At 45.1% G+C, this 60,948-nt stretch overlaps 1 pseudogene; it reads left to right on the top strand.

Moving 5' to 3' along the window:
- The first annotated feature begins 653 nt into the window (after nt 1–653).
- LOC100721006 (E3 ubiquitin-protein ligase RLIM-like) lies at nt 654–48,315 on the top strand (annotated as a pseudogene).
- The last annotated feature ends 12,633 nt before the right edge of the window (nt 48,316–60,948 follow it).

Genomic DNA, 60,948 nt, shown 5'->3' with positions numbered 1-60,948 from the left:
TATGCACATGCACAACTCCACATGAGGAATGTAATCATTATGTACGGCAAACGTGTAAATGAAAAATAACAATGGAAAAAAACCCCTCTCAAACATAAGATAGCATTTAGGAAGATCTCCTTGGACTAGTATCTTGATTCCTTTCTTTTTGCTGTGACCTTATATGGAAACTTGGGTGTGACTAGCGCTGTTCTGGTCCAAAGTGCCAGCAAGTTCAGCTCAAGCCAGGCTGACTCTAAGTCCTCCGTCTCCCCTCTACATTTTGCTTCTCTCTCTCTGCCTCTCACCCTTTCTCTCCCCCTGTCTCCCTGTCTCTCTGTCTCTCTTTTCTTTCTTTTGTAGTATTGGGAATTGAACCCAGTGATTTTATCCTGAGCAGTATCCCCAGCCATTTAAAAAATTATTATTGTTGTCTGTAGCTGTGTGTTAACACTGGGGAAAGAATGTCTGCCTGAGCAATATCAGGGTAGACAATAGGGGGATCGAGGTCTCAGGCAGCAGTGGCTGGAGAGACACAGAAGGGCCTCAGAGGCGATGGCCCAAAAGTAACTGACCCTAACACCCAACCAGAGTGTGAAGAAAACTAAAATCCAGCTTGCTGTATTTCAATACAGTGTCATAACAGTCAGATAATTTTCTAGTTGTTCATCAAGATGGAAAACTCAGATTCCAATGAAAAAGGAAGTGGCAATCTGTCTGCAACAGAGCAGTCAGATGGACCAATTAGATTGGGAAGGGAAGGAGCTATCAATCTGGAAATACCTTGAGTGAAAAAGATTATAGACCTATGAGAGATAACAATTGGCCAAGCAGCCCAGGTGAAGGTGCTGAGGAGGAACTGCTGAGAAGAGTACAGTGGATTAAAGAAGGTCTGCCGTACGAAACTCAGAGGGAACACAGAGCATGTGGAGGCTTTTCAGATGATGCATCTGTCTCATGGTGACTCTTTAATGGGCCGGCAAACTGGAAACGGTACAGGAAGTGCACAAAACGGAAATCATTCTTGGAGACTACAGAGCCGGACAAACCAAATAGTGGTGATTTCAGATTCCATTTAGAGATAAACATTAACCTTAATAATGGGAGCCAAAACCCAGAGAAAGAAAATGAACTATCTCCAAGATCTTCTAGTGGAAAAATTACAGAGAATAACAGCCAAAGGCAAGTGGAAAATCCACCCTCTCAATCAACATCTGCAAGTCCATCTAGGTCAAAATGAAATCCAACTGAAACATTAACAGAAGTCCCAACTACTAGAGATCAGAGGAGGGCAAGAAGCAGGAGCCCAGACCATTGCAGAACCAGAGCCAGAGCTGAAACAAGTAGGTCACTGCCTCATCCAGTGGGTGAAATCCCACCAAGATCTCATCACGGGCTCTCAGTGCAAACTTTGAGCACCATTATGGAAACAAGAGCAAAGGAGGTTCTAGGACCCATCCCTATGTGACATCAAGACAATAAATAAATTTTAACTGCTAAGAATTTTTCTTTGAAGCTTCTGGAACAAGAAATGCCTCTCAAGAAGCAGGTTCTTCAGACACAAGATCAAGACAGAGAACTTCAACCATAGTTCTTTATCATAAACCCAAATACCGAGTTCAGTCATCCAAGTATTGTAATCTTTCAAGTTTTCCTCACAATCCAAAAAGTTATATTTGTAATCCCATTGAGACCTTATTGGAATCCCAGCTGGTTAATTCCAATCTACCATCACCAATCCAACCCATGGCAAGAATAAAGACACCAAGACATGTTCCAAGTTAAGGGTAGCCAAGGGGTCCTAAGTCAAATCTTCGTGAGGACATGCAGACAAAGGCCTCCATCCAAGGCCTCTCCCAGCATTTATTCTCTTGTGAAGAAAGGAGGATGGCTCAGGGATGAGTGACAGTGAGGATGTCGGGGATTATTGAGTAACTTGAGCTGGCTGGCCAGGTGCAAGAATGGCATCTCTGTAATTTGCAGAGATAAAGACATGCAGAAGGATCAATTTACATAACCCAATTAAAGTAGCAATGGAATTGTTTTGGGGGGCTATTGCCTTGGGTTTTTGATATGCAAACTCTTGTGCCCCAGGGAGTCATAGCCTCTTATCTTGAGGCTGTACCCTGTTGACATTCCTGGAGCTGTTTGCTCTAACATCTCTTGTGCTCAATCCTGTATTGTGGGGAGCACCATGTGAGGAAACAGGACCGTCTGATGGCTATAGACTTTGTACATTAACACCTCAGCTAGCCTTATTTGCAATGTTCAGAGCCAATTGAAGAGAGAAGGAAATACCCTAGCCAGCCTTTTACATATCAGTATAAGGAAATGAGTCTCCAAGTAATCAAAGTCACAGCAATTGTTTTGGATTCAAAGGGAATCACTGGAGTTGTCTCCCACAGTCCTTGATCTTCAAGTCAGAAAAGAGTTCATTCTGGAGAATATCGAAGATAGCATCCTTAGCAGAACTCAGTTGAGGTCTTAGATGCCAAAAAACACTGTCATTTATGAAAGTGAACAAGGTTTTAGACATACAGTTTCATGTTCTGAGCAGGCAGGTGTGAGAAATGTCAGTACCTTCAGGATTCCCATTTGCAAAATTCAGACCACATGAAGACAGGTAATAACAGGTTGTGCTGCACCAAGCTATTTTATGTATGATGATAGTAATCCAGAACCTAGCTGCTCCATCTTAAGGGGAAATATGGGAAGGGGAGAGAGGGAGCTCTGGTGGTGGTAGCAGTTCTGGTTCTAGTTCAAGTTCACTTCAAGTTTCAGCTCTAGTGGTACACGTTCACACACCGGCTCAGAGTTACTTAACGGCAGTAATGAAGCTCGTCATCATATGCCAGGCAAGAGAGTCATGCAGGACCCTACACATTTGATGAAAGTGGCCATGTGTCCTTCCTTGGTCTGGCTCAGTTTCTCTTTTTAAATGAGAATGATGATTCAACTCAGAGGATTCACCAAAGAAGACTAACAACATGGCACTGAGAAGTTCTGGCAAAAATGGTGCCTCAAAAGCCTATAGTATTTGGGGGGGGGTACTAGGGATTGAACTCATGATCTCACACTTTCTAGGCAGGTGCTTCTGCCACTCAGCTAAATCTCCAGCCCCTAAGCCTATAGTATTTGTATTGCAGAAGATACAGCAGGCAACAAACTTTAACTACCTTGTTCCCATGTGTAATGTCTACTGTGTGGTCCATACCCAGTGCACTGATTGCTGGCTGTCTGAGAATTCTACTTGTCCTATTTGATTGCAGAGCAGTCTCAGCTTCTGGTAATGGAGAAAATGCTAGGTAATTAAGATCTGAACCCTTAGCTATGTAGCTAGCATAGTGATGGGCAAACAGGAATCCCTTGCTTCTGTTCATTTTTTAAGTTGTGTTTAAATATAACGTACCAACCTGAATTGAGCCACTTCTTTCTGAAAGAATCATATCCTTTTTCCAGTTCTTGTTCCAGAATAGAAGAAGTATTTAAAAAACAAAAAATATGTATTTTAAATTTGGGGTCAGGGTTTTGCTAGGTTGCTAACTTGCCTAGGCTGTGATCCTCTGTCCTGCCTCTGAGAGACCTGGGATTTACAAGCATGCACCATAATACCCAGCTACACGTCTTTTTAAAGCTGGGGTCACTTGCAGAACCAAGTCTGAGGGTTAGTAGATCTGCATTTTCCAAAGCTGAACCAGTTGGTATGGTCAGGAAAATTGTATGTCATGGAGAGAAAGCTGCAGGAGCGAGCCAGGGAAACATGTCTATTCAGAGAAAGTTCTTACCCCAGATCCATCATTCTCAAGGAGACTGTTTTCAAATTCTTGTCTAAAGTCTTCTTTAAAAGAGTCTCCCAGAGAATCGATTAGGCTGGTAGCTTGTGCTATGGAAATACCAATGACTTTAACCAGTCTAGGCTGGTGCTGGCATAGGAGACTTGCATTCTTCCTTCTGCAACAAGAAAATGTCACCTGACCTAGGGCCTGTACAAGCCACAGCTGGGAATTGTGCTGATGAACAGTGCCAGTGGTCGCTGTACCAGGGCCTGGGTCACCAGAGGCTCCCAAAGCTGGTCAGTGTTCTAAGCTTAGTTCCCAGTACAAGTTGCTCACCTTCAAGTAAGAAATATAAATGTATATTAGGAAAAAGAAAGAATTAACTCTTCAGTCAGCTCAGTTCCTTTCAAGCAATGTTTAATACCCGTTAAGCACATAAGACCTGTGCTCTTGGGGAACTTACGACTGAAAGAAAGAAGTCAATAGAAGCAGGTAATGCAAGTACATTGCATGTGCAACAAGAAGCAAAGCCTGAGTTAACCCCTGGTGAGTAAATTAGTCAAAAGAACAAAGATGAGAACAAGATTCTGGGAGCGTGAAATGCAGCAATGAGGCCTGTGCCATTCAGAGGTAAGTTAGACACAGCCAGGTGCTTCCCCACGTTACAGATTTAGGGTTTTAGATCTTTCTATTTTCTTTTCCCCTTTGCATTGTTTCCTCCAGAGCATCTCCTAAATGATCTCATTTCATAAGGCAGTGCGTTCTCAGCTGAATTTAAGTCTCTAAGACAGCACCATTCATGAAAAACTGTGGAGTTCCCAGCATACTTTGTTCCCAGAGTACTTAAATATCTTGACATCAGGCTATTTTGGGAGTGATCCATCAAGCAAGTGTTAGATTCCAGACAGCCTAATTGGGCAGAAGACTAAAAGGGATAGATGGCCCAAGGAGAAAGGACGGGAAGAGGGGTGCACTAGTGTTGGGAGCCACTGAAGCTAGAAATTGACCACACGTGCAAGGCTGGAGCATGACCATTCTGAGAACGAAGAGCGCTGGGGGCAAGCGACCTGAAGAGGCTGCTCCATCCCAGAGAACACCTACCCTCAAGACAATCTGCACAGTGGGTTGCTAGGACAACAACATGTCATGTGACATTAAGTTGACAAAAGGTATAAATAAACGCCCCTGCAGTGAGGAGCCAGTACCTTTCCTCCCACCAGGAGGATGAGGACGCCACGTGACCCCAGCTTTGTCTCTTCTTTATTTTCTCATCCTCTTGCGGTCAGTCCTTCACCCCAAGAACCGCAAGGGCCGCGTGGGGCTCAGCACGCTAGGACTGTGGCCTGCCTGGGTTAGCAGCTGCTCACCAACTCCCAGCTCCTTCTGCAGACCCAAGTGAACTGATGAGGAAATTCTTTGTTCTTAGACTCAAGAGAAAAGATGGACACCATTACCAAAGTGCTATTTCAAAATTTGCCATTTGATGGAAAGCATCACTTTTTCTTTGATAACATTTTCTTCTAGTTTATGTGCTTAGTGAAGAAACATTATAAAATAGAAAAAAAAGTTAACCAAAATCACATAGCCTAAAGATAACTGCCAACTAACATTTGTTGAAGATATTTCTATATTTTCCATGCATATACATTTTCTTACAAAAATAGTATCATGTATGTTATTTTGTAGACTCCTTTTCTTTCTTAGGGAATTTGCATTTATTTTCCAGTTTAGCACATTATGACAGAAAATTGCAGGTCTATACGAGTGACATTAACTCCTTGAAACATGTGTGCTACAGTTCAGTTCATGGGTTAAACATTATTACAACATTTGTGCTTCATAGATGATTCTCCATTTAAGATTAGTGTTGAGCATATTATATAACCACATAAAATGTATCTGCCAAGTTGGGAATCAAGAAATCTGAGTAAATCTGTCCATATTTCTTCCCTCAACTCAATAGGCAAATCAATTCCATATTGCTTTTCAAGAGAATGTCGAAATTCTTTAGCATGGTATATGAAGCACTATCTTGTCTGGTTCTTTTAGCCACATACAATCACAGGTGGAGTTCCCAGAATGCAGTTTCCTGTGGGCTCATAATCTTTGGTCATGAAGTTTTGGAAGGGAGCTCTAAAACGCTCATCTCACACATCTTGCTTTTAAAAAATATTTAAACAACTTTTAATTGTAATAAAATACGCGTAACAAAAATTCACCATTGTAAGCACTTTTAAGCGTACAGTTCAGTGACGGTAAGTACATACATGCTGTTGAACATCTAATTTCCCGAACTCTACTTACAGAACTGAAACTCTCTACCTTTAATTTCCCCATTCCCGACTCCGGCAACCACTATTACAGTGCCTCTCGGAACCTGACTTCTCTAGTTGCCTCAGCAAGTAGAGTCAGACAACACTGATATTTTTGTGACCATCTTCTTTCAGTTAGTGTAATTTTCACAAGGTTCATCCATGTTGCACTGCAGCATGTGTCAGAACTTCCTTAAGGCTGAATAAGATGACATTACACACAGAAGCACATCTTGTTTATCCATTCATTCATTGGTGTACTCCTGGGTGGCTTCCACCCTTGGGCAGGGGATCATGCTGCTGGCAACATGATGAGTAAATCACCTGTTCCTGATTTCCCTTTCCATTTTAGGGATGTATACTCAGAAGTGGAACTGCTGATCATAGAGCAATTCAATTTTTGCAGCTTCTTTTTTAAATTTTGCTTTTCATGCTTATTTTTCTCAGATTAATAACAAACTAGTCTTTCACAAAGTAATTTTTTTTAATAGCCATAGGGTATCTTATTAAGCACCATGCTTAGTGAATCCGTTGCTTTGATTTCCATTATTAAAAGCTGTGCTGGATGAATAAATATTCATTTATGAGATGAAAGCGGAATTATTAGATGAAAGAGTGTGCCTTTTAAAAGTTTGGTGCATAGTGTTTACAGTGCACACACAAGCTTCTAGAAGCTTCCTTTTTATGGAATATCAGCCTCAGCTGCCAATACCCTATAGGTAACAGGGCCAGGACTGGCAGCTTAAAGATACTATGGTCTCTAAACTTCACTCCACGAAAAGAAAATTTTATAACAAACTTCTTAATAGAACTGAAAGATATCATTCAAATAAGCAAAATGTCTAAGAGATGGAGGGAATGGGAGTGAGGAAAGAAGAGGAGTAGAAGGGGATGTAACAAGACCTAAAATGTCTTATATATGTGTATCAATTACCCATGAGAATGTGATCATTATATATTGCAAATGTGTACTAATATAAATAAAACAAACCCCGAATAAGCAAGATGAATGAACAGATATTGCCACTGAAATTTTCATTTCAAGTAAGTGATATCAGGTCCATTAAAAAAATGTTCCCCTGCCCAGTACACTTGAAAATTCCTCCCAGGGTTCTACACTATTTTTCACTTTACAAGCCGTTTCCACTTGTGTTTTCTTGTATATTCCTTATATGGAATCTGTTCTTGCTTTCCCTGGTTTACACATGAAGAATCTGAGGCTTAGGTAAGTGACTTGTCTGACATCACAGGGCTGATAATCAGTGTCTTCTGATTTTAAGTTCATTGCTTTTCAAAATAGAAATGACTCACTTTCCAGACCTTGAAATCTTATGCAGTACAGAGTTTTCCAAGACTTTTTTATTTTTCAAACTGGAAAAAGATACTCATGGTTTGGGGAAAGTAGCTGAAAGCTGTGATCTAATAAAAAGCCACTCTGTGGCTGACACAGAAAAAGTATACAAATAGAGGCGGGATTTCCTCCCTTTCCCTCAGGATGGTGTGACCGCCTTCACGGGGTGGGAAAGGCGGTGTCAAATATGGTGGGTTCTTTGTGGGTTTTGTAACTTTATTGTTTTTCTGTTTAGCATTCTGTCAATGGCTAGAGGAGGAGTTTGTTGAAAATACCTACTACATGTGAATTCATCTAATTTTCCTTTGCATTTGGTAGGGTTTTGTTATAATTCTCTCTGTTATGAACTGCACGTGCATGTAGAATTATTACATTTGCCTGAATTAACTTGCTTATATTAGGAGAGGTCACCTATTATTTCTGATAGGAGTTTTGGTTCTGAAATCTGTTTTCTGAGAATTATTGCTTGCCATTCTGTGTTCTGTGATCCGTGTGTGGTATACCTCTTTCCATCTTTTTTCTTTTAGCCAATTTTTATCTGTATTTGAATGTGCTTTCTTACTGGAAAGTATTTACCTGTTCTTCTTAAAAGTCTACTGTGATAATCTTGCCTTTTAATCAGGATAAGATTAAATCATTTAATCATTTGCATTTAGTGTAAATCTACTATCACATATGTTTTTTGCCAATCTATTGTTTCTTTTCTCTTTCTTTCTTTCTTTTGGGGCGGGGGCAGATCTCATTGTGTACCCTGGGCTGGCCTTGAACTTTGGTGATCATTCTGCCTCAGCCTCCTGAGCGCTAGGACTCCAGACCTGTATCATGATGCCTGGCCAGTCTGTTGTTTCTTTACCTCTTCTTTTCTTGATCCCTTTTGGAATAACTGAATATTTCTTCTGATATTACTTTATCTTTGCTATTGCCTTAATGGATAAAATTCTGTATTTTATGTTTTAGTGATTGTTCTAGGCCCTGAAACATGTACCTTTAACTTAGCACAAATTATCTTCAAGTGATATAATAATTTTATGCCAATATACTTCCATTTTCCCTCTCTGATCTTTGACACTATATTGTAAAATCCATAATACATCATGCTTACTTTTGTTTGACATTTATAAGCAGGGAGGTCCTGCTATACCACACTACCTTAAGAACCAGTGTGGTATAGCAGGACCTCCCTGCTTATAAATGTCAGTGTGTTCATAAGAAAAAACTGACGAATCCTCCCAATCCACAGCTCAACGCCTTTATACTCAAAGACACTGACAAGTCAGTAGTAGTAGCACATATTCTTCAGTCTTCCCAAACCAATTAACAAAGCAATTTGGGCAGGTTAAATCAGGGTTATAGGTACATCAAAATTTCTTGAGGCAGAGAATCTGAGCTTTTTTCCCACCCAGGTGGAAGAGGGTGTAGGTCAGTAAGAATGATTAATAACACCCTTAGACTTCAGAGCCTGATTCTGGTCAAGTCACTTCTGACCATAAGTTATCTCCTGTGTAAATTGGTGACAGTATTACCTGTCTCGATTGTCAGGAAAGGATGTTACGTAAATTACAGAAAATAGCGAAGGTGAAAGTGCTTTGTGAGGTTCAAAGCGCCATGCACAGAAAGGTTTGCTTGCTGTTGCTTCTGTTCCACCAGAATCTTCTCATTCTGGGCCACTGTGGCAGAGACCAGTCCGCTCCTCTCTACAGATTCTTCTTTTCTGTCTCTCCTTCTCTCAGGCCCAAGGAGTCTACCCATTGCAGAGGATATTCATTAGACCTGCTCATTGTAGCTTTGTTTGCAACAGTTCCAAACCATAAATAAACCAAAACTTGCTTAACAGATAAACAAATTGTGTTATGCATTGAGCATCCTTAATGTAAAAGTCCAGAGTTTGAAATACTCCAAAATTCACAACTTTTGGAGTGCTGACATTATGTCACAGGTAGAAAACTCTATACCTGGCTTCACGGGACAATTCATGGCCAAAACACAAATGCAATAAAAATAATGTAAAAGTACCTGTCAATGATGTGTCTGAAGTATATGGGAAATAAAAAAAGGAATTTCATGTTCAGACTTGGGTTTTGTCACTAAAATCTCCCTCTCCCTCCCTCTCTCTCTTTCAAAATCTAATATTGGAAACGCTTTTGATCCAAAGCATTTGGACGAGAGAAACTCAAACTGTGTATTGATAGAACAGAATACTACTTACCAGTAAAAAGGAATGAATGAGGGACGTACATGTCAGCATGGATGAATATTAAAGTAATTATACTGAATGAAAGAGTCCAGCGTGCCCCTACCTACCCCCACCAAGAATGATCTCATTTTATTACATTCTGGATTCTACAAACTGATCTACAGTGACAGAAGGATCAGTGGTTGTCTTGGGATGAATTGTAGGAGCAGACAAGGGATTTCAACAGTCCGGGGGTAACTTTTGGGGGTTAGTGATATATTTATTGTCGTTATTATGATGATGGTCTCAGAATATATACTTCTGTTAAAACTTTTAAAGTTATACAATGTCAATATATGTAGTTTATTTTAATTGTACCTCAAAAAGCCATTTAAAAAATATTAAACAGAATATTTCCTAAAACTAAATATGCTTTACTATAACCAGCTTTTTAACTCTTAGTCATTCATCTTAGAGAAAGGAAAACTTATGTTCACCAAAAAAAGAACCTAAGTGTTCTTAGCAACTTTATTCATATTAGTAAAAACCTAGAACACAAATATCCTTTAGTAGGTGAACAGTTAAACGAACTCTGGTATGTCCCTGCAATGGCATACTATATAGCAACAAAAAGGAGTGAACTATTAATACAGTGACTTGGAAGGATCATAAGGGTATTTTAGGCAGTGATAAAAGGCAATTTTAAAAGATTGCTTATTGGGCCAGAGATTTAGCTCAGTGGCATACGCGCCTGCCTGCCAATCACAAGATCATGAGTTCGATCCATAGTACCAAAAAAAAAAAAAAAAAAAAAGATTGCCTGTTACGCAATCCCACTTTCAAAACATCTTCAAATGATAAAACTATGGAGATGAAGAACAGATTAATGGTTGGCAGGGGATAGGGACAAGTTAGGGATATATGACCCCAGAAAGTCAGTACAGGGTGTTCCTCGGTGGTGGTGGAATGGCTCTTTACCTTGGTTGTTGTGTGGTTACACAATCTATATGTGGGGTGAGATTAACATGCACACATACATACCTGTGGATTAATATATGTAAATACTGGTGAAAACTGAATAAAGTCTGTCGTCTACTTAACAGTGTTGTACTAATGTGAGTTTCTTGGCTTTGATACTATACTGCAGTCATAGAAGATGTCACCTTTGGAAGAAGTTGGGCTTAAGGGATGCTATGCATGATGTTTGCAACTTCCGGTGAAAATATAGTTCATTTAAAAATAAAAAAATTAAAATTAACAAATAAAGGCCAGACGTTGGTGGTGTACTTGGAAACTGAGGCAGAAGGATCACTGCGAGTTTGAGGCCAGCTTGGGCTACAAAGTGAGTTCAAGGACAGCCTGAACTGCATAGTGAGACCCTGTCTCAAAAAAGACAAAAAAATAAAATTAAACAAACAAATGTAATAGGGACAAAACAACTCTGTCACAGATAGCTCAGATAGCTCCTTGAGATTCGTTTTTTTCTCTAATGCTCCTAAATGCCTTTAATTAAGTAGGCAGGATGAGATAAAGAACAAATTAACTCGTATTCTTCACTATGTTGAACAAAGGCAGAAAACCAAAACAATTGAATAAGTTTGGGAATATGCAGCACTTGGTCAGTTTTAGTTTTTCAAGGCAGAGGCCACTAGAATGTGAGTTTACAGAGGCTGGGGACAGGGTCTTTATCCTGGCACCTGGTGCAGGGGTTGACTCACAGGAAAAGCCCAGAAAAGGCTTTTGGAAAGAAGGACCACAGGGAAGGAGGGAACAAAAAGCAAGAGTAAAGAGAAAGAGTCCTGGCAGGTGTTGGGCGTTGGACAGTGTTGCCTGCCTTGTGTTATCCCAGGAATGTTGTGTTTAGTGGCAGATCAGTGTACAGGACCAATTTCATGTGATGGGGGGGGGCAGTGTGTCGGGCTGGGCAAGGAAGGAGAAGTGCCATTTTGTGGACTTCTGCATACTTATAAAATGAAAATGAGAGCTCTTGGTGGACTCCCATCCCACCTAGGCTGAGGCTGCATCCGGGTAGGAGAGAGCAAGACTGGGAATGAGCCCTGAAGCCTCTCTTGGGGAAGATCCCAAGGGATGACATGAGCTGAGGCCTTTGTGGAAAGCCAGGATCGGCCAGGCCAGCGGTGAACAATGCCAAACCCAGTCCCAAAGTGTGAAGCCCAAGGACAACCTGGGATCAGGAGTAAGAGAGCACAGTACAAGTGTGGAACAGCTAACCAGTGCAGGTGTGTTCATGGTCCTCGTCTGTCCCGATGCCCCTAGTTGGGTTTGGGTCCACCTGGATGGCTGGCTGACTTGAAGACATAGTTAGACGACTACTTCCGTGATTGCTCGCTACGTAAACGAGATACTGGAGCTGCCTAAGATGTACCGGGTTCTTCAAAATGTTAGAAAAATAGTATGTATTTTATAAATCCTTTGGAACTCTTTCCTCAGCATGACTTTGAAGATGATAAAATTCAGTGTTGGTAGGCTATCAAAATTCACTATGAATAAGGCAGTCACATTACCTCCTTCTCCTGCATGCATCCAAAGCTGTCTTAAAAGTTGAAACCTGTTTCAGGGCCCGGGTTTGTTCATTATTTGACTCACTGCCTCCCTGATATTTATGTGTCTTCAAATTCCACACGTTCTTCTGCCATCCTGTACAATCTGGATTAGCTACTTGAGTTTCTAAGGTTGTTTTTTGAGACAGTCTCACCGTGTAGCCCAGGCTGGCCTTGAACTCCCAGCAACCCTCTTGCCTCAACCTCCCAAGTGCAAGGATTACAGGCATACGCTACCACACCCCGCTCACGTTTCTAATGTTTGAGGTTTGAGATTTAGCAAAAATCCAGCTACCTAGTTTTCCCTAAGAAAGACGCTGGACGTAAAACTGTGGCCACGTTTCCCATTATGACAGCTCTTGGCTTTCACACTTTCTCATCCATCTTCTTAACCTTTCACATCATTTCCTGAAGCCATTTCATCTTCCTTCTAAAATGCCAACCTAAAAATAAGTAATCACACTGAAAAGGATCCAGATGGAAACAGGAAAACACGGACACACTCATTCCAAATGTACGCAAAACATTTTCTATATTTGTCAGTAGACTGAAGTTTGCATCTCCTCTTCATTTGTGCCTCATCACAGAGGAGAGTTAGAGATTTACAAAGATGTGCTGACCCCTGGAACAAAATTCATTGTAATGTGACTTTTGATTTCAGGTGGCAATTATTTACTATTTATTACTTATTTGAACTTTAAAAGCCAAGATTATTAGCTGGAAATAAATATAATTAATTTATATTTTTGATTTAAAAATACTGAGTTGGGGCCAGGGATGAATCTCAGTGACATAAGCATCTGCCTGGCAAGTGCGAGGTTGTGAGTTCAATTCTCAGTACCAAAAACAAAACTGAGAGTTAAGATTATCATATAGGTCCTTATGAGGCAGAATTTTGGTCTGTTTCAGTCAGTTGGGAAAAGAAGTTTATATCAAGCTCAGAATTTGGCAAATTTCCTAATTTCTCTTGTGTGGGAGCTTCTAAGACCCAATTAGGGTTAGGGACATGGAAGTGATTAAACAACATGAATGTTGTAAGTTATACACAAAGCCAGAACTGAAAACCACCAAACCAATCAGAAACCCCAATGCCTATTATATTTTAAATTCTCCCTTTAGAAAAAAGTTAATAGTGCACACACACACATACACACATTTATATCAGAGTGGATTTAGTGAATAAATTGTTTCAAAGGACTTTCTAATGTCAGTACACCTTCTTAACGTCTTTCGCACCTATAGTCCTGTTTAGTCACAGCTGGTATCTAGAACGAGGACTCTGAGACACAGCCACATTTTGAATCACCAAAGGAAAAAATAACTAACATTCATTACTGAAGCAAGAAATCTTTGCATACCATATTAGAACATTTATCAGAGAGAACAAAAAACTGAAATAAAAATGTCTGTTAAAGACTTTTTACCCTTTTTAGCCTGAGGAGGTCTCATTTCCTAGGCAGCATGATAAAACTTTGTGAGATGTTATTAAAGAGTTATACATTTTAGGGCTAATTTAATGGTCTAAACCACCACTGAGATCTGCAAATTATTCCTCCACAATTTGAAAAAAAATTGGTCCCTACATTGTGGTGTTTTACAGAGTGTTTCAAAGGTGAAGCTTCGACCTGCTGTCAATAGATTTAATTCCACACAAATTATCAGCCACATTTGGTGAATCATCAATCAAACATTTGCCCAATAAAGGTTTGTTGAAAGACTGGCTAACTAAATGAATGAAAGAGTGAACACTGCCATGATCATCTTTGAGACTCCAAAAATATTCCTAAATGTCAAACAGTCACAAAGGCAACTAAATTGCCATTGTAGACAACATGCTGAAAAAAGACACTGAGCCCCAAACCAAGAGATAATGCCCTTATGTATTTTGAAGGCCACAAAAGTACAGCTACTTTATGCTCCGTACCCACTCATGTGCCCAAGTGCCCCCATTTAGGTCTTGTGCAGACTCAGCCTGAACCAAAGTTGAATGATGCTTCTCCCCGCTCAGACCTCTCAACCCTGAAAGCGCTAGCAGTGGACACCAGGACAGCTGTGCATTCCCTAGTCATGGACCTGTCCTCTTTTGGTGACATGTGTTGTCACTCCTGTTTGGGTGGTTTAATGCTTCCTCGCACACATACTCCTGCCACGATGTGATGCTGTCTCTCTGCCATTAGGACCTCATCGGAGGCCAAACCAACAACGGGGCCACCCAGTCTCCGACTTTGAATCTTTAAAACTGTGAACCAAACAAAAAGCAAAAACGTTAAAATACCTCTCTTCTTCATAAGTAACTTGCCCCAGGTGTTTCATCACGGTGGTAAGAAGCTGACAGATACACTGTAAATTTTTGAAGGCAGAGACAGTGTCTGTTTTATCTTCTTTAAAACAAACAGATAAAAAGTCACTAGACATTGTGAAACATGCCATATCTAGCGTTCTGTTCTTTGTAAAATTATTTGTTTGTATGAATGCTTGGGCACAGTGTAGATGCCCAACGGAGATTTGTCAAGAGCGGCTGGCTGAAGGAATTAAAGAATGAACACGGCCACTTGCCCCCTTCTTATCACCAGAGTTGCACACGGCATCTGGTGGAGGTGTCAGGGAAGCAGAAGATTGCCTTTGTATAGGGCTTTTGTTGGAACAGAACCCAGCAGACTGCCCAGCCCCGCTCAGTTCACCGCCCGTCAGACACAAATCCACTACGGATTCTTCCATTTCCTACTACCGTGTTTGGTTGTGTCTCATGGTGCCCTGGCAAACTACCCAGCAAAGCGTCCTCCAAGAAATGCGGATATCTGGCTCTGCTCTCTAAAGGTATTTGAAGCCTCGTTAGTGCTGTGCTTGCCAAAAAATGGCTTCTACCACTTGGATGTGCAAATAGCAAGCTTTAGCACAATCTCCTCCAGGAAGCAGAGAGAACTAAAAACAGCTAACCAAAGCAAATGTCTAACTCCAAGAAACCAAATGGGGCAGTTTTGTGGTTCTTTATACCAAAAGCTCAGAACTAAATAAAATGGAGGAAAACGTTCTGTACTCGAAATGGAAATTTTGCAAGCATTCCTGAACTTTTTTATCAACTGTAATCTCTCTCAGGACAAGAATGTTACCTTGCAGGGGAAAAAAAGCACAAACTTGTTTTAGTAGCATATGTGTAAAAACTCTAAATAAATCATTTTCTCATTATAAAATACTTGTTTTAAAAGCAGAAACTGGATTTTGAGAAAGGAAAGAAATGCAATCTTGGTTCCTTTCTTGACTGGAGGGCTGCTGGCCACCTGCTTGCCTTTAGTCCTTCACCTGCAGAAGTCACAGGTGGACCGAGAAGCTCTCAGACAGACTCAGATTCTATGACAGGTTTGCAATCCATCATTAGATCACTTACCAACTGCTCTGTTGTGTCACAAGGCCTCGCTAATTCATTAAAGAAATCAGAAGAACAGGCCTTTGTTTTCCAGGAAAAAAAAACCCAGAGAAGCTTCATTTGTTTATTATTTCTAACCATTCTGTATTTTGTGTGCTTGGTAGCTTCTTCAGTGATTGTTTAATTGTGAATGTCTGGACATGTGACTTGAGGTCAGTTGGCATCCCAGGGTGGGACAATCACCCCACAATCCTGATAAAGAGAATCACTACGATTCATGCTTCCAATTGTAGGCTGCCTCTCTTCAAATCTTCTATGTCTATCATGAAAAAATTGCACAAACTGTTGAAACTTCCCAGATTATGGTTTTGGGTGTATTTTTAAAAGCATCTTCCTTCTTTTTCATGACTTTAAAAAATGCAGATAGGCAATCAAGAAAAAATCGTTTTTAGTTCTATCATCCAAAGATAATCACAATTAATATTTTGGTGCATTGGCATAGCGTTCTGGGATGTTGGAGAGAGGTTTTAAAACAAATGCTGAAGGAAACTCAAAATAATGCCAGGGTTTTAAAATGTTGTCTTCTCACTTTTTAAAATGCCAAAACCACAATCAAATAAGATTTTCTTTCACTTAAGAGCTTCAGTTTGCTCCCAGTTAGCAGCTCAGTGAGTTCTCTCAGGAAAAGTGGCATCTTACAGACAAAGGTGAATTTCTGCCATTTCAAAGGCCATTGATGGAAAGCCTTGACTAATTTCATTGGGCCCATTTTTCTTCCCCCAAGACTGCACTCTCCAGCCTCCTCAACTCCTCCTTCTCCTTCTCCTTCTCCTTCTCCTTCTCCTTCTCCTTCTCCTTCTCCTTCTTCTTCTTCTTTTTGTACCAGGGATCAACTCACAACCTCACGCTTGCAAAGCAGGCGCTTATACCGCTGAACTGAACTAAATCACCAGCTGGTCCTCAACACCTCTTAAATATTCACTCTGGGGTCACTTTCTCTACTTCCTTTGTTTCCAATTTTGCTTCTTGGGGGAGCCAAGAGGTGTGAAAGGGATGTAACTGGAAGTATATAGGACAGAATGTTAATAGTGATCAGTGCTGGAAAATGGGGCTGTAGGTGCTGCTATATTAGTTTCTCAATTTTTACAGATTAAGTTCTAAATATCAGGAGCCTGAGGCAGGAGGATCACTGTGAGGTTGAGGCCAACATAGACTACATAGTGAGTTCAAGGCTGGTCTGAACTGCATAACAAGACGCTGTCTCAAAAAACAACAAAAATATTATTAAAACAAACTAAGCAAAAGATATGGTTTCCACATTCCAGGGACTCTGGGTCTAATGTGATGCACAGTAAATTCTAGACTTGTACACAGAGCACCACTTTGCAAAACTGATAACTAAAATTATACAGTGCAGTCCGAGGAACACAGAGCACGGGGTACTTTGCCTCTCCTCACCTGCTTCTTTTGCTTGAAGAAGGTTAGGTTTGGCTTGAAGGTGGGAGGGTGGCTTGAAGCTAGAAGGGTGTGTAATTGTCTGGTTTCAAGGGTAATAGCAGTGCATCGCATAAAGATTCTTGATAGGTATAAAATAAGACTCACAGACCATGCCCTGTGCTTGGGGAGGAGTGTGCATTTTCATAGTGGCTGGGGTTGTTATGCAACAGCAGATGAGCAGAGGTGGGCATTTTCCAAGGGGCGAAGAGTCTAGTGTGTCAAGCTACCCAATGGTTGATGAGGAACCAGTGAAGCAAAGAGAATCTGATTTTGTGGTGGTGACATCCTTTGGGACAATGACAGGCAAAGTGGAGTAAAGGCTACTGCAAGGGTCTAGGTGAGAGATGATGGTAGTGGCAGACAGTGAATAGGGACAGATCAGAGGTCTTTAGAATACAGAATCTATCCTGCAAGGAGACAGACTAAATGTACCCTCTGGGGAGAGAGCAGAATCAAGAGTAACTGCTGGGATTCCAGTTGGGTAGAGGGTTGGAGTGGTGTTAGCTAAGTGATTGGAAAGACAGGAACGTTGAGAGAACAAACAAGCAAAATTACAGCATGCTAAGTGTAGGGAGAACCTGTGTGGCATCCTGAAGTGGCTCCAGAGATCCTGAGGCATAGATATTTGGAGTGGGTGTGGGTAAGGCTCCTTGGAAGTGACACGTTAATGCAGATGCCATTTTGGCTGAGGCTGTGACTGTGTTGTGATATCCCAGGAAGAGTAAAGGTAAGAAGGGCAGGGGCTAGAGGACTGACAGAGCTCAACACTTAAGGGTCAGGGGGAGGAAGAGGAGCTGTGAAAGATGGAAGGGTGGTTCAAGGGAAAGAAGGGAGATCTAAAGTGAGTGATGTCAGTGAATGCCACATCTGCTAACGGGGAGAAGCCCTTCAAGAGGGAAGGAACATTAGCCAGGTTAGAGCTAGCAGATAAGTCAGACATGCTATTGCCAGATAAAATACAGTGTGTCCAGTTAGATTTGAATTCAGATAGAAATAATTTTTTAGTGTATCCTGTATTTTATTTGCTAATTATGGTAACCTTAGTAAAATAAATACTAACCAATGCAGCCAGATGTGCTAATTAAGAGGTTCAGAGAGTACCGAGAGCAGAGGTAGAAGGGCTCTGGGAGAGAGCACTTGCAAACCCATCTTTCTAGAAGCTGGGCTGTGTAGCAACTGGGTAGGGAGTAGGGTAAGACAGGGAGGCTCCTGAAGGCAGAGACACTTCATATTGTTATCTGCTCCCCACCAACCAGAAACCCTACGAGATTCAAGACCATGTTTTAGCTGTTTTTCTAATCAAGCTCTGTCCTGCCCAGGTCTTCCCTTTGTAAACTGGGGACCTCAATAAATGTTTGCTTAATTCAATTCTTATAGTGGCTTTCCCTAAGCCAGGAGTAAAGAACTATGGTAATTAGGAGGTATGTGACTTTTTCCTCTATTTGAAAATAATGAACCAAGATATTTGGGCAAATGTGGCTCATATCGATCGGAATACCCTGGGAAATTGCCCCAGCTCACTAGTTCCGTTTACCAGTAAAGACCCAGTCTTTTATTCTAGAGAGCAATGTCATTCCTTCCACTGTGCTGATATAGAATCACGGTAGTCACTAGATACCTCTTAATTGCCCTGCGTTTGTTAAGATTAGGCAACTTTGCAGGGGACTAAAACAAATCCCGAATGGCTGAGGCGAAAACAAAAGCTGCCGCGCACCACACCTCCCAATATGTTGCTCAGCCGGGCTTTCAGCCTGGGGTTGACTTCAGCACCCTTCAGCCTGGTCTGACATCTGTTGTTCCACTTGGCTCACGAGCTGCCTTTTCTCCTTTACACAGCTAAGTGAAATCCACTCACCCCATCAGAGGAATAAACCAACCGCAAAACAAACCTATTAAAAGGCCACTCAAGTCAGCCTTAAGTGATCCAAAGCAGGGAAGCAAATTGTGCACGTGCTTTCAGAGCAAGATGTTTTGCATTTCTACTCCTGAAGCCTGTGCTCCCAGTCACCACGCGATTCTTGTGGGCTGGGGAGGAGGGAGAATGCGGCAGCTGGTTGGAAGCAAGGAAGAGCCTGGACTCCTGCTCTGGCTGTGATGGAATGCTGGGCCTGCGATAGGCCTGGAGTTGGTGGAGGGAGGAAGAAAATGATGAAATGGGTAAACTTCGATGCTGAGATTGGGTCCGCCCTACTCCAGTTCCAGGTTTCAAAGGTATTTGACAGAGGTTAAAAACAAAGCTTTAGAGTTGGACTTGCGTTGAATTCTTAGTGGGGCAAGGAGAACTACGATAGTAACTTTCCAAGCGTGCTCCATATGTATTTTCCTTGTAGTCATTCAGCCATTATGGCTGCAGAAAAGGAAAAATGATACTGGTGTCTCAGGAAAGAGAAGAAAGAGTGTCCCTGTCACACAGTAGAAGGGAAAAGAGGCCCTTTCCCGGGGCAGTGGGAAGGTAGAGATGAGGACAGATTGGGGGTGAGGGGAGACAAAAGAGGGGAAAGAGTTGGCCAAGTGGCCAGACACTTGTGACTGGTCAGGTGGAACTCTGAAGAAAGAGTATAAGAAGTCTGTTAAGTTGTGGAGGACTTCTAGGGACCGGTTTGTATTGCTTCCTGTCTAAAAACCCCAGAAGACTTCCCTGTGATGACCTCGCATGGACATGGGGGCCTCACGGAGCACAGAGGAGGCCTTAGGCAGGACCAGCTGTTACCTGTGTTCCACAGCTCCTGAAGACCCCAGTAGGGAACACAGCAGGCCATTGAGAGCCGAGGCCAGCAAGTCTGCCAGCAAGTCTATGGCAAGGGAGAGGTGACCCACAGCGAAGGCTGTAGGAGGTCTTCCAGGCCACAAAAGATAGGCTGGGCCTTGGCCTGGGATAATGCTGAGAGATGCGTGCTCCTGAGCCAGAAGAAGGAATGAGAGAGGGACAAAACACCAGGCTCTGGCTGGACCCTGGCTGAACCCAACTAGGCCAGGAAAACATCCCCAGCTTGTCCACAGCGCGGGCTTTACCTATAGGTGACAGCTAGGCCCACTGAACAGGTACATTATAGGCTTCTCCACTTAGAGCAGTGGGGACCCTGGGGACAGGATAAAGGACAAACCCTAGGAAGGGAGAGAGACAAAAAGAAGAGAGAAGTGATCCTGAGAGAACTTTGTACCTTGAATTAGTAGAATATCTATTCAAAAGAAAGTGAAAGAAGGCTGGCAATGTAGGTCAGTGGCAGAGAGCTTGCCCAGTGTGCACAAGGCCATTGGCCCAATCCTTAGCATTGCTGGGGGGTGGGGGGAGAGGGAGAGAATCTACCAGGAGTGCTTATCCAAGATGCAGGTTGTACTTTACAGCCACCCACCCACCCCTGAACTGAGCTTTGTTAATTTGGGTTACTACATATCCCCCTACCCTGTGTCTTCATCTACAAAAAGGGGGATAACAACACCCTTAAGGGGTGTGGTGAGTAGTGAATTAAATTACAACTACAATGCTCTGAGAACAGAGCGTAGTTGTGCCCATAACATCATTTCTTAGCTTCCACAAGCTGCATTCTCTAACTCCAAATTAGAGATTGCAATATCCATTGTCACACAATAGGATACAAATCATGTAATTCCCATCCCTCTTTGTATTTCCTTTCTGAAGAGCTATAGTTATCTTTCTTATCTACCTCAGATAAATCCATCTCTATTCATTTATTGAGTCCATAAAATTGCCAAGTTTCTTCCGTGTGCCGGGCACACTCCTGAGGGCTGCCAAGGTGAGTGTGGACAGAAGTTACCATTCTTGAAGAGTATCAGTCTGCTGGCAGATGGGTAGGGGCGACCTCTGTACAGCAGAAGGGAAATACGCTGAGAGATTCTGTGGAAGCACATTGGTGATTCTAAACGGCCACTGCTGACTCCAGTTAGAAGTCAAGGAATGCTTCTCCTGTAACATGGCCTTTGAACTGGCCCTTGGTCAAGCAGACTTATTTAGGCATCAGTATGGTGCAGGCAGAGAGTCAGGGAAAGAACTCCATGGTGTAGAGTGTGACTTGAGAAAGGGTGGGTGGTTCCCTGAGACCAGATCAAAGGAGGGAGGCGTTGGGGGTAGTACTAGGCTGGAGAGCTGGGTACAAGTCTGACACAGGTCCAAGGTGCTAGTGAGCTGAAAGCTGATGACTCATCACTTTTCTCACAATATTTTGTGAATGGAAAGGGAAAGGAAGGTAACAAAGATTTATTGAGCTACAGATATGTGGAAACCACTGTAATTATTCATAGGAGAGAAAATGGAGATTGAGCAAAGTTAAATAATATACTCAAGTTCACATCGATAGAAAGGAGTCAACTGAGCAGTCTTGGGTTTGCCTGATCCAAAGCTTGGGCTGTGAGGCAAGGTCTTTGGGGCTTCCCTGTTTCACCTTTTCCTCGTGGAAAACCAATGCTTCCAGCTCTGGGGAGTAAGGAAGAGTGTATCATGTTGTTACCGGTAAATCAGCATGAAGGGTGGGCTGGCTGCAGTCTGAGGAACTGAAACTCGGTGATTCCAGAATTCAAGGCCATGGCAATCTGCCAGAAGGATGTGGGTCTCTCCTCCGCAACACAGTCCCATGAGTTATCTGTCAACCTGTAGCCACCCATGGGGAAGAACAGGGTCAAAGACTAAGACCAAACTGAAGAAGGTGATGGGAGCCAAAATGTGGGGAATCCAGGATAATTTCACCTTCTTCCATTTAAGTCCCAGGGCATGATATGTTAAAGAGTGTTCTGAGTCAGGAAATGTGATGCCAAATGTTTATGTGGGACAAGTTTCTTCAGAAAGAAGGCTCAGAAATGCCTGTGTCCTCAGGCAGAACTGACACAATGAGACCCAGCGCAGCAGGGTGAGAGACCAGATCTGACCCAGGAGCCCAGGGAAGTGGCCAGGCAATGCCCTCTTCATCCTTTCCTGAAACAGAGTCTCAGAGCGGCAGGTGGACTCATTTACAGACGCTCAGGTGGGCAGGGGCAGAATCAAGATAAGGGCCCAACAACTGTCCTGGCTTTGTTTCTGAGGGACTCAAAGAGAATAAACTCACCAAATTGGAAAACTAGAACTGGTTTACTCTTTCAACATCTTGTGATTGGTTTTGCTAGAATCACAGGATTCATAAAATGGAAGTAAAGATTATCTAATCCAGTTGTCTCATGGTAGATATGAGAATACCGAGGCTCAGAATAGCAAATGGATTAGTTTAGGAACAACACTTTTCACCATGGAGCCTGGTCTAGCTTGCAGATCTGCTCTCTGTGGTCAGCACCCAATGTTCTTCCCACTAATATGTAATATTATGTTCTATTGGCTGTGATACACACATATATGATGTATATACATTGATATATGATATACATACATGCGATATATACACAGATACACATATATGTGGACATAGATATGTGTACACATATAATACATACATGTATGCATAGGCATATATGCATAACATTTTTTCATATCTGTGTGTGCGTTCCACTGACTATGATCTCTGTCTTCACCACCTCCCCAGCCTCACATACTCATTGTGAAGAGTCAAGAAGTAATCTACCCCTTCCTGACCTCTAGATAGCCAGAAGGTCTTTATTTTTTGTTGCTGCAACAGAATACCTGAGATTAGGTAATTTATAGAAGGGATGATTGTTTTGGCTCATAGTTTGCTTTAGAGCTTGAGAAGTTGCAGACTCACCTCCCGGTGAGAGCCTCCTGCTGCTTCATTTCATGATGGGCAGTGGAAGCACAAGGAAGTGCAAGCAAAAAGAGGTGACATTCAGGAGATAGCCTTGCTTTACAGAGACCACTGCCTGAGTGACAGAGCAGTCCCATGAGAGGGAGAATGCTCACAGAAGAAAGGCAGCAATCCATTTATGAGGCTCCCCCAAGACCCCAACACCTCCCTCTTGTTCCCCTCTCCCAACCCTGCTGCACCACGGAATTAAGACTGGCACAGTGCACTTTGCAGGACACATCCAAGCCACAGCACATATCTTTCTAATGTTAGAGAAGAGAGAAAAATGTGTCCTAATTGTAAAGCATTTTAGAGCAACCAGTGAAGAAATTTCCCAGACATATTGTACTCTTCTGGTCTGAAAATCCCTACAGTTTGGGGTACAGACTGAGAAAGTCAAAGCCCAGAGTCTGGAGCTCCACTCAGGAATCTGCATGGCCCCATAGCCATCTCCAGCCTGGCAGCCTCGAGGCCTTGTGAGGCTGCTCTGCCTCCTACAAGTAAAGATCCCAAGCCTACTCCTTCCACAGCCTCTCTTCCTAGCAAGGGCCATGACTGACTCCTGCTAGCCCAAGCAGCAGCTGTTTTTCCTCACGTCCTGCAGGCAGTACTCTCTGGAATGGAGGAGCCCCACTGTACTCTCTGGATGGATGCCAGTCTCCCTGCATCCCACCAGAAGCTGTCTTCTTCTCCAGTTCGGATGTGACTTTCTTCCTAGCGACCGGTCCAGGGGGAAGGGTACATCGGTGCCTTCCTGCATTGGAATTTTGCTGCATTCCTGTAGAATCCTGCCAGCACAGGGGCTGGAAATGATTTGTGCAGGGCACAAGGCCAGTTTCCCTTTTAATCACTTCCATACTTAGGCCTAGGAATTCTAGCCCTCTCACCCAGGGGAGGGAAGGAGCCAGCAACACTTTGACAGGGACTCCTGGAGCACAATTCTGGTCTCCAAGAAGGGTGCAAAAAGAGCCTCATTCTGGGAGGGTTCACTATGAAAATTTCCAGTCTCTCCTAGTGAGAGATAAACTCCCTCCCCCTACTGCAGGCCCTGTGCTTTGGGGACACTGATAGATAACCTCAGATATCCACTCGCCCTGCAGGCCTTCCTGGAAGGGGAAGTTAAGCTTTGAGGGACACACATCTTGTCCAGGTGCCTTCCAGTGCCCAGGGAGGACCCTAGAAATGTGTTCACATGCCACATCTTTTTGTAAACTTTGCAAAAGTAAGATTTAAAAAAAAAATTCTAGCTTCTTTTTACCATATACATCATATATTACATGGCTTTGGAGTAGTCATGGCACTTTTAGGACTTGGCTAAGGGGAAGATGGGTCTGGGTTTGGTAGGGCGTAGTTCAATTCTTCATAGTCACTTCTGTGTACCTAATCCAATGCTAGCTGTTCCTAGGCAGGAATGGTTTCCAGGAATACCCTCACCTCCAGTTCACATGGCTTTATGACTTAACATACATGAGGTGTTTTTTTCTTTTTTAGACAGGATTTTGCTAGGTAGTTTCAAACTGGCCTTGAACTCACTATGAAGCCCAAGTTAGCCTCAAACTCATAGTGGTCTTCCTACCTCAGCCTCCTGAGTGCTGGGACGAGAGGCATGTGTTACCATGCCCAGCTCACAATATTTTTTTAAAATTCAATCTCACACATGAAAACTTTTAAGATTCCTTTCTTGGTAGTCTATAAACCATTTTAGATTATACCAAATTTTGAGGAAAAAATACAAAGACAAATAAAGGTCCTTAGGTCACTTGATAATCTTACTGATGAAGAGCAGGAAAGCATATGAAATCTGTAGAGAAAGTTTTCACTTCTTGCTGCTTTGAGACAGATACTGATATCTTTGAAAATGTCATGGATTGGTTCCTGGAAATACACAAGCTAAGGCTTCTGTAAAGGGCTCTCAAGAGACCCTAGGACAGGGACTGGGAGAGAATGACCATTCACATGGTCTCAGCCGCTCAGACACAAAGCTGCAGGACGGCCATATTGTCTTGAAAAGGGAACCCAGGAAGTGCCCCATGACATCCTCTATAGATGACTGCATAAAATTCAGAGTCTTCTGCTACCAAAGGGACATCAGAGACCAACTGGCTTACATGCCATCAAATCAAAGAGCAACTTAATGACTTAGAAAGACCCTGTCTCAAAATTTTAAAAAAGAGCTAGGGCTGTAACTCAGTTCAAAAGCCCTGGGTTCAATCCCCAGCAGCACACACACACACAAAAAAGTAAAGTAAAACTAAATTCAGTTTCAATCAGTCTACCAAAGACTGGATTACATTTCCATTCTTTTTCCCTGCATCGCAAAACTGTTATATGAGAAGCTAAAAAATACGGGAAAAATATTATAAATAATCTTCCAGACAATTAAGAAAAATTCTTTTTCTGTTTTGTGATAACTGTGTTGTTTGTAGGCTTTTTAAAAATTGCGATTTGTTGTGAGGTATTCATTTTATTTATAAGAGTAGGGTAAAAAAAAGTTGCAAACTTGGGCCATGTAACACCAGATCCACACTTAGATCCAGAGGAATAAATACCCTGCCGTCGGGGTCCGGCCTGGGCAGGTGACCTTCCCATCGGCCTTTCCCATTGGCTGAGCCCAGCATGTGCATAGGTCGGACTAGCAGGGTAGAGAGTGATCCGGAGACATAATTCAAGGCAGCAAGTTTAGCAAGAAACATGGAACAAGACTGTGGAAACCTAGAATGCCAAAGTCAGCTTCATAGAAAAAAACCTGGAGTAACACAAACAAAATCTACCTTGAAGATGTCTTTACTCTGGGATCACTGCACACGCCTGTCACTTGCTACAAATGCAGCCCAGTGGGCTTGTGCAGCTCTCTTGAAGCAAAGTCCTGCATCCTAGAGCAAGGATGCTTCTGCCGGCTTTCTCCTCTCCTGTGGCCTTTGGGATGGGGTGGGGTCTATACTTTTAGGCAGGCTCTGGGGAGAAGCCAGGGGGTGCTGCATGAAGCCAGAGGCGGTGCCATCACTGTGCCATGCCACTCTGACCAAGGCTGCATTGACTCACTGAGATGTCCAGTGCATGTCCCTTGTCTTCTGTGCTGCAGTGGAGATTTCAGCTATCAGCTCCCACAGGCAGCTCTGGGGCCCAGGCCCAGTGTCACCTGCACAAACAGAACCAGAAGGGCCTCCCACCCTTGGAGGTAGCGGCCAAGTTTGGAGTGCAGAGGCCTCTGCGACTTTCCTGGGGAACTGGGATCCTGACTTCTCCCCTGATCATTTTCCATGGCTGGGCTCCCGAGAGACTCCCGTGACCCTCCTCTCGTCTTGTCCCACACCAAATAGTCTCCTCTGTTGATCTCTCCCATGTTTTGTCTTCCACCAAGGAAGGAGGACTCTTACACGTGCCATTATCTCCAGCCAGCCAGCTTTTCTGAGTTCCTTTCCTCCACCTGATATCACACACCTCTACTCAGGCATCCCATAATAATTCACATGCAATCTACATATGCAAACCGAGGATTCTTCCTACTTTATATTGCCCCGATCTGTTGTTTCTCCTCTTCTCTCCCTGATATAGACTCCTACTACCTTTATGCCAACCTTTGCCTTGGCCTCCCTGCCCTGCCGAGCCACTCTTCTCTCAGGACCGTGGTGAGGTGCCAACCACGGATCCTGGCACACCTCTGCTCCACAATCTTCTGCAGCTGCCTATCACATCACCAGCTGAATCCGAATCACTCAGGCTGGCATTTATTCTGTAATGAAGTATGCAGGTGGTGTTACTTTATAGCATGAAATTGTACATTTATTGTCTGCACCCAACCCATGCCTCCTCTCCTCCATCAGACAGTGAAACTTGAGGAGACAAGGCCTGGTGCTCAGTTGGTACTGGGCAATGTCAGCTGCATAAGTGGACATTTTCCCATGGCCTTCCTTCCCAGTCTTGCCACTCCCTATGTTCCCCCCCCCCCACCGTGAGATGTCACACATGCCACATATGACACACACACAACACACATGTGCACACACCCAAGCACATATGCTGCTATGTCTGTTGTATGGTTTAAAATATGATATGTCCCTCAAAGATCCATGTACTCTTCCGGGAGAACATGGCGGACAAATAACAGCAGCCACGAGGCTCTCTGAGATTACCAGCTTAGAATCCAGGAGCGGTGCCGTGTGAGGAGTCCCACGCGAGGGGAGATGTACCTTGCCGACCCAGGAATGAACTAAGCTGAGAGAAACCAACTGGAAATGCAATCCCGATGCTATAACAAGAACAGATGAAATCTCAGTGCGGAAGCTGGATCCCGCGCCATTGGAAGCCGCGATTTGAATTTCCTGCTGCCGATACTGCGTCCCAATCTGCACGGCAGGGAGAGAGACGCGCGAAAGCTCTGAGAGCTAGAATTGGCGAACCAAACAGCGTTGAGAGCGGGACTGGCAGGGAGCCCTGCATCGACCTGCGATGAGTGAGAGAAATGGGGACCCTTTCATAGACTAGGAGGCTCCAACAGAGGACATTCCGGAACGGGCAGACTAACCGGAACAGGGCCCTGCAGTGACTTTAGTCGCATATTCCCCTCTCAAGCAGGAGTGGTGGGGAGCGCTTGGCCTGGTGACGCCGCAGACTAAGATCCAGTAGGCTAGCCCAAATCAGGTCCCTGTGCCTGGCGGTGCACCCTAGCAGTGAAGCATTCACTAGGTTGATCTAGAGGGGCAGGCCCAGCAGAGGCTGCCCAGGTCTGTGTCTCCCTAGTACACTGCAGTGGGCGGGAACACCTAGCCGGAGGATTCAAACAAACTGTAACAGACAAAGAGAAAAAAAAATAAAAAAACTAGGCCTCCTACATACACTTGTATGGAAGAAACAAAAAGTATGGGAAAAGGGAGCAACAAGAAAGGGTCCTCAGTCCCCAATCCTGAGAACACTGATGCAGGAAAGGTAAAAGCAAAGGAGAATGAGGACAGAAAACATGCAGTATCAGACACGGCACCTATAGATATAAAATGGTATCTCTGGAGCCTCATAGACGAGTTCAAAAATGAAGTATTTAATGAAATAAAGCAAGAAATAAGTAGAATAGTTAGAGAAATGCTAAGCACTGCCCAAGAAAAAACAAATGGTGGAATGGAAGAACAGAAAAAAAGGGGAGAATTGTTTGATGGAGAAAATAGAGAAAACATAGAATACATGAAGCAGGTTCACAGAGATTACCAAGAAACTAAAAACTCTATTGAAAGCTGGCATAACAGCTTGAAAGAAACTAAGGATAGATTACCAGAACTGGAGGACAGATTTGTAAGGTGGGAGCATGAAATGAAAAACTTCTTAAAAATAACAAGAAAACAAACAGCAATAATACAAAGACTAGAAGATGACAAGAGGATTTATAACTTAAGAATTAAGAACATAAAAGAAGAAATAGGGACTCAAACAAATGAACTACAAAAGCTATTCACAGAAATAATCCAGGAGAATTTCCCTAATTTAGCAAAAGGTAAAGATACTCAGATGTATGAGGCATACAGGACCCCAGCCACCTACAACCCAAACAGAATATAAGAACAGAATATTAAAAGCCATCAGAGACAAGAAACAGATCACTTACAAGGGAACACCCATCAGAAGTACAGCAGACTTCTCGGCACAAACCATCAAATCACGAAGAGCATGGGGGGAAATAATTCAAGCTTTGAAAGATAATAACCTCCAGCCAAGATTGATATATCCTGCACAACTGTCCCTAGAAATTGATGGAAAAACAAGGTGCTTCCAGGATAAAGAGGAACTAGGGGAATTTGCAACCACCAATTCAACTCTACAGAGATTACTGCAGGATATTCTAAAAATGAAAAATACCAAGATTCCAGAAACAGTGGCAGAGCGGCCACAATGAATGGAGCAGAAAGCGAAATGAAGAGGACAAACTGACAACTAATGACAGAAAAAGAACTCAACAGAAATGAGGCAGAGAAGATTGGATGGTAGGAACAGCCATTTTGGAGAAAATAAGACATCATAATAGGTAATGCTGATTTAATATCCTCTTGTTTTGAAGTCCCATCAAGCTTTTGTTCTTCTGTCTCCATCGGTTTTAATGTGTTGTATCTTATTAGACTTTATTATATGTGATAATATAAACAAAAACTTTTATAGACAAGGAGATTATACAGAAACCATTGTTCATTTTCTGTTAGTTGATTCTAAATACCCTGTAATACTGTCATTCTCTTGAATGGTTTTACATTGTCTTGATATGTTTTATGCTACAGTACACGAAGTTATACCCAAAGATTTTAAGGGAAGAGACACTCTGGTAACTACTATTATGTCGAGATTTTGCTTAAATGGCTATGTTTTGACCTGCACTATTTTGTTGTTATGCCCTCTTTTTTTATCTCAATCTCCTTTTTATTATCTACTTTTTCATTTTTATCCTTTTAATTAAGGGAAAAATAAATAAAAAACAGCAGGATATATTATAGTAACCCACTTTGATTTCCTATTAACTTGATTTGAAACTCTGTATTGCTCTCACCATCTTGTTTTGACTGATTTTCCTCTATTCTGTTATGCTTGATAGTACCAAGTTTGAAAGTATAGGCAACAACTATGAAGACAATAAGATTCATTGTGACACCCATTCTGGTTGACTATTATCTTCTTTTGAAGTCCTCTAATGTCTCCAATGTTTTGGTTTTATTGGTCTTATTCTTTACTGTTTTGTTCAATTTTATTATAACTGATGATATAGGCAATTTTTTTTAAGATAACAAGAGGCATTATGGTAACCATTGTTGATCACCTTGTATTTTGTTTTTACATTATGTATTATGTCCATCCTTTTGACTTGACTGACTCTATCCTGGTATGTCACATTTGGTTTTACTTTCTTCAAAAAAAAAAGTAATAAGAACTGTGGGAGTAATAAAACCCAAAATGTGTAATTGTCATTGTACAAAAGAAAGGAAAAGAAAGTTCTCTAAAAGATATAACTGCATATATATTTAAGTGTATAAGATAGATAACCATATTACTGAGTTTTGTTGGATTATTGAACAAAACTGTTTGCAGTCTCACTGTTTGAAAGTCCCCTCTATATCCTTTAATTTTGTAACTTCAACAACTATTTCTAAGAAGACAATATGTAATTAACTAGTGATTTCCTACTGTTTATTTTTTCTGAAATTCTGTATCACTTGTACCCGTACCCTTTTTCTGTTTTTTTTTTTCTTTTTTCTCCTTAAATAAAATTAAAAAAAAAAAAAGATCCATGTACTGATGACTTGGAGACCCTTGATCCCAAGCAACGATGTTCAGCTATTCAACCTATGGAGGTGACAGGACCATAATGGGGCTGACGTCACCAATGCATTGACCCATGGATGAGTTCATGGCTGAATGGGCTATTAGAAACAGGGCCCAGTTGAAAGAAGTAGGTCATGGGGTCACGGCCTTCAAGGGTATATTGGGACCTCTTTGCTTCCCTTCTCCCCCCTCCAACTCTTGGCCACCATGAAGTAACTTTCCTCTGTATCACTCCTGCCACCGTGATGTTCTGCCTCAACTCAGGCCCAGAGTAATGGAGCCAGTAGACCATGAACTGAAACTTCCAAAACCATGAGCCAAAATAAAGCTTCCCTCCCTTATGCTGACTTTCTCACTATTTTGTCACAGCAGTGAAAAGCTCACATATCCATGAAGACTTTCTTCTTTCCCCTCCCTTCTGCTCCCCCAAACCCTAATTTCTTCTCACAACCTCTGGTGCATTTGCTTATGTGTCTCCTAGGCTCGGATCATATTTTGTTGACCTGTTTCAGTTACTGGCTTACAAGTCTTATCCCGTCTCCCAGAGAGCCCTCCAGGACTCAGCTGCAGAAGATTCATTTTTTCCCCTCTCCAATGGCAGCTGGCTTATAGGGGCACTAAGCACCTAACTGTGAATGAATGGGTTAATGAATGCATTTGTCCTTCAAAATATGAAGGTCTTCCTTTGTGTTATGAATGTGAGATACATATTTTAATTATACCCATGTAATTCGTAATTCCTTTCTTACTGTATGACACTCAAGCAAAAGAGACAAAACTACTTCTACTTGGCCCTGGCCTGGCCCCCTCCCTGTTGACATACACATACAATGCAGGTATAATATAGTTTCCTAAAAAAATGATTTGCTGTATGCGAGCCTGCAATTTGCCTCTTTGCAGTAAATCAAAGACATCTCCTCACTTTTGCATATGTTAGGTCCATAGTTCCTCATTCTTTTCTTTTTAAAAACTCATTTTTGTAACAGCTACAAGATGGCATGGTGTGAATGTGCTGGGTGTCTTTCCCGTCCCCTTTCTGATGGCTGTCTGCTTGCATGTGCATGGTTCCTGTTTCCCCTGCATTTTATTGTCTCATTCAAATTCTCGCTTCTCCACCTTCTTTGGTGAGGGTGTCCCTGCACCCTTCATTCCCTTGAAGGTTGTCTCTGCTTGCCTTTCTTGGTGCCCAGAATCAAACTATTCTTTAGTAGAATGAGTATGAGCTCTGATTCACTCACTTAGAGATTCTCTCCCCTCCTTATTTCTCCCCTGCAGGTGCTTCTTCCTTCCACCAGTGAGATCTTGAGAATGGTTTTTCTCTCCCTTACCACAAGCAGTTTTGGGAGTCTTTTGCTCAGCATGCCCCACCCTCAACTCCTAGGTTTTGCTGAAATTGGTTTCTTTCTAAATCTTATTAGAATTTTCTTTGCAATATTTTGCTTCTATTTTAAAATTCTTATTCAGCATTTCACATTTCCAACCTATTAATATCCACCTGTATTTTAAAATATATATCTATATATGCATACACATGTGTGCATCCATAAAGTAAGTATATATACATATATACATATGTGTGTGTATGAAGTATGCACATTCTTGCATGTATATGTGGTTAAACATGAGTGATTGGTCACTCCTGTTTCTTTTTTTCTGTTAGAATTCATTTAGTTTTTGTTTGAATCTTTTTTTCAGAGAATATATGTGAATGAAATAATCTTTGGAGATATAGATAGATGGATAGACATAGATATATAGATGTAGCGATAGATATAGACAAATACATGCACACACACATATAAACAAGAATCCAAAGTTTGTGTGCACATATATCCATATCTATATCTGGTATTTGTGTGTATATATATATAGATTTCCACTTTTTGGTTATTTTTATCTTCTGGGACTCAGTAATTAGTCTTATGTTAGGCTTTATAAATCTGCCTACCAAATCTCTAACGATTTCTTTTGATTTGTTTCTTTGTGTTTTGCTCTGTGGTCTGCAATATTTCTTGCATATTGTCTTCCAAAGCACAATTCAAGTCAGATCCACGGCAATTTTTATTTTTAAATTATGTGCTTTGCCTTATTTTTGTTTTGTTTAAAAAAAAAAGAGCATGTTTTTAGTTTTGAGTTCTTTTTGTTGTTGAAACCACCCTTCATCTCCCCTGGGTGCACTTTCAAGGGTAGTACTAGGTGTTCAGATGGCCCTTCCCCTGGGGCCACTGGTCTCTTAGGTCCTTGTTTGCCTGGGCCCTGTGGCTCCTTGGAGGCCACAAGCAGCCAAGAGGAGCTTTCTGTTCCTGGACCTCCCAGCCCTGAAGCAGAGCATTGTCGGCTCGGCTTAGCAGTTTGGGGGCTGGGTGGTGGGAGCACAGACATATGGCCAGAGTCACACTGGCCAGGTGGCCTAGAGGCAGAAAGCCCAGCACCCCAGCCTAGTGCATTCCCTCCAGGACCCTGATGCCCCCTCTAACCATGCTCCAAAGGGGGTTGTGAAGCGGAGCTGGCGTGAGATGTGGGAGGGAAATGGGCACACACAGCTGCTGCCACCCCACAATCCTGTTTCTTCAGGTCTTGTTTGGTTTTTCTGATCTCTTTGACCTCACCTCCCTAAAAGGACTAGAATGTCACACTCCACTGGTTTTCTGACTCCTGCTGCCAGCTGCTTCCCAGGCAGTGTCTTCCCAAGTTGCGATCACCATAGCGGTAACTTACGCTCCCTTATAAGGCCCTTTTCCTCCTCGTTCCTCTTTCCCAGACTTAACATGGCTCTTGGTATGTGTTCCTCTGCTGGTGAATATTAGAATCAGTCTGCTGTCTTTTAGACTATTGCTTGTTGACTTTTTTGCATAGAATTGGACTATATTTATAGACAAATATGGAGAAGATAGATGTCACTCCGTAATTATATCTTCCAATCAGGAATAAGACAACCACTTACTCAAGACCTTTTTTACATCCTTCAGTAAGGTTTTCACAGTATTTTAATACAACTGCACATATTTCTTTTCTCTTGTTCTTCTTTTCTTTCTCTCTTTTCCTCTTTCTTCCTCTTTCTTCCTTTCCTTTCTTTCTGCTGGAGCTGGGGCTCAGGTCCTTAAGCGTGCTTTGCAAGTGTTCTATCACTGAACTACATCTCAGTCCTAACAGTTTTTCTGCAGTGTATTACTAGTTTTTTCCCTCTACGGTTTCAGTTACTTTTGTGTGATGGTGGACTTTATGTGTCAACTCGAGTGGCTTAAGGGATGCCCAGATAGCTGGTAACACTTCTCTGAATGTACCTGTGAGACCAGCATTGGAGTCAGTATGCTGACTTGGATATGGCCCGCTCCCTAAAGTTTCGTATGTTGGAATCTTGGTCCTCAATGTGACTGTGAGGAGGTCACAGACCTATAAGAGCTGCAGTCTACAGGGAGGGTATTAGCTCCCTGGAGGTACTGCCCTCAGAAGGAACTGATGCAGTTCTCAAGGGGCCCTGCTTAGTTCTCATGAAGAGGTTGTTACAAAAGTGTGAGACTGGGCCCTCTGTGGCCTCTCTGCTCCTTGTCTCTCCCCCTTGCACATTATGCTATGGAGCTAGGGAGCCCTTCCTAGCAGCTGAATCAAGGAGATTATTTGTTCTTAAACTTTCAGCCTCCAAAAACTATGATCTAAACAAACCCTTTTCCTTTTGTAAATCAGCCAGCCTTAGTTATGTCATAATAACGATGGAACTGACAATGGAAAACTGACAACTGAGTAAAGAAGATCCACTGTCACTAAGCGTGTGGACCTCTACCTCATCTATTTAAGGCCCGAAGGGAACAAAACAATAGAGAAAGGCAAGTTCTTTCTCCTCTTGAGCAGAAGCGTTCAGTTTCTGCCTCAGACATTGGAGCTTCTGGTCCTGGGGCCCTTGGACTCTAGGATTTAACACCATTGTCCGCCATTGCCCAGTTCTTAGCCTTTGAACTGAACTACACCACCATCTTTTCTGGTTCTCTACCTTTCAGGTGGCAAATCACAGGCCTCTCAGCTTCCACAGCTGTGTGAGCCAATTCTTAGAATGAGGCCTTTTTTTTTTTTTGTCTTTTTTCCTTTTTATCGGTACCAGGGATCGAACCCACGACTGCCTGCTTGCAAGGCAGGCGCTTATGCCGCTGAGCTAAATCCCCAGCCCCAAGGCCTGTTTTATACATCTATCTTATTAATTCTGTTTCTCTGGTTTCCGGGAGAACATGGCGGACAGATAACAGCAACTACCGGAGGCTCTCTGAAAGACTCGGCTCAGAAGCCAGGAATGGTGCGGACTAAGGAGACATAAGCAGGTGGAGATATGCTCTGCTGACTCAGGAACGAACTGGGCTGAGAGAAACCAACTTGGAATGCAGTCCTGGCGCTAAAACAGGAACAGAAAAGCCTTGGTGTGGAGGCTGGACCCCGCGCCATTGTAAGCCGCGATTTGGGTTACCCGCCGCACGGCGGCTGGCTGCCTCTACAGTGGCTCGGCAAAGAGAGAGACGCGCAAAAGCTCTGAGAACGGCAATCTGCGAATGGCAGGGAGGCGTGCACTGACTTGTGGTGAGGTGAGTGAGAGAAGCTGACACTCTACCACAGTTTGACTCCAGTGGAGGACTTTCTGGGCCCGAGCAGTCCTGCGGGAGCAGGGCGCGGTGGCGACTCCAGTCACACATCCCCCTCTCGGGTGGGATTGGTGAAAAGTGCCTGGCCTGCGTGACGCTGCTGGCGGACCTGGTGACTGTCCCAACCCAGATCCCAGAGCCTGACGGTGGCCGGGAGGGGAGACGCGTAGGCTGCCTGGTCCATAACTCCCTGGTGCGCAGCGGTGAGCGGGAACACCTAACTGGTGCAATTCGATCAGGCTGTGGCTGACTGGGAGAGAAGCTGGGCCTCTTATATAAGCTTGCATATATAAGGAACAGAGAAGAAGAGGCAGCATGGGAAGAGGCAGCAACAAGAAAGGCTCCTCAGCCCCCAATTCTGAGAATCAGGCAATAGCAGACACCACACCAATACACATAAGGCACCATATAGAGAGCCTCATAGACCAATTCAGGAATGAAGTTATCAACGACCTGAAGCTAGAAGTATGCAGAATAGTGAGAGAAATGCTAAGTACCACCCAAGAAAAAACAGGTGGTGGAATGGAAGAACAAAAAAAAAAAGGGGAGAATTGTTTGATGGAGAAAACAGAGAAAGCATAGAATACGTGAAGCAGGTTCAAAGGGACTACCAAGATACTAAGAAGTCTATCGAAGACTGGCATAACAGCTTGAAAGAAACTAAGGACAGACTATCTGAACTGGAGGGCAGACTTGTAATATGGGAGAATGAAATAAAAAACTTCTTAAAAATAACAAAGAAACAAACAGCAATAATACAAAGACAAGAAGATGATAAGAGGATCCATAACTTAAGGATTAAGAACATAAAAGAAGAAGTAGGGACACAAACAAGTGAACTACAAAAGCTACTCACAGAAATAATCCAGGAGAATTTTCCTAATTTAGCAAAAGGTAAAGATACTCAGATGTATGAGGCATACAGGACCCCAGCTACCTACAACCCAAACAGAGCAACACCCAGGCATATAATAATAAAAATTCCAGAAATTCAATACAAGAACAGAATATTAAAAGCTGTCAGAGACAAGAAACAGACCACTTACAAGGGAACACCCATCAGAATTACAGCAGATTTCTCTGCACAAACCATCAAATCACGAAGAGCATGGGGGGAAATAATTCAAGCTTTGAAAGATAATAACCTCCAGGCAAGATTGAGATATCCTGCACAACTGTCCCTGGAAATTGATGGAAAAACAAGGTGCTTCCAGGATAAAGAGGAACTGGGGGAATTTGCAACCACCAATTCAACTCTACAGAGAGTATTGCAGGATATTCTAAAAAAAGAAAAATACAAAGAATCCAGAAATAATGGCAGAGAGGCCACAATGAATGGAGCAGAGAACAAAATAAAGAAGACAAACTGACAGCTACTGACAGAAAAAGAGCTCAACAGAAATGAGACAGAGAAGATTGGATGATAGGAACAGCTATTTTGGAGAAAATGACATCTTAATAGGTAATACTGATTTAGTATCATCTTGTTTTGAAGTCTCATCTAGCTTTTGTCCTTCTGTCTCCAATGGTCTAAATAGGCTGTATCTTATTGGATTTTATTATGTATGATAGTATAAGCAAAAACCTTTTAAAGACAAGGAGATTATTCAGAAACCATTGTTCATTTTCTGTTAATCGATTCTAAATACTCTGTAATGCTGTCATTCTCTTGAATGGTTTTACATTGTTTTGATATACTTAGTGCTACAGTATACGAAGTTGTACTCAAGGATTTCAAAGAAAGAGACAATATGGTAACTACTTTTAGGTTAGGATTATCTTGTGGTGAAACACTATTCTGCTTAAATGGTTATGTTTTGATCTGCGCTGTTTCGTTGTTATGCCCTCTTTTATCTCAATCTCCACTCCATTATTTACTTTTTTATCTTTATCCTTTTAATCAAAGGAAAAAAAATAGCAGGATATATTATAGTAACCCACTTTGACTTTTCATTACCTTGATTTAAAGCCCTGTATTACTCTCACCATCTGGTTTTTAACTGATGTTCCCCTATTCTGTTTTGCTGGATAGTATCAGGTTCGAAAGTTTAGGCATCAGCTGTGAAGATAATGAGATTCATTATGATGCCCATTCTTGTTGACTTTTATCTACTTTTGAAGACCTACAATGTCTCCAATGTTTTGGTTTTGTTGGTTTTATTCTTTACTGTTTTGTTCAATTGTATCATAACTAATGATATAGGCAATTCTATTAGAGATAGCGGGAGGCATTATGATAACCATTGTTGATCACCTTGTATTATGTTTTTACATTATCTATTATGTCCACCCTTTTGACTTGACCGATTCTGTTCTGTTATGTCACATTTGGTTTTACTCTCTCCCAAAAAAGTAATAAGAACCGTGGGAGCAATGAAACCCAAAATGTGTAACAGTCATGGTACAAAAGAGAGGAAAAGAAAGTGCTCCAAACTATATAACTGCATGTATATTTAAGTGTATAAGATAGAAAATGATATCACAGAGTTTTATTGGATCAATGAACAGAACTGTTTGCAGTATCATTGATGGAATGTCCACTTTACAAGCTTTAATTTTGTGACTTGAACAATTATTTCTAAGATGACAATATGTAATCCATTAACTAGTGATTTCCTACTGTTCATTTTATTTCTGTAAATCTGTATAACTTGTACCCTTTCCCTGCTTTTTTTTTCTTTTCTCCTTAAATAAAATTTTAAAAAAAAATTCTGTTTCTCTGGAGAACCCTAATAAATTCATGGAACATGTTTGCCTTTTTATTATAGAAAACTTCAAGTGCATACAAAAGTGTAGACTGAGGGATACAATGAATGCACAGGTTTGCAAAAATTCTGTACAAGTATAATTTGTGGTAAATTAGATAAAATTTTTTCTCTCTTAACCATTTTAATGGCCCAGGTCGATATTGTTAAGTGCCTTCACATTGCTAAGAAACCCATTGCCAGAGCGCTTTTCTTTTGGGAGAACTGAAACTCAGCTCTCATTAAACAAATCCCCTTTGCTCCCTCCCTGCCCTTGATAACCTCCATTGTACTTTTTTTCTCTTGGAATCTGAGTACTCCAGGTACTTCATACAAACAGTATAATAAAAATATCCTTCCTGTGATTGGCTTGTTTCATTTAGCGTGATATACTCAAGGTTCAGCTGCAGATGAAATTTCTTTTTTGGTACTGGAAATTAAACTCATGACCTCATGCTTGCCAGGCAGGCCCTGTGCTGCTGAGCTACATCCCTAGCCCAATTTTTCCCTTCTTAAGGCTGAAGGTAATACACATGTTCCTTCATTTGTCCATTGAAGGACACTTGGGTTGCTTACATCTGGTGGCTTTTTTTACTAAGGCTGGCACTGAGCTTCAACAGATATCAATTCAGCCAGATATAGTGGTACACTCTCATAATCCCAGCACTTGGGAGGCTGAGGCAGGAGGATTATTGCAAGTTCGAGACCAGCCTAGGCTACAAAGTGAGCCCAAGGCCAGCCTGAACTGCATAGAGAGACCCTGACTCAAAAAGACAAAAGCAAACAAACAAACAAACCAATTATCAATTCAGAGGTGGTCCTATTTTATCTGTTGCCTTACCACTCCCCTATTGCATCTAATTTTGAAACAGGTATTCTACAAATTCCATTTTCTATTTGATTGAATATTTTTTTTGAAAGAGGGTTGTACTATGTAGTTCATGCTGGATTTGAACTCACTATGTAACCTAGCCTAGCCTTGAACTCATTGTGATTCTCCTGCCTCAGCTTCCCAAGTGCTGGGATTACAGGCATGAATTGACATTCTCTGATTGAATATAATTTCTAAGGAGAGTCAGGGCCTGAAGCCAACAAATACTCTTTTGCCCCAATAGTGTTAATCAGTTTTGCATAATGGGGAGCAGATGAGGCTGGAGGCTGTCACCGAAAAACACATGAGGAAGGAGTAGTGGGTCAGAGTGCTAAGACTCATCTGTCCACGAGCTTCCTCCTGCTCTCCCTTAGTCCCTTTAGTCCCCTGGTCCCTGAAGCAAAAAGACTCCAAAGACCCCAGGCCACGGAAATCAGGCCAGTTTGGGGAGGCTCAAAGAGGGCCGTATAAGTCTCTCTCTGTTGCCCTTACTGAGAACATTTTGCTTCGTTGCTAAGAGGGCTGGAGTCAACCTATGCCTTGAACTTGCTGACTCTGCCCAGAGAGCCAGGTCTATTCCTGGAGGAGATTAGTGGAAATTCCTCAGGAAGAAGTTGGCTGCCTGTGAATGCCAGGAGGTCTCACTAGATAACCTACCCAGAAGCAGAGGTTCTGATGTTTACGTCATTTTAAAGTTACTCTGAGCACCTGGGTACGATGCAGTGTGATTAAATTAGTGGAGCATCTGTTGATCCATCCTCTGGAGCAGACGGGGACCCGGGCTGGGGCTCACCTCGGAGGCGGGTGTTTCTTTGCCTTGGTTACCTTGGGAAGCACGACCCTGTGCCAAGGGAACACAGCAGCAGTAAATGAGATCTTCCGATACAGAAGAGCCCACAGTTACCTTCTTTGTGATCTAGCGGAAAAGAAACTCAGTCTCATCCTTCTTTAGGGTCCTTTAGCTTATGCTTCCAGTCTTCTCTTCCTCCACACCATCAGTGTGGTAAAAGCTCCTCAATCTCCCCCACAGCGCTCGATCGAGGGTTGGCGCACATCCAAAGGGGATTGTTCTTGCTGCAGAAAATCTTTTGGTTTCTTCCCTGCCAGGCTATGGGTCCTAGCTTCTCTCCTACAAGGCTGGCCTGGGATTTCTGTCCACACCACATGAGGAACACCAGTGAGCATAGGACAGAGAAGGGTTTGGTCTTTGACACTGTCCAACAAGCATTTAGGCATTTGGTGCCTGACTGCCTCAAGACAGTCAGTAGGCCCGTGCCCTGGGCTCTTGGTACCAGAAAGAGAGCATCCTACACTGCAGATGCAGGCAGCATCCCATTCCTCTACACCTTGCTGATGAACACTGACTTATCACTTCTAGTCCTCGGGCCTCAGTTTTCTGGTAAAAGCAGGGAATTGTACTACCTAGTCTCTGATGCGGTTTGTATCTTGATGTCCCCCAAGATCCTTATGCACTTGTAGGTGGGCTTTTAAAGGTGAGTGGCTTTTGGTGGATATGTGACTGACTTTCTGTTAGCAAACAGACCTGGCTGAAAGAGATAGGTGACTGGTAATGTGGCCTGGCAAGGCTGATTCCTCTTCATGTTTTCTCTGCCCCCTGGCCATCATACCATAGCAACTCTCCTCTGCCAGGTCCCTCTGCTATGCCATCCTGCTTTGGTGCCAGCCAACTACGGACTGAAAGGAGGGCCAGAATAAACAACACTTCCCTTAACTTATTGAAGTTGGGTATTTTGCCCTAACAATGAGGAAAGTGACTAAGGCAGTCCCTGAAGCTCTTTTAGTCAAAAAGTTGCAAAACTTGTAAGTCACCAAGCATCAGTGTTAGCTCCAGGTGTTCTCTTAGGGACCAGTAGAGGCCACCTGGGCCAATGATGGAGAAACTAGAACGGGTGGGGTACGGGAGCGCCCCAAGATGGAATCTGGAAGGCACCACGATATGTATGAAAAAGAGGCCAGAGGCCCTGGAATGGCATCAGCACTGATTCAGCCTGCAGGAAGCTGGGCTGACTCTGAAGGACTTGTCCGTGCCATTGCATGCATGGGTGCTTGGGACACCTTTGCCTCGGGCAACTGCAAGGGACCTACATCCCAGTATGGATTTGGAGCCCCAATAGCAAAGAATCTTTCATCTTCATGCAAAAACGCAGCAGAAGATCAACAGGGACCCTAAGATTTAGAGCCTCAGGAGGCTGCCAGAGGCTACTGCAAAGAACGCTGGATAAGGAGGCTTGACCTCACACCTGCACAGAGCAGTGGTCCAATGAGTGTAAAGGCTGGGCCCAGGGAAAGCTCTCAGTAATGCTAGTTGTCATGTGCATTAGACTTGTGTTCAGACACAAGCAGCAAGAGGTCAATGGTTATCGTTCCCTCTGATAAGAAGCCCACCGAGGGACAGCCCAGGGCTGCTGTGGCAGATGGCTTTGCCAGCACCTTTAGGGCCAGAAGAATGGCAAGAGAGAAGGGTAAAAAAGCAAGCATTTTCTTCTTATGAGAATTGGTTTCTGGGGCCAGGGATTTAGCTCAGCGGCATAAGTGCCTGCCTGGTTAAGTGCAAGGTCGCGAGTTTAATCCTGGTACCAGAAAAAAAAAAAAAGAAAAAAAGAAAGAAAGAAAGAAAAGAAAATTGGCCTCCCCAGAGATTTCTGACAACGGTGTGTTGGCCAGAACAGAGTTATGAGGCCAGTGAAGCTGGAAAATGACCTCCTTTATGTCTCTGGACTGCAGAGATGGAGACAAAGGAGGGGGAAGTGTGTGTGGAGAAGCCAGCCAAGGTAGCTGACACGGAACCGTTCAGAAGCTGCAAACCAAGACGTGGACAGTCACGGGAATCTGTGGCCCATAGTTCACTCTGTCACCTTTGGTGACTGTGTACCTGAGGGAGAAGGAGTGGAGACTTGACTATTTATCTTGGAAAACTTCTGTTGCTCTTCCTAATAGGATAACTGGGGAACCGGCCCTTGCCTCCCCATTTCTTGTCTGCCTCACGTCCACGTGCTTGGGTTCCCAGCTTTCCTGACTGTTCGTTGGCACAGACAACACCTCGGCACGACAGACCACAGACATAGCCTGACTCAACCCAGCCACCTAGCTTGCCATCTAGCGCGAAGACAGCATTAAAAAGCATTTTTTAGTTTCTAAGTGAGAGGGACTCGCTATGAAAATGAATTGAGTCTGGCTTGTTTGATCAAATCAGAGTCAAGCTGGCTGTTAAAGTCCCTTCCTTGTGACGCCTTGCTAGTGTCTAGTCTGCACCGGGGGTAGACTCTTCTGACGGCACCCTTCGGATGTTGAATGAACCCCCTCTTTGAGGAACTGTTTGATTTTCCTTCTTGGACTCCTCAGCAATTTCAGGACAGAGGGCAGAGCTGATTTATTTCTGTGCCCTCAGTGTCGAGCTCAGCGCTGGCACCCAGTAGGAACTCCAGAAATATTTGTGGCAGGGAATGGAATCTGGTCGACGTCTTCCATGGAGACTGTCACATTGGCAGCGGGGCCCAAATCCACCTTGGGTGCGCGCTGTCTGGCTCGAGGTGGTATAACCGGAGGAGTGGATTGGTTCAAACTTCAGAAGCTTTTTGCATGTGTGCTACCGCCCTGTCCTGGCACGAAATGTACACATCTTGTCCCCATGAGGTCACTGCAGGGAAAGATGAACTCCAAGGCTAAGCAGGCTTAAATATCCCTGAGCGCTGCAGCGTGTTGCCCTGCCTGGCCCTCTTTCCAGCCACCCTCTCCCCTTTCTTCTGCGGAAGCAGCGACAGAATGAGACATTTCTCTTTCTTCAGAGGGAGGTAATGAGGGCCGTTTCTTCCCTTAAACTTTGTTTCTGAAACGTTGTTTCTGAAGTGTTTTCCACCTGAAAGCGGCATGGCACAGGTACCTCTCCTGCTCCCTGAAGTCTTCAGGAGACCCCTCCCCTTTTTACCTTTCAGTTCCAATTCAGGGGGAAAAAGCAGGCGCAGTCATGAGGATAATGCCAGTTTTCCTAAAGTCAAAGAAAACCAAACTTTTTCTGATATCATATTTTTCTTTCAAAAACCTTTTTCTCAAGATCCTAGTATCTTTCTTTCAGGAGCTGGTAAGATGAAGGCACCACAAACGGCATATTTCTGCCTTTCACCGCCTGAGGCAGGGAAGGAGGTCAGCTCAACCCGGGGCTTGACTGTGCCCAGCCTCCTCTCTGTCCCGATCCACCACAGCAACCGTGCTCGCAGAGTGGCACCATCTCCACAGAGTAAGCTGTTTCTGCAGAGGGGCGAGCGCACCGGCTGGAGTCTGACGGTCCCGAATCTCAGTCTCAGCTCTTTTACTCACTGTCTGTGTAACTTTGGACAAGTTATCTGCCCTCTGAGCCTTGGTTTCTTCACCTGTGGAGTGGGGAGACAATTACTTACCTAAGGTTTTCCTTAGAATTGACTAGGATAATATCTGAAAAGTGGCTAGTAGGCTGGGCAAGGTGGCACATACCTCTAATCCCAACACTGGAGAGGCTGAGGCAGAAGGATCGCCTCGAGTTTGAGGCCACACAGAGCAACATAGTGAGTTCAAAGCCAGAACAAAATACATAGTGAGACCCTATCTCAAAAAAATAAAGAGAAGGAAAAAGAAGGAAAGGAAGAGCTGCTGGCTGTACCGTCTTCTCCAGAGAAATGGCCATTATGTTTCTGATGCATGCGTTGGTTGGCAGAGGGGTATAACTTGGCTACAAGTATGTGCCGTTAGAAGAGCTGGCCTCAGCTGGCCTTTCAAATGCCTTCAGGCCCTGGGCCCTGCCTTGTTTTACCAGTTATATTCTTATGAATCTTATCCATCCCTCAGCCCTACCTCTGTTTCCCCCCAGTCATTTAGAAAAAGAAAAGACCTGCTGGCATTTTCCTGCAGACAGCGGCTCCTGAAGGTGTTCTCCTGCCGCTTGGAAGGACCAAAGAATACAAGAGCTGGGGCTTCTGGCTGTCTCCGGGAGGAGGCCAGGCCTTTGCAAATTTCCGCTGTTCCTGGGGGAGAAGGGGCGGGGTGAGGCCTGCTGCCTGGGGAGCGAGTATGCCTGGAACTGGGGCCACTGCTGGGCACTTTCTTTTTTAATTTTTCTTTTGTGGTACAGGGAATCAAACACAGGACCTGACGCTTGCCAGGCAGGCACTTATGCCACTGAGCTGAATCCGAGGCTTGTTAGGTGCTTTCTTAAGGCTGCCAGAAGGACGTTTCCTAGCAAAACTACAGAGTCACCACATGAAGACCAACCATGGCAGTCCTCCCTTCTCGGTCCTGGGAGCCCTGGGGTGCTCGGTCCTGCTGAGAATTATGCTTCGGCATCTTTATTCAAGGATGAGAGAGAGAGACAGAGACAGAGATACAGAGACACACACAGAGAGACAGGAAGACAGAGACAGATAGCGACAGAGAAAAACCGGGAAGCAGAGAGAGGGAGATTTTGGAAACAGTGAGATGGAAACAGACACACACAGGAAAGAGGGCGAGACTCAAACACAGGGCGAGACAGAGGCCTGCAGGACACATTGAAAGAGACTGAGTTCTGCAGAGGCAAGGGAAACAGTCTGGGCGAGACAAGGCCATGGAGGGAATCCAGACTCTGGGGTACACAGGACACACAGTGACTTAGCTGGAGATGGACTTGGTTTGTCCCCAGATCTTCAGCAGATGTAGTTTCTTAGCCCCCAGCAGCCAGCGGAGGGTCACATTCGGACAACACACGGCAAAAAGTGGGCTGGATGGCTTATGGGGACAGCTGGCCTGTGGCTGCAGTGGGCAGTGGCCAATCCTTTAATCCGGAGCCAGGTCTATAGGCCAGCCGGGAACTCAGGGCCGTCTGCCCCACAGCGCCCCTGGGGACCACAGCACAGCTCTCTTTGCGGCCAGGGATGCCAGGTGGAGGGAGAGGAGCCTGCAGGAGACCCAGGGCCTACAATTGGCAGCAGTTGGTCTGTGCTGGCCAGGCCTATACTGTCACCCCAGGAAAGTGGAGGATCAGCCAGACCATGGCCCAGGCAGCACCCTCCCTGTGGCCTTACCCACAATGCACGCATGCTTTTCACTGGGTAGGAGGGCTGGCCCTCCGGACAGCAGAGGGGACTGAATTCCTCGGGTGAACAGTCTCCATGTTTCCCAACTCACAGGGCTGAGTTAGCTTAGGAAAGCAGAGTTAGCTTAGGAAATCCTCACTGGTGTCAGCACTGTACCTCATTCCCTTCTGGCCAGGTGCACAACACAGGAATCAACCTCAAATATTTCAGGTGCTCACCGGGGTCCTCTTTCCGGTACCTCCTACCTCCCTGGCCTGGATTCTCCTCCTCTGCCCTCGCTGCCCCTTCCCTCCTAGACTCCAGTCCCCCAGACTTTTCAGGAGCTTGTTTTTGTAGGGGGGGGACCCTACTTTGGGTGGTCAGACCACATACCTAGAGGGGCATTGCCCTGGGTCTCCAGAGGATGCCCCTGGGGACAGTTCTAACTGTCCTTTGTTGCTGGAACCCTAAAGTAGGCATCGTAATACAAACAAACCATCAGGCAAATCCATAGATTAGGTAAAGTGAGGAGATGTTTGCATCTCTTTTTCTGTCCCCATTTTCCTTAGGAGTCAACAGGGGTTTGAAGCACTCAATGTATCAGTCACCAGAGTGTGAGCCCTGGGGGCTGGGGTGTCCTGTGACAGCTGAGTCAAATGCACCGCGGGGAGCAGTTAGAGAGCTGGCACTGCTTGCTGCTTTGTCAGAGGCTGGCACCCCGCCCTTGTCAATTCTAGCGGCCTCACTCTCTGCTCCCATTGTTCTGGAGTTGGCAAAGCACTTTCCCGCACATTCGCCCCTTGCACTGTCTCTGCAGCTCCAAGGATGCAGGCAGGTGCTCCGTGGATAAAGATTGTTGAGTGCATTAGTTACATTTCTCTCACTACTGAGACAAAATACCCGATGTTAAAGGAAAGGTTCATTTGGCTCACAGTTTGTAGAGGTTTCCATCCATAATTGGCTGGCTCTAAGGCTGGGTGAGACAGCAGACAGGCATCGCAGAGGAGGAAGAGTTCAGAGCGGGCAGAAAGTAGCAAAGCAAGCTAGAGACAAGCCTCTTTCAGTCCCTTGTATTTTATCTACCCAGGGTAGGAGAACCTTGACCTTACCCAAAACTACACCAAACCTATCAGTGGACTGATTTAATAACCACACTCCGTTAACCCCGCCATCACACACTCTAGATCCAGCCACCTTTGAAAAAGCCCCCACCTATGACTGCATGCAACTCTGGGGGGACAGCCACACACAAGCCATGACACAGTGACTGGAGGAATGAGTGGTTTCTTCAGGGTCACAGGATAAAGAGTGCCAGAGCCAAGACCTCGACCTAGATCTTGGGTTCAGAACCAGGCTGTTTTCTACTCTGGCAGCTTTTAAGAGTGAGACCCTACCCTGCCCTGACCAGAACCCTATATCCTGTCTTTTTTCGATATGGGGATTGAACTCACACCTTCACGTTTGCCAAGTAGGTGCTTATGCCAGTGAGCTAAATCCCCAGTCCATCCTTGTCTTCTTTGCTCCTCTGAAAAGCAAATCCCAACACAGCAGGGCAGATCTCCCCTGTGGGCCTACGGCCACAAATGAGACCTGCAGCCCAAGATTTTCCCTGGTGCTGTCCTCAGAGTCTTTCCCGGGAAGCATTTGGCCACCAGCCCTGTACACATGACCACAAGTGCTGTGGCCTGAATGTCTGCCTCTTGTGTGTGAAAACTAATCTCCAAAATCTCCTGGTGCCTTGATCTTGGGCTTCCTGATCCATAGACAGGGAAAAATAAATCCTGTTGTTGATAAGCTGCTCAGTTGGGAGTGTTTTGTTGTAGCACCCTGAGTAAAACAAGACAAGACACAAATGCTTGGCCACAGAATGAGTAGTGGTCCCGGGCTCCGGGGCAGCCCAGGGGCTGGGGCACGAGGTGGGCACTTGTCTTTGGTTACCACTGATGTGGAAAGGCACTGTTAATCTGGAATCCAGCCGTCTGCTGAAATTTCATCAATACTGAGAAATGTTTTCCATTGATTATCTAGAATTTTCTAATGAGTGTCTCTCTTTTCTAATAATTCTTTTAATTTCTATGTTATTGCGCTAATCATATTTGCTAATATTGAAGAATGATAGTAACTGCAGAGTGAACTCTGCTCCTGATTTTAATGAGAATATGTCTAATGGTTTATGGTATAGTATTATGTGTGCTGCTGTCCTGGGTTGCATTTGATTGTGTTAAAATATCTTTCTATTCATAGTTTAAAGATTTTTAACAAATGTGGGACGTGTGTTTTCTGATAAAGAATCAGCAGCTGCAAAATGCCTTGTGTCGGGAGGAGATTGAATCAAGGACTCTTGCTGGGGCGGTGTGAGTGCAGTGCTGTGTGCAGACTCACGGGTCTGGCGGCCTTTGCCTGGGGAAGGGGACACTGCTCTGCTGTCACCTCCGAGACCTTGGGAAGTCACCCTTACCGAGCCTTAGTTACTCCCTCAGCTGTGACAGGGAGTAACAATAACCTCTCCTGGTGATTTTGGGAGGATGAGGTGGGGTGGCATATATGAGCCATGTCCGAGGTGCACCCCAGGGATCTCTGCCCCTGAGTTTTGCACCCTTAAGTTATTTTCTCCTACGTGGAACTAGGATGGTTCTAGGATGGAACTACGTGGTACTAAGATGGACCTTCGTGACCCACAGAAGCCAGGAAATGGGATGACGTGTCACTTGCGAGACTGGGTTTTTAGTTTGATCATTCTCCTTCTTGGATCACTGATTTGCTCTGAGGTGTGAGCAGACCGAGGGGAGGCCTATGTGAAAGAAATGGAGGTGACTGCTGTGTACGAACCCTTTCAGGACAGAGTTCCCTTGTCTTGCCATTGCTGCCCCAGTTGACGTATTTTGAAATGTGTTTTCTTTTTTTTTCTCTTTGAAATAAAATGGATTTTTAAAAAAACAGAAAAAAAAAAAAAAAAAAAGAATCCTCTATCCCTGTTAAGCCCCTCAGAAGACAGCCACCCTGGTGACATCTTGGCTGCAGCCTCAGTGACCCTGTCACCCAGCAAAGTCCATCCTCCACTCCAGACCCCAGAAATGGTGACACCATGCTTGTGTTAAGCTGCTAAGTTTAGCTGTTTTTGTTGTATAAAGACAGATCAGTCATACAAGCACCTCACATAAGATAAGGGCTTGATCAAGGTTATTTATTTTATGTCTGAATATTAATGAGTAATTGATGTTAAGAATATTAATTTAGAATGAATTGTTAAAAAATAACCCAGTTAGCCCTAACATCAAAACCCAAGGTAAAATTTGTCCAAACCTTCCAGTCTTCAAAAGATCTTGTTATGTAGGCTTTAAGTTTTAATTATGTCAGGATTTCCATTCAGTCCATATGAACTCAGTTATACAAAAGAAAAGTTGCCAGAAAGTTGAGTTTTTGAAAAGTAGTTCCTATTTTCGGGAAATGATTTTGCTGAGGAAGCCACTTGACGGGTTCCCTGTGTGAACGGAGGAGGGGGACAGAGCTGCCCTTCCCTTAGGACAGCAGCCAGCCTCCTGTGGCATAGTCTGGTTTCCTCCTGCCCAGAGCCGAGAGCCAGGGGCAGCGGGGACTTTGTCCACATACCAACAGCCAGAGAGGCAGCGAGTGGCCTGGGGACAGCGGTTCCTCCCTCTGGTTGGAGCCTCCACCTGACGTTTATGTTTCTGTCACCGCCACCTTGTCAAAGCCTGTGACCTTCTCATCCACCTGACACCTCTACAATGCACAGAACCAAACTCAGATGCAGGACCTGATCGGGTCAACCTCCTTCCTCGAGTCTGTGCCTCGTCCACACAGCTGCCGGCCCTCTTCGCGCCTCTCCTCTTGTCTCCACTGAGCACATGCCCGCCCGGGCCAGGTTCTGCTCCTGTGCCCTCCGTTCCGGCTCTCACCAGCTCCTCTCTCAGGCGGCTCTGTCACTGTCGCACCAGCGGCTTTCCAGATCCCTTGCTTGGCTGGTGACTCCAGTGGAAAAGCAGGAATGGGGTTCCCTTCCAAGGGTTCAGATACCTTGGAAGGGAAAAGACTGATGGTGTGTCTCGGGGGCCTGAGGGCTCCAGGACACTCATTTTTATGATGTCATCTGAGCAGCTGCCAGGGGACATCGAGCCCCAAGAATCTTCTCCTCTCTTCCTGTTGTCCAACAGCTCTCCCCTCATTTCAAGCAGTTAAACCCAACTTCCACCATCCGTCCGTTCACCCATCACTCATTTGTTCATTCTAGTAACACTTCCTGGGCCCTCGCCCTGCCAGGCCCTGAGTCGGATTCTGCTGATCAGGACACATGCAGATATAAGTAGCAGGGGTACTCTCTCCTCAAATACAAAGGAAAGGCGGGTGGGTAGTTGGGAAGACCAAAAGACCTCAGAGAAGGAGGCTTCGATTTCTCCTGCCTTTGTCTTTTTCCTTCAAAAGGGATCCAACAAACTCAGCAGGGACACTGACTACCACAGCAAGGACCCAAGGGAACAAAGAGAAGGTCAAAAAGTTGGAGTATAGGGCAATGTACTACCTGTGCAACTGTTCATGAGCGCCCCAAAGGAGCAGAAACAAAATGGTGGGAGGGAAGTCAAGGAGACAGTGCTTGGTGTCAAACAACTAAGGCCAGTCTATAGTCAGTAAACCAGCCCGAGAAAATCCTTTTGATAAGGATTAAATAGCTTTTGATTTATGTGTGTGTTTAATATATGCCCTCCATGTCTGTCCGTGACGTCACCCTCAGTGTTGGATATCAAGCTCTCGGAAGGTGCAGACCGCGCATTCCCTGAAGAGCCTTGCTCAGTGAAAGCCCCGGCACTGGGCCACCTGGCTCTCTGAGATGCTCATGAGGAGGACCCACTTCAAACTCCTCCCCCTGTGCCCCAGGCTTCCCATCCCTGTGTCCCTTCATTTCCTCTCCTACTCACCCCTGTGATTCTATGTCAGCGTCCTGTCCGCAGCCCACTGGCTGCCATTGCCTGGGCGTCCTGTCACCATGGCTGATGACCAGCTGTTCTTGTAAATGCTCCATCCTTTCTCCCCGCCCTGAGTACCAAATCTGCCCATCTAGGGAGGATCACCTTGTGATCGCCTCTGGTTCCTCCTGCAGGTGTGCTCATATATCTTTGCTTTTCCCTGATGCTTCGATCTTTTATGGATCTTAGGACATTTTACTTTGTTTTGTTGTTCTCTGAGCTTCCCATGGATCTCGAGGACTCCTTGGCAACAGAGGCTTTGTCTCATCCATCCTCCCTCCCAGTGGGGGTTGCTCTGGGGCCGAGTGCCTCGGGTTCAGCCCTGTAGCCTGGCTGGGGCCACTGCAGCTCAGATCTCCGTTCTTGGGTAGCGAGGGGTTAACATGGTGACCTCTAAGGCCGTGGTGGCTCTGGTCTTCAGCTCACTAAGTGCTCTCTGGAAGAATGGAGGTTAGAAAGAGGGCAGCCCCTGCTAAAAGATGGGGTGTTTGGGGACTTGTTATTTATAGAAAACTTCAATTCTTGGATTGCCAAGAAGTTGGAAATTCAAGCCAGTTGGTCCCTTACAGCAGATTTTCTCTTCCTGTGAATGGGAATGGTATTGAGTGACTCAGAAAGTAGTTGGCACAAAGACACAACGTCTGTGCCCTGGGGCTGTCCTGCATGGTGAGGTCCGGGTCCTGCTATGGTGAGCCAGAGACTGACAGTTACAGTATGGCCCCTCGTCAAAGGAGCTGCCTAGACAGCACCATGGCCCTAAACGCATACGTATTTTTGGCAATAACTACTAAGGAATTGCAAGGCTTCGGTACGCTGGCAAATCTTTCTAAAATAGGCCCTCCGCTGTCCCCCCAGATGCCGAGGGGTGACTCAGCACTCTGTACAGTAGCGATGATTCAGAGTGTGTGGGCACCGACGGCCTGTGGGTGACTCTTGGCAGCTGTTCAGCACTTCCTCCTAGAGCCAGAGGGTCATAGCCAGGGAGAAGAGGTGGCCATGCTCCACACCTTGGGCTGTCACCGCCACTGCTGCTGCTATCTCTGCCCAGTGGCTGTGGCCAACCGTCAAAGCATTTGAGACAACTCTAAGGTTGGGATGAGGGTGGTAGGAAGCAAGACATGCTGGGACTTTCCAGCCCAAGTGGGGGCAAATGCTGGCCTATGGGTTGGGAATGAGAAGGGAAGGGGCTTGAGGGTGGAGTGCTGGATGCTTTAGTTGTTAGAGGTCCAGCCACAAGTCTCAGGCTTCAGGCCCAGAAGGGCTGCTGACTCACTGTGGACTCCTAATCCCCGGTGGCGAGCGGGCCCAGCCTGGGAAGCCTACAGAGTTTCATGGTGTTTATGAGGCTACAGAAGCGGGCCTGTGGGCTGGCATGAAGCACTGGCCAGCCATGGACAGGACAGAGGAATGGGGCAGGGTGGGAGAGAGAAAGGGAACAGAGTGAGAGATGGAGAGATAGAGTCTGAGTGGGAATTAGGGGTGTCAGGTGGTCTGGCGCCCTGAGGTTGGTCCTACCTCTGGTACAGGAAGTACATTTTTCCAGTTTTCATAGCTGGGTCAGAGACTTGTACCTTTCAATAAAATGTACCAGGCTTGCTGAGAGCTCCAAACCACACGGAGTACACAGAAACTTAGGATCGCTCCCTTTCTGTCTCCTCTACACTCCCTCTGCCCCGGGTCCCCAAGAGTCACTTAATTCACTCTGCTGCCTCATTATACAAATATGAGATGGGATTTAAAATGCGTCCCCCTTCTACCTGCCTCTCCAAATGCTGTATGATTAGCCGAGACCCAGAAAGGCTGTGTATCCCAAGGCGCCGGGCAAACTGCTGACTCTTGGCTCAAGATGTGTGCTGTGGAGATAACATGATGTGAAATATTTTCAGAAGTGTTTCTATAATATATAAACCTCATGGCTCTGGGGCATCCTGTGTCTGGGAGCAAGGAAGTTCAGTACCTCAGGGGAGAGGTGCGTATCTCCCATTGCTCAATTTCTCTGTCAAAATTAGATTTCTGTGAGTCCCCAAAGTGACAATAGGACTCTAAAGCCGTGCTAAGGAGACAGGGTTTCCTAAGGCCGAGGATCTGATCGCAGGGCAGGAAAAGGGACTGGGGTGCCCATCCGTGGGAAAAGGGAGACTGGGGTCGGGGGTGGGCACCCCTGGGCCAGGGGGTAAGTTGAGAGAACACTGTCCAATTGCAAAGGTCTCGGGGGTGTCTCTGGCCACACCCCTGGAGACGAAGAGTAGTAGAGGCCATCAAAACTGAGCTGGAATGCACTGAAATTCCACACGGTGGCTTGAGAGAGAGGAAGAACGAGCACCTGGCAAAGTCGCTATGGAAGTGGATCCCGACCTGGGCCTCTTGGGGCCCAGAGGGAATCCTGGAGGGTCCAGGTCACCTGAGCCTGGCCTGTCCGCCGAAGACGCGGGCAGACAACCGCGCACCTGGGCCCGTGGGAGCCTCTGGACCATACTGCTTAACCCTGGCTGCACAGTGAATGCTGTTCATGTGTCTCCTTTGCCCAGGCCCCACACTGAAAGGTTCACGTTTAATTGACCTGGTGTTGGTGTATTTTTAAAAAACTTTCCTGGCTTATGAAACAGGAAAGTGAGTTGCTTCTCTCAGGGACAGAGACCCCTGCAGCCCAAGGTGAGAAGGAGGGCAAGGTATCCAGGGTGCACTGTGTGCAGAGGCACCAAAGCCAAGCTTTCACGGGTGCAGGGTTGAGCCCCAGGCCTTGCTTGCTTCATCTGGTCCTGGCCCTGCCCAGCTCTCTGCTGCAAGTAGACCTTTCTCTACCCCTGTTTTGCGGAGGTAACCCTGGCTGTGAATTCTGTGCTCTGAAAGGCACCCGAAGTTTGCAGATGGGTGTCACAAGGCCAAGAGACCACTGGGGAATGGGTATGGGAAGAGTAGGCAGACAGTTAAAGAAAAACGAACCAACCAGATTGTTACCATAAGTGCTTTGCTGATTTCTGGGATGAGGATGGCCCGGCATGGCTGCTGGTTGCCAGCTGCAGCTGAGTCATTTCTAACCTGCACCCTGAACCCAGCCTCGCTGGTGAACTCACTGTGGGGGAGGGTGGACTCGATCCAGGGCTCTGCAGCGAGGCATCTGAGTTACCCAACAAATCTGTGTGTGTGCTCTCACTGTGCCAAGAACGAGAATGTGCCTGCCTCCAAATAGTGTGTGGGTGACACTAAGGGACCCGAGGTGCATCATTCATCTCACTCAGAAACCGGGGCTCAGTAATGGTGAATCAGAGCCAACCCCAGTGAAGGCAGATTGCCGGGGAGCATTTGGAACTGATTAGCTAGTGGGAGCTCAGGGCTCCAGTGAATGGTCCAGGGCTGTTTGAAAGCTCAGGGGTTTCCTTGCTTGAACAAAAGTACGCTTTGTGGATAATAAGTGACCTTTGTTTTCTTCTGCCCTGGTTTCCCTTCCCTTCTTCCTCCTTCTTGGCCTTAGCCTTGGTGCTGGGTCCTCAAGCAGGAAACTTGACCTGACCCTGCTGATGGCGCTGGGCACCCCGAGCCCTGGTAGAGCTGTGACAGAGGTGTCCTTCTTTGTTTTAACCCAGTCTATCTTACACGGGCAGAAATAAGGCCCTCCAGGAGCAGAGCTGTGTTCTGCATTAGTTAGAGCACGCTCTAAAGTCTCATTGTGTTTCTGTCCTCTCCTTTGTCTTAGCTTATTTGGTGTTGGGGGGTTGTAAGAATCAATGGAGGGAGAGCAGGTGGGCAGGAGACTGTTCCCAAGACTGTGTACTGACTGGCTCTTGATGGCTGCCAGGGCCCTGTGTGCAGCCTGTAGTCCTAGGTTACAAACCTAGTAATTGGAGGCCTGACTTCCCTTGGGTCTCCTGGTTTGGCTGGATTTGCTGGAGGAGGGATCGGCCTGCTCTGGGAGCTCAGAGATGTCTTACTGTAGGGCTATACTTAGGCTCAGATGAACTAGGCCACTTAAGCTTGAGAAGTCCTTTCTCTCTGTCATGATTTCTGCTGAGAGCAGCAGCAGCAATGACCCATAAAACTCAATAGTTTTTCCCCCTACCCATTTGCTGGCATCTATTAATCTCTTCTGATAGCCAGTGGCGAACCCATCTGCAAGCCACCTGGTCTTGATTTAATTAACGTGCAAATTAAAGAACATCAGGCAGGTAAAAATCTGTAATTAGCGATAATCTCACAAGATTGTCTCGTTGAGTTCCCTCTCTTCCCCTTCCAGGCTCTGGGAGGGATGAGAAGCAGCCCAAGGCAAATCCAGTTTAATTCCTTCTTGAGTAATTGCTCCGGAAAGCCCTCCCCAAAAATTGCTGGCTGTTTAACTCAGCAATTTGAACTTGCATTTAGGAAATCATCAAATTGTAAATGCTTTGATCTTTTTTATGCTTCTGTACATAAAGAAAACCAAGCACACCCAATTCCTGTGCTGTGCAGTCGTAAGTATTAAAAACCCTTGGCATGTGGCCACGGTAAGAGGCTTGAGAGGGGCTGGCTTTGTTGGAGGAGGAAACAGCCGGATGCTTGCTGTGGAGCGAGCCTGAGAAGAGGAGCCAGGAGGCTAGAGCCCTGGTCCCTGTTCCCCAGTGGCTCAAGCGATGACAGTGGGCAGGAAGCAGCCCTTGGTTTTTCAGTCTGTAAAACAGGGGTGAGGAAGGGGGCACTAGATGATTTCCAGATGTTCAAGTTCTGCCTCCCCAGCTCCTCAAACCCTACCATCTTTTGACTCTAGGAAATAGCCCCACCCCCACACAGAGGTGAGGCTCGAGAGACAGGGACAAAGACAACCAGGTAGTGAAACCTGCTCTGCAGCCCGATCATCAAGGTGAACGGTGGGGTTGGGAGGCTCCTCTGAGCAGTGATACTCCTTGGACCGGTGTAGAAGCTGCAGCCTCAGAGGAGAGCGAAGTTAACTTACCTCCGGGGGATTGTGGGGCACCTGTGGCCTCAGCCCTAATCAGCACCTGTGCTCTCTGACAACACTGGCAAACCACAAGGCTGAGGCAACCGTCCAGATTAACCCAAGGCCTCTGCCTCTTGTGCTCTGCTTCCTTGCGGGAAGGAGGGGAAACCCGGGCAATCCGCTCGTTCACTCCTTCATTTCTTCACCCACTCACTCAGCAGATGCCAGCATCTGTGGTGTCCTGGCGCAGGCAGGCAGTAGCAGCGGGATGAGGCAGCCAGTGGTCCTGTGAGCTCCTGCAGCTGCCTCTGGCACTTTTCGGTTATGAATTAGGTCTGTAACAAGAGAGTCATTCACAAACAGGTTTATGGGCCTGGATGGCCATGGGTACGTAACTAAACAAAATTAACACCTCTTTCTGGAGAAGTTTGTGAAGGCCCAGCTCAAAGCTGCGTCTTCCAGGAAACCCCTTCTGACGTCCCCAGGCAAATGTGATATCTGTCCTTTGGTTGTTCATAGCATTTGGCTGGTCTCACTTGATTGCTTATTTATGCCCAAATTTGCGCTGTTTTTTGTTCTAGCCTTGTGTCTTTTTCTCCTTTAAAATGGTAATTCCCCGAGGGTGGGAAGTGTTGAGGTACAGGGAAGGTGGGCCCTTGTGAGGGGGTCTGTGTGCTGGTGGTAAGACTGTACCTGATTGCGAGTCACGTGTGTGACAGTGGTGGTCAGGTCCCTCTGGGTCTCCTCCAGGAGGTAGGGATTTTTAGTTCTGCCAAATTGTTTCCCTGCCTTTGAATTGTCACTCCTCTGGAAGTTCTTTGTGGGTACCCTGATCTGAAACAGCCTAACCATTCTCCCTCGTTCTCAGTGGTTTAGTGGCTTGAGTGCAGGCAAGGACCACATGAGAGTTTTTGTGCTATCTCCGTACTACAGGCTCCAATCAAATGTGGAATCAACAAAAAGCCTTCAGTCTTCTTACACACAGTGCATCCTAGCCCCTGGGCCCTACTCTGGTGAGGATTATTTTGCTTTTCTTTGGCTCACACTTGGGGCGTAGTGTCTCTCGACCTCTAGCTGCAGGTAAAGGTGTGAGTCTGCAGCGATACCTAGGAGACCGAGCACGAGCATGTGTATGTGTCATGCTGCTGCCATGGGTTGGCCTGCGGCCTTAGCCGTGTGCCCAGAGCCATATGAGTACTCCCAGCGCTGCCACCCAGGGGATTGCTCATTGTTGAATAGCAGCCTAGGTTTATTTTTATAACAAGTATTTACTGCAGAACAGCCTAGCAGAACCTCTTGGGTTTCACAACTCTTCCGGCTCTGTTACATTCGCAGGATGATGCCAGCCTGGCTCCCGTCCTCTCTGCTGTCCCCACAGAGACGCCTACCGGAAACTAGATCATCGGGTTAAAACTCAGTGTCAAGCATCTGAGCGTCAGGGATTGGGGAGCCGAGGATGCCTCTGGGCAATGTCAGAGGATGGAGTCATTTTGCTTCTAAACACATGAGAAGTAAGGGCCCAGCTTTCATTGTCTGCAGAGTGCAAGGGAAACCAACACCTGCTTGTATACAGTCAGCCAGGGCTACCTTGTCCTGGGGAGACAGAAGCTCAGTCTGGAGCCTGGTGCCCAAACCCCATTTTCCACGGTGCTTTCTTCCTTTGCCCATCTTGGCACTGAAACATCTTGCATTTGTCCTTATAAGACAGGGGAGGCAGAGATTCATAGCCTCCACTCCCACCTTCAAAGACCCTCCACGGCTCCTGTTACCCTGGATTCCTCTCTTCATACAATTTGCACGTCTTCTCAGTGCGTCCTTCTCTCCCTCTGTTACCAAGATCCTGCCTGTCCTTCAGGGTTTGGCTCAAACGCCTGTCTGCAGAAAGTGCCAGCGGTTCTGTGATTTCTTCCAGCGGTTACAGTCTCTCTCTGTGCTTCTTTCTTCTCAGTGACCAAGGGGAATCTGTCATTTACAGCCCCGCGGTCCTAGCAGGGGCCGCAGAGGAGCTGTTCTACTTGGTACCTTAGTGGGTCCTCTTTTGCCTGGTTCCCCTGTGGTCTAGGCCTGTGGAATAGGACTGCTTGGAATGCCCCAGTCCACTCTTCTTCCACAGCCATCAACTTTAGTAGAGCACTCAGCCACCTCAGGTACACACCCTAATCCTCAGCCTCCCCTGGAGCTAGCTGTGGCTGTGTGATCAAATTCCGGCCAGTGGGAAGCAAGTGCAGATGGTGAGGGCAACCCCTTGGGCTTTCACAGAGAGCCTGCCCTGCCATGGCCCCCTTCACACCGACTGGAGTCTGGGCATTGTGGCAACCCAGGTTGGACACCCTAAAGAGACAACAGCTTAGAGATGCTGGAGGGAGAAGAGGATAAGAATAAGAAACCTGAGCCTCCAGTGACTTCCAGTGACTTCCAGTGACTTCCTGTGACTGGGTCCATTTTATTGCAAAACACTTCTGTCTTGTTTAAACCACAGCTACTCAGGCTTCCTGTCCCATAGCTGAACCATATCCTAGCTAATATGGTGTCCACCCCACTTAATCCTTGCTTCCTTGTCTGCTTCTGCCATCTTCCTGTCCGTTTCTCAGCCCAATGCTTCATCTCTCAGCTTCCTGGCTTTTTCCTCTCCACTTGGCCTGGCTTAACCTCCCCAGGTAGCTTTGGAGTCCGTTTCTGGCACTGCCTCAATAGGCATCATGGCGAGGACAGGGCAGTGGTGGTCAGGCTGGTATTTCCAGTTTCTGCTCTCTAGTTACAAGCCCTGCTAATTGGTCTCAGATACCCAGCACTCAGTTCCTCCTGAACCTTACTCTTGTTCACTTGGATCCAGTAACTTGTGCCCCGCAGATTCTTATCCTTATGTGTAGATTTCTGTCTTGGGACTCCTAGAACATCACAGGGATCTTGGATAGGGCTGAGTGCTATGGGCTTGCTGCTAGCGTTTCCTAGTTATGGAAGCCTTCCCGGCTGGAAAAGACAGTTGGATCAATAAATCAATTTGCCAGATGCTTCCCCTTTGGGGCTCTTCCCAGAAGTTTTCCTCTCCACCAAGGACAGAGTTCTCTTAGCTCTTCAGCCTCCCTGAGATGAGCAGCGCCCCCTACAGTCGACCTTTAAATGTTAAGCAAGTTAAATCTTTATATTGAGGAGAAAGTATGTATTTCTTGTAACACTCAAAAATAATCTCTGCTCATGGGCCTGAGTAGGAAGAATGATTGGGAAATGCACTAGAACCTGTCAGATAAGCAGCTAGTAAGAGGACGAGTAGGTTGTATGCTCTTTCTAGGGCAGAAAAAGCCAGAAGACTTGTGCTTGTACCTGTGTGCTGGAGAGCATGGCTGGACCTGCAATAGTGGAACCATACCCGGGGACAGGGGCTGAGTTTAAGGGGGCTTCACCACATCCCTCTCCAGTCTTCCGGGGGAGAAGTCTCTGTGAGAACTTGGAAGTCAGTGGGTGTAACAGAACTTCCCCTTAGACATGAGGAGACTGTCCCAATGCCGTTCTCTTGGTACTACTTCCTGCTTCCTGAGTGACCCCCAGACCAGTCCCTGAAGTTTTCTAGACTCATCTTCCAGATGAGAAGAGTGCGAAAGACGCTCCCCAAGTTTCTTTCAGCCACAACATCCGGGGAGTGTGGTGGTTTCCACTGGTCATCTGTTCCCGGCAGCCTCGAGCAGCTCCGCAGCCACCCGTGCCTTGCCACTTGCACCTCTGACGTCTTCCCTGCTCCTCACAGCCACCTGCTCCTCTGGCCCCTGGTTGGGAGAAGCAAGCACACACAGAGTTTCCTATAAACACAGAATCCCGTGTGCAGCAGACAGCGGATCCAGGAGGCAGAGGCAGCCAGGCTCCAGATCACTGTGAGCTGCGTTCTCTGGAGGCCCCAGGTGTGTCATTCATGGATTGACTACCTGTTTTGCACCCAGCTCTTTACAAAGGAAGCTGAAAATGATGGCTTTACCCTCTTCAAGCATTTTAGGACTCAGTTATTTTTACTTTATCTTATTTTTCTGGCCGTTCCAAACTCTTACCAGACAATCTTACCACCTCATTCACCCAGCAACACATCTGGTCATGATTGGAAAATATGGTGAATGTTTAAATTTTTCAAAGTTTATTATAGTAAAAGTCACATTGCCATGAATCACCTCTCAAAACCCTCCCCCTCATAGCCAGCACGCCAAACCCCTCATTCTTGTCACTTTCTGAAGCAGCTCTGGGAGTCCTCCTTCCTGAGTGTCTTTAGTTGCACTCCTGTGGCTGCCTTGATTTCCTGAACAGATTCCACACATTAGCCTTCTTTGGTCATTTTGACTTTGGGGAAGAGCCAGAAGTCACACAATGCCAGATCCAGTGAATAAGGCGGATAAGGACACACTGTCACATTTTTGTGAGCTTGCCTTTCCGTTGGTTGGCATTGGCATTAGCAGTGTTCATTGTATCTTTGATCACACTTTATAAAGACACTCATGAAAGAGGGCTTCCAGAAATGCTCCACAAAATGTCGAGTGATGCTTGCAGTGTGTTTAAAAAGAGAGGGGATATTTTGAGGATTAATGGCAATGTATCCTTTAAACATTCACTGTATATTTTGATCACATTTTGCATACCTTCTTTTGTGAAATCCAAGGTCTCATACATGCTAGGCGAGTGCTCTATCATTGAGTTTTGCCCCCTGAGCAGACGGAACTGTCTTCAATTTCTTGCTTTTCCCACCTGAACGAATAATCATAGGTACAAGCTACTGTTGGCTTCCAGAGGAAAGAGTTTCAAAATAGTCAATAGTTGGATCTTGCGAGCTGTCTCCCTTCACACATCCGCAGACACTGTGAGCCACTGAGGTAGCCTGGCTGTCTTTAATCAAATGCCTGTCTGCCTCTGTGGCAGCTGGAAAAAATAGCTACAGTAGTTTCAGCTTCTCTCATCAATGGGGAAGCCTATTTTCCCACCCTTTCTAAAAAAATTGTGGTAGCATACACATAACATAAATTTTACCGTTCTCACTCTTTAAAAGTGTATATAATGCTGTGGCATTGAGGACATTCACATGTTGTGCCACCCGTGCCTCAAGCCACCTCCAGAACTTTTCATCTTGCAGACAGAAACTTTGTCCATACGAGACACTAACTTTCTCTTTTCACCTCTTCCCCAACCACCATTCTACTTCTGTCTCTACGATTTTGACCATTGTAGGTAAGTCAGTGAAATCTTACAATATTTGTCATTTGTAACTGGCTTATTTCACTTGGCCCGATGTCTTCAAGTTTATCCATACTACACAACGTGGCGGAATTCACCTAGGGATTAGCAATGTTACACATCTTTTCATGTGTTTGTTGGTCATTTGTCCATCTTCTCTGGAGAAACATTTAGTCAAGTTCCACACTCCTTGAGTCTGGGCTGGCCAATTAGAGTGACCAATTCTTCTGATTTGTACAGGAATTTCTCAGTTTTTCTACTGAAAGTCCTACATCCTGAGAAACGCGTAAGTTCCAGGTAAATAGGACAGTTGATCACCCTAGCTGGCCTTGTGTCTTGCTTAGATGACCAGAATGCATTGGAAGAGACAAGGTACAGATTCCAAGCCTAGCCTCCAGGAGACTTAGCAACTTCCTGGTTTGCATAGTTGGAAATCTGGGGCCATCTGAACAAATTCGTGCTAGGCTGAAGATCGATGAGAGACGGGTGGCCCAGTCAACCCTTTAATGCTTGTGAACCAGCTGCCAGATGTGTGTGTAGGTCTTCCTCACTCAATGCACTGTCAGCCAATCTACTAGCTGACCACAGACACACGACAGCCACAGGGCTTAGCAAACTGGCTCACACCTGAAGAATAGCCCAGCCAGCTCAAGGCACGGGGGGTCAGGTATATGGTTGGCATTTGGACCATGAGTTTGGGGATGATTTGTTAATGAAAGCTAATTCATACAGCTTCATATCAAAGATGCTGTTGCTATCATTCCCATAAGGTCTTTGCTGTACAACAGGACACTCCTGAGCCTGGACTGTCCCCTCAGTGACTCTATTCAATTACTCTTAATGGAAAGAGCTTCTCCTACTCTTTTCTTGCAGCCTGGTGCAGAAGCAGCCAGGAGGGTAGCTACTCTGCCACAAGCAGTCAAAAAGTTTTCCCTTCTTCTGAGCTCCTGGTCCCCTCCTCATCACCCACTTTTCAGTGCCCAAAGACAGATGTGCTCACTAGATTTAGGGACCAACGTGGCACCCTGAAGCCAGGCACTTCATCTTACAGTTTCTAGTTTCCTCTCTCCTGTCTGTTTCTCTTGATCACATGCACCTGAAGAATGTCTGATTTGCTTCAAATGCTTTTTCTCCAGCTGGCTGAAGCTTGTGGGACAACACTCTGTTCCTCTTGCTCGGCTTTCTGGGCAGCTGTGATGGAGAACTGTTGACGCCGGAGGCTGGTCACAACCCCTGGATTTAGCTACAGAGTTGTTTAGAGGATATTGTTCTGGAAACTTAAGGTCAAGACTCTTGGGAATCTGCTTGTTTTTTTGTTTGTTTGTTTTTGTTTTTTGTTTTTTGTTTTTGACACAGGGTCTTACTGTGCAGTTCAGGCCGGCCTTGAGTTCACTATGTAGACCAGACTGGCCTCAAACTCATGGCAATCTTCCTGCCTCAACCCCAAGTGCTGGTTTTACAGTCATGCAATATTATGCCTGGCTGGGAATCTGCTTTTAAAGATCTGTGTCTTGTTGGAACTTTCTG

The sequence above is a fragment of the Cavia porcellus genome, unplaced genomic scaffold, assembly GCF_034190915.1.
Source record: "Cavia porcellus strain 051 isolate PalLab524CR breed Dunkin Hartley unplaced genomic scaffold, mCavPor4.1 scaffold_14, whole genome shotgun sequence".
Classification (NCBI taxonomy): Eukaryota; Metazoa; Chordata; class Mammalia; order Rodentia; family Caviidae; genus Cavia; species Cavia porcellus.
Note: the sequence above shows the minus strand (reverse complement) of the source record. Positions and strands in the feature narration are given on the sequence as shown.